The sequence below is a fragment of the Galeopterus variegatus genome, unplaced genomic scaffold (genome assembly GCF_000696425.1).
Source record: "Galeopterus variegatus unplaced genomic scaffold, G_variegatus-3.0.2 Scaffold27, whole genome shotgun sequence".
NCBI lineage: Eukaryota > Metazoa > Chordata > Mammalia > Dermoptera > Cynocephalidae > Galeopterus > Galeopterus variegatus.
In genome coordinates this window covers 1,458,699-1,519,967 of record NW_007726138.1, presented here as the reverse complement: position 1 = coordinate 1,519,967, position 61,269 = coordinate 1,458,699, and the positions used below count along the sequence as shown (strand labels likewise).

General features: G+C 39.6%; 2 protein-coding genes across 2 annotated transcripts; both read right to left on the bottom strand.

Moving 5' to 3' along the window:
• Nucleotides 1-1,594: 1,594 nt before the first annotated feature.
• Nucleotides 1,595-7,301, bottom strand: LSMEM1 (leucine-rich single-pass membrane protein 1). Its single transcript, XM_008569659.1, has 3 exons — nt 7,175-7,301; nt 5,334-5,462; nt 1,595-1,725 (listed from the first exon to the last, which is right to left on the bottom strand). Exons 1-3 carry the CDS (start codon nt 7,299-7,301, stop codon nt 1,595-1,597), a joined length of 387 nt encoding a protein of 128 aa, XP_008567881.1.
• Nucleotides 7,302-16,215: 8,914 nt separating this feature from the next.
• IFRD1 (interferon-related developmental regulator 1) lies at nt 16,216-40,530 on the bottom strand. The gene is made up of 12 exons (XM_008569645.1): nt 39,419-40,530; nt 34,960-35,064; nt 34,729-34,813; nt 33,638-33,762; nt 31,868-32,025; nt 29,081-29,131; nt 28,814-28,992; nt 28,615-28,723; nt 22,617-22,751; nt 19,363-19,491; nt 18,856-18,951; nt 16,216-17,001 (listed from the first exon to the last, which is right to left on the bottom strand). Exons 1-12 carry the CDS (start codon nt 39,510-39,512, stop codon nt 16,912-16,914), a joined length of 1,356 nt encoding a protein of 451 aa, XP_008567867.1. The 5' UTR covers nt 39,513-40,530; the 3' UTR covers nt 16,216-16,911.
• Between the last annotated feature and the right edge of the window lie 20,739 nt (nt 40,531-61,269).

Sequence of the window (61,269 nt, the reverse complement as noted above, 5' to 3'; positions counted from 1 at the left end):
GGGGCGACACTTAGGGTTGCGATCCGTTGCCGGAAAGGAAAAAAAATGAGTATTTTTTAAAAAGACTTTTTGCATAAGATCCTCAGTAGTTTCTTTTTTTCTTTTTTCTTTTTTTTTTTTTTTTGTCTTTTTCCATGTCCGGCAACGGATCGCAACCCTAAGTGTCGCCCCCGTACCGGACTGGGACCGGCAACGGGATCGCAGCCCTCGGTGTTGCTCCCGCGCCTCGCTCAGCCAGTGAGCGGGAACCGGTCTGTATATGGGATCCGAACCCTTGGCGGGAGCGCCGCCGCGCTTCCCAAGCGGCGCACTATCCAGTGCGCCACCGGGCCGGCCCCAAGATCCTCAGTAGTTTCTGAAATGATGTTACAACAAATCCTGATAACAAATGATTTTTGCCATACCCTATCAACAGGGCAATAAAAATTTTTCAGTAAACACAATTTTTTTAAAAAAGAGTAAGTAGTAGAAATGTTTTTTGAGTGCAACAATGAATAAGTAAAATGCCTGTGTTTATTTCATTAGCTAGTGTTATAAAATGTGTGTTTGTGTACATGTTTAATTTGGGGGTAAACCCAAACGTTTCTGATCAACCCAAAATGACAGAATAGGAATACATTCTCAATTGACTTGCACAATATGTTTATATTAAATAAAAGATTTTCTAAAACTCAATGCTTTTAAACTCATGCCATATCTTACTGTGCCTAACTTTTTGTGCTTAAACAAGGCAGGTTCCAAATATCCAAATACACAATTTCCTACTGTAGTTTAGCAAAGGCCACAAAGCTATCAGATTTCTTCCAAATTAATCAGCAGGGTACTGAAGGATTTTTTTATCATAAAGTTTATATAATTATATAATCATGTATGACTATAAGTACATCTCCTTTATTCCTCACTTGCATGTAAGCTCCTCCAGAGTAGGGTGATTTGCAGAGTAGAAGCTCAATAAACATTAGTTGAATTAATTAATTAGGCTTTCTCTTTCAAGCCCTGGCCCCACCATACACAGATAACTACTACTCAAGCTTCCACCAGCAAACACTAGACAGCAACTCTCCCTGAACCCCACCCATCACTGTCCCTAGGGAAATAGAGTCAAACTCTAATCATGTGAGCAGATTCTTTTATCAAAAAGAGTGATCAGCTGGTTCCCTTCAACATACAATTCAATGAATTCTGTAGGCTTTCTCAGGAATCTGTAAAGGTACATGAGGTGTCATAAACCTTATTGGACAGTAAACTCGTTCTAGTGACAAAGTTCCTCTTGTAAGAGAAGTTGATGTATATAGCCAAACTTTCTTGCCTACTGTTGATTCTCCTCCCACCTTTTACCCCATCAAAGGTGAAGCACACCCTACCATAAAATGAGGCTGGCACAAGTTTGCCCTTTTCTAGCTGCTATCGCCAACCCCCTCAGCCAATCCCCTTAAGTTAGTCCCATCCCTGCTGCAGAAAGTAGGCCCCAGGGCTGAACTGATAGGACAATCAGTGGCCTGAAGAAGAGCGCTTCCTCAGTTCTCAACCGTACACACTCCCAGTGAAGTGAGAAGCTCAAGGTGTTAGCAGTTGCTCTTGGAAAATCAGTTCTTTAGTTCTGTTCGGAGGCCACTTGGTTGAGTTGCTTTACGATCATGTTGTTGATTTTTTTAAGATCATCTATGTCCTTTCCTTCAGCTGTGAGTCTTCTTGACATGTCATCCATCTTGTTTCCAGTTTGAACTTTAAAATGGAAAACAGACTGTGTTACATTGGTTTCCAGCACATTCCACCGGGACTCATCAGAGCACTGTGTTGGTGCTCAGCTGAGTGCTGAAAGGCACTCTTGGCAAACCCCCTGTTCCAATATCCACGCAACCCAGGAGCCAAGGAGAGAAACTGTTGGAGACTGAAGTTGCCTCTCAAGGGAATTATTTTTACAATCTCTTGGTGTCAGCCTAGACTACCTTTGGCAGCTCCACACAGATTTTGGCTGAGAAAGACACTGCTGTGAGCAACCAAAGGAAACTGCCAGCATGTCTGATTATCTCCCCAGAAATGATCATTAAGTTGTCTCATTTCAGGACCCACTCTCGGAAAAGGGTTTTCACTCCTCATTTGGGAAATGGCATTCTTTGGGTTCCAGCTGATTTTGACATAAATCTGCTGGTTCTGAATTACCAGCCCATAATGAAAGTGTAATAATTCCCCGCTGATCATTCCTGAGAATAGAGGCACAATATTTTCCAAATAAACAGAACCCCTGGCAATGCAGTAAGCTAGGGAATGGAACACTTTGAGGTCTATCAGAGTTAAAATTTTCAAAAAATGCAACACAAAAGCAGTATTTATATTTGAACTCCTTATCATTGCCATTTCAGGCAATTTTTTTTCAGAGGTGTCCAAACTAATGGTGTTGGGAACATGCTACAGGGTTTAGCTGATTAACATGGGAAGGTAAACTGGATGTTAGAGGTTTACCTCCCAGCCTTGGGACAAATTGGCTGATCAGTCCGAAAAATTATGTTAGATGAAATATTGTAGAAGACATGAAGGAAGTTTTCAACTGAGCTCTGCTGCAGAGCTAGGCAGAGATACCAGTTGCTTTGGGGGAAAAAATGTGAAACTGAAGAATATCCATGACATTTGACATATTTCTCCTCTTGGGAACCTTCTGCATTAGTCAAACCCAAAAGGAAGCAGCAACCATGTTTACCTAAAGTCTGTTGCACAGCTCGCTGGTCCTAAAATAAGTTCCATGGAAAGAAAAAGGGTTCCAGGTACAAAAAAGTTGGAGCAAAATTATATACTAACTTGCCTCCTGGAGAATCACAAGAAGAAACACCTTGAGCATTACCTAAGTCAACAGTTCCCAAACACATTTGATTATAGAGCCCTTTTTTCCCCTTAAGACAGCATTTAACATCCCATGGAACTAGCGTTCTGTGGAATACACTGCTTGGCCATGCGAAACTGCTACCAAGGGCTGACAGGCATCTACAGTAATCTATTCTTGCTTTCCATTATTTGTCTCTAGGACAGAGATTATGACAAAAACATAAGGCCCAACAGTTTGATAGGAATGTAATCAGTATAAAATAGTCTTATTTCTCTTGTGCAAAAATGCCAGAGTTATAAAGAATGTAGGTTCTTGCACTTGAGTTAAAAGAATACAAGTTTGCACTCAATCCCACTGAGAGCAAAACGGTGTCTCTGTTAAAGATGAGCAAAGGCCAAGTTCACTTACAGATGCCTGAGCCAACTCCGGTCTTAGCCTGGGTTAAAGTTTGTCTGAAAACCCCAGGCAGACTTTATTGTTACTTCAACATGGGCAGTAGAGCGCCTGGGAGCTCTGGAGCCAGACAGGCCAGGGTTGAAATTCCAGATCTGCCTCTGATGAGCCAGGTGGACATGGAAAAGTAAACTCTCTGGGCCTCAATCTGTTTCATCAGTAAAATAATGATGTTAGACACTACCTGAGGGTAGAATAAGGATTTAAGAGAATGAATTTAATGTGTCTAGCACAGAGTAATTGTCCAATAAAGAGACACTCTTCTTTATTCACATTATCTTGTTTCTTAATAAGACTTTGCCCTCAATATAAAACACTTGAGGCAAATATAAAATAAATCCTACTTATATAAGAGGAGTATAATGAGAGTGATAAAGTATATGGCTTTTTATGTGAGGCAGAGTGTCTTTGAGCCTTGATTTGGGACTTAGCCATGTAACCTTCAGCACATTAATAAATCTCGCTAGACCTCAGTTTTATCATAAGTAAAACCAAAATAATAATGGATCCCACACTATAAAGTTACTATGAGATTGTGGGCAAGTAGACACGAAGGGCTTAGCACAGTGCGGGGAGCAGAGTAAGCAGCCAACACAGAGCATTTGTTATCATCATTCCCTTGATCTCACTACTTATCCCACAGAAGAGAATTTCCTTTGCGTTGCTCCCATGTCTGTAGACATGTCTAGAATTTCCTAACAGTTTCATGTGGTCATTACCCCCAGGCAGGTGTGGCAGGATGACACACACAGCATTCATTTATACTGGAACAACATTTCAGCATCGCAACCCACGTGCTCTCTCTGGCCTTGCAGGTTCAACAGCCAACCCTCTCCAGATCGACGGTCAGAGGCAAGTTCACAGTGATTGTAAGGACAGTTCACGTGTTAGCTTCTAAGTGCAAAAGGGCATCAGCTGGGTGAAAGGAAAGCAATGAAACCTCACCCCCCCTGCCCCACCCAGGCTAGACGAAGCCCTTCCAGCTGGAAGGAGGAAGGAGTCTTGGGGGAAGAAAAGGGGCTAGAAGCAGTGCAAGGGTCATGCGCTCTGCCCACCTCTCTTCCCATCATCACCACCACCTCTGCCTCCTCCAGTCCTGAGTGAGATGAAATTAGGGACATTCCAAAGACATGGGCTCCACTCCCCATTTAGAACAGTTGAAGGCTATAAGGCCTGAGAGGGCAGATGAAATGACAGTCATTTGCCTGGGTCCAGGCAAAAAGGTGTCAAAGAGGACCCCTCCCCTTAGGCTCCGTCCATTCTTAAGTGGCCTGGGAGAGAATGAAATAATTCCAGATGTTGGTATGCAGGGGTTAGGTGAGAGAGAAAAGTGCTGGGCTTGGCGGGAGAGGGCAACATGCAGAAGGAGGGGACAGCATGGCAGGTGGACAGCACCCCTCCTCCACTCAAGGCAGAGGCGAGAGTGGCACTAACTCAGGGGACCTCTTGGCTGTGGAGCTGGTGTGGGAGAACCCGAGTCACACTCAAGGGCACAACACACATGGCACAGGCGAGGAGCAGCCAGAGCAGGTCGTATCAGGAGCAGGACACCATCCTGGACAGAGTCAAACAGGAAGGAAGCTGCCCCCCTCACACCCCCCATGCTGCCTGGGGGGCCTGGCACAGCCCTGGGTGCTTCTGATTGATTTCTGGGACAATATGCAAGTGAGAAAACCTAAGAGGGACTGCAAAACCTGACTGTGACTGTGTGTTACAGACCTGAATTAATGAAGAAATCTATGTATTGAATGAAGAACACCTAGAAGTAACTAGAACAAGTTGCCTACCATTTGATAGCTAGGGGCTCCAAGTGAGAAATCGAAATAGAAATAGTTGACATACATGTCGGTGAACTTCTGGCACTGTGGGCTCATGCAGTGGGCTGTGTCCCAGGGACCCTGGCCCCAAGCAACAGGGTTCACCGAGGCATGCGTTCCCCCTGTCTTGCAGTATAAGCATTGATTGCCAGAAAGCATTGATTCATTCCAGGAGCCACGGTAAACAACCAGCTACAAAGTAAGTGAACATGAGCGACGAGAAACCTGTCGGTGGTACTTACTTATCAGAAATATCACAAAGAAAACCAGTGCCAGGCTGACAATCAGCGCAATTAGCAGCCCCACGAAAAACAGACTCCGGCTTCCATATCCTGAGTTTGTGCCAAGGTCAGGGATTTTCTCCTCTAAAGCTAATATGAAACAAACAAAAAACAAAAACTCCTCAGCTTACAACCTGTCAGCAGCACTGAACAGTAGCAGCACCCTGCTGCTGGAGGCATGAGTAGGGGTATGCCCACGTTCCCTCTGACAACCCTGGGAAGTGACTTATGTTTTAGGAGTGTCTTTGGGCCAGGAGCAATTTGTGAACTGTTTGCCACCTTCTATACTGGGTATTCAAAGAATAAGCAGGGCTAAGGTATCTCAAATCTGTTCACAAAGTTCTTTGAAGGCCACGTTAGCACTGAAGTAGTAGACATGAATTTTTCTTTGGGGAGGGAATAAAGAAGTTAAGGTTTAGAAGGATGGAGGATCCATTGCCCTTTTCCAAAAATAACACAGGAGTAAACAGCGCTGGGTGTGGGACACTTCTCCTGTCAAAGACTGAAAGCTCTGGGACATCTCCCAGGAAACTCCTTCGATTATAGAAATAATCAACTTATGCCTACATCCATTTAACCAAAAACGGCCCACCCTGATGTATTTCGGTTTCTTAAATCTGTTTTCGGGGTGAATATGCTCTGGAAAGAAGGCTTTTTAAAATGCTTTGCAGTTGGACTGAGAATGCAACCATGCCTGTACAACAGCTTGCTTCACCCAAACCATGAATTGTCTGCACTTAGTCACCATTTTGTGAGGTCTAGTTCCCTTAACACCCAGATTAAATTGAATAAGAAATACGGAAGACTGTGGTGGAGGAAATCATTGCACCACTTTTCCTAAGCTCTCCTACTTCGAATTGGTCCCATGCATCATGCTACCTGATCCTGGATAGACAAGTGCCTCCTGCCCTATGAGTCCACCCTGCGTCACCTCCTCTCAACAGCTTCTGCTTCCTAATTAAAGCAACAGCAGAGGCTGACACCCAAACACCAACTTTTATTGAGACTGACTGCAAGAAAAACAGGGAAAAATCTGAACCCATTAAAATAAAGAAAAAAGCAAGAACTCAGAAAAGACTTAGAAGTGGAATGATAGACATAAAATTGGGACAAAATGTTTAGAGTGCATATGAAACAAACAGCAAGTGGGCAATTAACGCTTGTGTTTGAACATCTGTCTTTAAACTAGAAAAGATGGCATTCAGAACGATCTGATAGAACTCATTTATATTATTTAGGTAGCAAGATACATATTTAGTATTTAGCAGTTTTGTTCCTCCTAATCCTTTATTTGGGCAGTTTTTAATTTGCAAGTAGAAAATGACATTGACTTTTTTGCCCAACAGAATTTTAATGATTTTTTTAAAAACTGTGTGAACGTGTTGAGCATTTTCTCAGCACTCTGCCAGGAAACAAGATGCCTATGGGAAAGTGGGCACCATCGGTGACCTAGCTATGGTCACTAGGAAGCACAAAACAGCCAAGAGGGATGAGCAAGCCCCCAGAGACCAGCTCTGCAGCTTCCAGCCCCTTCCAGAGACTGAACTCCACAGAATCTTCTCAGAATTTTTCAAAACAAAAGTTCAGATCTTGCTTAGGAGCCAAGAAAGCCCATAATCCTGTCGAGCATTCAGAGAACAAAAGCAAAAACTGCCTAACAATACATAGCTTTTCCAGCGCCAAGTTATTTCTAATGCCCACTCTGCCCAGTCCCCCACACCCACACATCCACCTTCACATTTGCTATTTTTAAGTGGTCTAGAAGCTAGGAAGGGCCACCCAGCCTTGGAGGGCACACATACGGAACAGATGCTGCGATCCGGCAGGACAGAGGTTTAGTTTGTTTAAGTCATTTATGGAATCTACAACATAAAGCTTGCCATCTTCATGAATGCCACAAGAGCCAGTGTCCTGGGAAGAATGATTCATTGTCCTGGAAGAAAACACTGACATTAAAAACAAGAGGCTGGGCTGTTGAGCTCAACTTCACAAGACCCGTGGCCAGTAGGAAGCTGGACAGACATAGGAAAAACCACCCACAAATATTATTTTCAATTAAGGGTCTGAAAAAGCTTCACTTATCCGAAAGAAAATATTTCCTTTTGTGGACAACTTTGTAATTATTCTGTTTGCTTTGCTTGCCAGGAAGCTCAGAGTCCAATGTGTGACCTGATTTTGAGAATCATACAGCTGTTTATACCCTGCTTATCTGCCTATGCCCTTTTCTCCTCCTCAGATTTCTCCATTCTGCCTGTATTTTCCCTGGGCCTGTTCATTTTTTAATTGATTTTTAAATCTTTCTCTTTTATTACATTGTTCATATTCTGGCAAGATGCTTCAAATCCTTTGTGCAAGAAGACTAGGTATAAATATATAAAAAGACAAAATTAAGCTACTCAGCCTGTGGCCATAAAGATTCTGAAAGAAGAAAAGGGTATTACTGTGAACCATTCTAATTGCATGAGGCTTTAATTCAAAATCATAATTTTTACATTCTCCCTCAATATGGCATATGAGTCCATACCTTCAAGTGTATCCTTTTAGATGCTGGCTATGCATTCCCAAAACAAATCTTAACAAACTTAGATGCTATAGAGAGGAATCCTGCTAGAAGACTCCAGGACCTCTGAGGTCTCTTCCACCTGGTTTTCCCTTAGATTGAGGTCACTTATGCCAGTAAATATTTTTTAAATTGGGGTTTATATTTAGGATATTCTCTAATGACAGCACAACTTTAAGCAACACTGAAGAGCCTGAATAGATTTAAAAGGTCTGTATTAAGAAGTTTCTCTAGCACAACAGAGAACTTGTGGCCATTTAATTATGTGAAAAGAAGGCTCTAGGAAGACATTTCAATTACTATAAAAAATTGCTTTCTCTTCCATGGTTATCTCTTTTCATAGAATGAGTCTAATCATGATATAGAATTTTTTGATCTGGAAAGGATGTTAGACTCAACTCAAATATCACCTCCTCTAAAAAGAAGGAATCAACCTGCCTTTCCTTTGTGCCCTTGCTGGATCCTGTACATTCTTCTGTCAGAACATCTATAATATTCTATTGCATTTATTTGCAACCATCTTTGGCTTTCCCAATAGACTCAAAACTCCTTAGGGTAGGAACCAATTCTGTTCTTCAAATGCCCAGTGCCAGGTTAGAAGCCAGTGACTTATGTCAAGGTGGAACACCTAAAATATGTAAGTCTCACTATTTCCAAAAGAACTGGAGGCAATTAATAAGTACTCTAGAAGAAATAAGATTGAGGGTAAAAATTCTCATGTCATGTCTATCTGGACTCTGGTAAAGTCAATGCAATAAATATTGTCTGCCTATAGGTGGCAACACACTACTTCCTGTTACCTTTTTTTTTTTTTTTTTCTTTTCTTTTTTTAATTTCCTTTAATACGCAGCTACAGAATGAAGAGATATACAAAATTAGAGTTAGGAGAAAACAAATCCAAGGCGGGGGGGGGGAAGTTTACCACTATATAAGATCTGAAAAAAATATAGGCCATTTACTAAATAGCTTAAACTACACTCTAAAATATCAAAAACCAACAATTTCCCAGTAATACCTAAAACCTACTGGTACTTGTGAAAAATGTGCTCACAGAACCCTAGCAAAGAAAAACAATGAGCTCAAAAAGTCATGGGGGCTGGCTGGTCAGCTCAGTTGGTTAGAGTGCAGTGTCATAACACCAAGGTCAAGGGTCTGGATCCCTGTACCAGCCAGCCATGGGGTGGGGGGGTGGGGGGGAGTCATGGACTAATCAAAAATTTTTTCCAGAGTTAAAACTAAAGTGTTTCAGATATCCTAAAATTTTAGATAACAAGAACACATAATTCCCTGAGTGTTTTAGATATGACTATAGCACTTTAGATATTGATTTACTGAATTCCAAATATACTTCATGGAGCGTTCCTAAGGGAATGACTTGACGTGACAATAAAAAGAGGAGAAAAAGGCAGCGGCAGGAGATAGAATAAAAGAGCCTCAGAGATCAATTAAATCTTATCCTTTTGCAGATAAAACTGAGGCCCCAAAGTGCTGGCTGATGCATGGCCACAGATTTCTAAACAATTCTTCTAGCAGTGTTTTATATTTTATCATCTCTTTACACTCCCAAACACTAACAATATTTGACCAGGAACAAAGGTTGTATGTGTCAACATCATGGGATCATGGTTCCAAACATGGCTTCTATTTTAAGCTTGGTGACTGACGCATGGTTTATTTTTGGATCTCTGACTTGAAATCCTTGAGCCTTAGCTTCCCCTTCAGAAATGAAACTGCTATTGTTTAAATCTCATACTGAGGTTTAATCAATGTTTACAAAGTCGAGGAATAGCTAGAAAATCGTATCTACAAAAACTGACTCAAGAGTAGTATAGCTAATAAAATATCCAAATTACTGGCCTTGCTACCTACTGAAAAGGTTAAAAGAACTAAGACAACCTAGAGTGAGCTATAAAGTGCTTTGAAAGAAAATTTCTTCCTTAGGGTGAGGTCAAAGTAAATAGATGCTATTTCAACATATTTCATTAATGAACTGCAATGTGCAAATAGAAAATAAAGAACTAGCAGAGAAAACTGAGTTGGGTTCATGGCCACGAAGAGCCCTGCAAATGACACTGCTAGTAAATGGACACAAGGTCACATGGCCCTAAAACCAAGACCCACAGCTGTCTGACACCCAGTGGTTGCTATCTTTGGCATCTTCAAATGAGGGCATCTGGGAATAACCAACAAGGCTGGAGAAGCCAGCGTTGCTAGCAATTCTGCATTCCACTACCTCAATCCTCCTTCCCAACTCTGGTGTGCAAATTTGCTTATTCACCAAGATTGGCCAAAGCAACCTCCTTTTAACAGAACCCTTTCTAATATCTTGAGCTGAAACAGGTAAGTAATTTCATTTTCCAGGGGTTTAGATCACTACTAATAGTTTATTCTTTTTGTCATTTAAGAATTCTTTGACTATAAATAAATACTCTTGACAAATACTTGTAAAGACAGTTGCCTATGAAATATTGCTTTGCACTTTATTTTTTTCTGTAGGTATCTGGTATCAAACCACAGAAATAACTCACACCAGTACTGCTTGCCACAAAATCAGAATTGTTATAATAGGGTTTAATTCAAAGCTAATAAAAAGCTTTATTGAGTGAGTCTTGGTAATTTGTTCCTTACATTTCAGAGTAAATGCCTTTTCATATTCAGGAAGTAATTTTTAAAATCAAATCTAAATCATTTTTATCAAAAGTTTAAAAGCACAGAGCACATGCAACAAAAACTTCCCAGACTTAAGAATCATAACCCAGTCTTGGTAGAGCAATAGCATGCAAATTACTTACAAAAACGTGAGCTTTGACTGCTAGGTTACCAGGAAAAAACAGCAACTAATTATTCAGGAGAAACTACAACAAAACTGTCTATAAATTCTGTAGTTCTTTCTTTGCCGTCCTTCAGCATACAGATTCTCCTATGAGGCCCATAAACCCCAGCCTGAAACTGTTGGTCTATATTTAGTATTAATTTAGCCAAGCAATGTAAGATTCCAAATACTGACGTTCTTCTTGTCTAAGGTTTTTAGTAAACTTATTACTGAACTATACTTAAAAAAAAAAACAACAAAAAAACCACCATGCCCTGATTCATTTGGACTGAAGTTAATGACCTTATTTGGCTGAAGCGACTGTGTAAGCCAACACATTTCCAGCACTTCTGCCATGGTATGCTGCCATATATAAACATCCTGCAGCAGGTGGGAACTGCCACAATGATGACTAACTTGCCAGGACTTCAGACCATCCAGAGAACTGCAATAAATAGGGGCAGAATATAGTTGTGACATCATAACTAGGATGATGGAAGGTCGGAGAACTCCTAGGGCTTCCAGTAGCTACAAAAAAGTAATTGTGAGTTGGAGATGGGATGGCTACAGGCCCATAGCAGGTGAAGAAAGCTCTTCATCTCATTAACTTCCTTTCCTCTTCAAAAGCTTTATTCAGGAGTTTTCATACATCCTCCTTTCTCAGGAATGTCAGCTTATATGGTTCCCTCACACACATGCCAAGGAGCTTCTGCCCTCTGGTGTACATAAAAGATGCTACAGTGACCAGGAGATCTGGATCCCACAAGCCCCAGATCCCAGGGACTACCCCAGCAGGATACTCAAGGTTAGGTTATAAGCAGACATGCAGTCCTTTACAATCCTATCTTCCATTGCCATAACTAGATGGACTTCATTCATCCTTAAAATATTTTTTCACGTTAGAAAACGTATGCTCCACAAAATTTACTTTATGCCTGTATTCTGTACGGACCTCACTCTACTTCTGAGAAAAAGGAATGCCACTATCTTAAACCTCCTCTACATTCTAGGACCAACTCACAGAGGAAGACTATACAACTAGTACCTATTTCCTCAAAAGCATGTTATATGCTGAAAAGTTATGCCAAATTTGAAAAATTTAAATGTTCACATTAGTTATTAGTTATTATTTGGTCATGCCCGTCTAAAACAATGTCATGCCCAACTACCTGATCTGTCTTAAATCATCTATCCTTTGAAGAAATTTATCGCCTCATTTTTGACCATTTATTATGTGGTTTTCTTCTCTCTTGTAACCTTATAACCTTGTCAAGTATAAATCTCCCCTAAGGGAAGAGAAAACTGGAAACTAAGGAATTTAACTGTTGAAAGATACATAGGTTGCAAGTGGCAGAGATGAGATTTGAACCCAAACCTCACATCCAAGTCTGAATTCAACTATACTTTACCCCAGTGAAGGGGACAAGACTGGCTTTAGACCAGTTGGACTTCTGGAGAACCACTTAAGAGCAAAGCAAGATAACCTACTTCATTTTATCTATTATGTACCTGAAAGGAAGGTCTCATTAAAGAGAGTTTTGGATCACAAGATAAAAATAGATATTCTCACATTAATTGTTTAATCTGGGGGGATTTTCAAGTATTTCTCGCGTTTTCTTTCAACTCCCAAGAAATTCAGTAAATGTTTTCAAAAACCTGAGTAACAGATGTTGCTTCAGAATTAATGCTTGGACCTCAAAATAAATTGGGTAGGGACCATATCAAATTCCTTCAAACCAGCAAGATTAAACAGGAATCAAGCAATGAACAACTGTGCATCACAGAGCATTTTACTACTCTCAAAAAAACTCATACATTGAGTCCCCAAAAATCCTTGCCTAGCAATAACGCATAAATTTCATGAATAAAAAGCCACTCATCTACAAATTGAGTATGCAGATTAACATTATCTCCTCTTCCTCCCAAAACCCCAGTAAAAGGCAGAACAGGAATAAAAAGTACAAAACCATAAGAATGAAAAAAGGAGCAAACAATAATGAAAAGAGCTCAACAAATATATTGACCAGGGGAAGGAGAGGAAGTGATACCTGTCTTGTAAGACCACCACTGATGAGTGAGATGATTGACCCTGCAGAATTCAGGCAGGCCTAGCATTTGCAGGCAAGAGGAAGCGTGGAGCTAAATACAGCCAGGTAATTTAACATTAGCCAAAAGTAAAATGCAACAGAAAGATTGGAAAATTGCATTAAAGAAATCTCCCTGAACAAAAATGAATAAAAAAAATTAATAAGTAGGCCTGAGTCTCGATTCAGGAGCTCCAGTATCTCATGGAGTTCCAGAACAAAAAAAATGGTGGGGGAAGGGGAAGAAATCAAGAACTTAAAAATATCTTCCAGATTGCCAAGCCCACCAGAGCACATTATCATGCAATTTTAGAACACTAACGAGATTCTAAGAGAAAAAAAAAGAAATAAAAATCGCATCACATATCTCAACATTTTGCTAATTAGAAGACACAATAGAGCAATGCCTTCAAATTTCCAAATTTGAATTAGTTATCACTTAATTTTTTTAATTCCAAATTTGATTTTCTACATTGAACTTCATATACCAAGCAATCTAGTTTTCAGAAATACTGTTTCAAAACAATTGACCTCTCATGCCCCAGAAACTACTGAAGGAAGCACTCCACTTTACCAAGGAAGCAACCTTATAATGAAGACCTAATAACAAAGTGCAGAAAACATGAGATCCAACTCAAGAGAAAATAAATCTCCAGGATGATAGTGATGTCTCAGGAAAACAGCTATACGCTTAGACGAGAGAGAAACTTGTCTACACTGAACCAAGTATAGAATCAAGAAGTTTTACTAATTTATTTAGGACTGTTCGGGAAGATTTAGTGATGTGCATATAAACCCAAAAAGCAAGACGATTATTAAATTTTAGGACAAAGTATTATATGAGAACAAACATGTAAAGCACAGTAAACTAGCTCAGGAGTGAACATATAAATACGATCAAAGTAATGCAAACAATAATGCTGATTTAACAAAACAAAAAATGTTACGATAGAAAAGGAAAAAAGAAATCTTCACCTGTCATAATAGGAAGTTAACAAACATCTAAAACTAATGAACTAAAAAATAGCTGTATAAGCATATTATTTAGAAAGGTGTTAGAAAAAACTGAAAAGCCTGAACGCCTCCTGGAACTGAGGAAAGGAAGGTTTAAGGCTTTCTTACCTATAAGCCTTGAAGTACTATTAAACTACGTATAATGCTTCAATAAAAATTCATTTTTATTTAAAAATATATACACATATATGAAATTGAAAATTTAGAAAAAACTACTATCTGCAACCTCTTTTCCACACTTCTAACCTACTGGGAACATAAGGAAGTGACAACGACACACAAATCCAAGTTCCAGATTACAAATCTGTTTGCTATCGCATTGCATCTGAGGGATGCAACTTGGCCAAGTGACTCCATAAGCCAACCAATGACTGTCACCTAGAGGGTACCCAGGCCTTCCAGGATTTGTTGGGAACATGGGAGAGGAAGAGCATTAATTTGGAAAAAATGCCTTAAGTGATTTTGGTACTTCCCCACCCCTCACTGTTTTCTGCAGCCAGAATATCAAAGACACAAATCTATGAATTCTAAACTGCACATGTTGCTTGCATTATATAATTTTAATCTAAGTTTAATAACTAAATTTTAATGCATTGACAAAATACTTTTCATAAAAATGAAAAAACACCTCATAGGGGCAAGTAAGCAGAAATTTTCTTAAAAATCAGTAACTTGAATCCCAATGATATACTACTACATTTTTGTCACCTATTCTAATGGTTTCAAATATACAAATAGGGCTTCCAGTCAAGATGGAAGAATAGACAATCCCCAGTGTCACTCTCTCCCACAAATCAACCAATTTACAACTATAAGAAAAGCAACAACAGCCAAGCTGGGGCCGCTAGAGCTCAGGGGAAGAGGAGGAGAGATCTACGGAGTTCATGAAGGGGGAGATGCCACGATGAGAGCAAGAAAAAACTTCTTGGAGCATTTCAAACCCCAGCTGCTTTAAGGCTGGAGCTGCTGAGCATGCAGAGCAGGAGCCAGCAAAAGCCACAGCTGTGCCCTTTGGATGGAGTTGCTTGGAGGTGGCAGTGGAGAAGAGGGGCTTGGTGGCCCTGGAGACAGCAAGACCACTAGTAGGGTTCCTGTGGATGGACACAGGAGTGAGGAGCCAGAACAACTGAAAAAAAGGAGCCATTCAGAAGCTGGTGAGTCATTGCAGGGGACTAGTGCATGGCCTGTCCCACGAGAAGTGTTTCTAGCACAGGCAGTGGGGGAGATGGGCCCACTGGGAGAACACTGGGGCACAGCAAGGACAGCCAATCTGCTCCCCAATCAGCACAGGACCACTCAGAGGAAACTGGTCAGGTACATAGAATTGCATGGGGTACAGTTTGATAAAAAGTCTCAGGCCCAGATCACAGTCTCTGCACAACCCAGGTGCATCGGGTCTCTGGAGAGCTGGAAATACCTATAAGGTCAACCATTAAACCCTGAGCTTCACAAAAAACCCTTCCTAGGGAAACAGCAGCAAAGCAGCAATTTAGCTCAACCACACAGCACAAGTACTGGTTCACACAGGAACTTCCATTTTAGAAGCAAAGGAAAAAAAATTAGCTCTGGCCCAGGCATACCACCACCACCTCAGGGCCCACCAGGGGACCTGAAGCATGGAGCCGAATGCTGGACCTCCCCGCCCCCCCAAAAACCAGGCACACTGCGAGAGCCTCGGGGCCCAACCAGGGTCCTGAGGCATAGAGGCAGGGACCAGGCCCCCCCCCCCAACCAGGCACATCGCCAGCACCAAGGAGCATGCCTAAAACATCACCTCCATGTGGGTAGCCCACCACAGCCCCACAGCTGCTGCGGAAATGGCTAGACATCACAGCTACCATGCAGATGGTCCACCAGCCAGTGGAGTGCATTGACACAAGGAAAGTCACCAGCAGAGACCAAAGAAAAGAAGAGGATGTCTCTCTCCACAAAGCCCATTCCAGAGTGACAGAAGCAGCATCTGCTCTATAATATTGGGGGACCTGATCACACGTCTCAGCATTGGACAGATCATCTAGGCAACTAATCAACAGAGTAACCATTACTCTTTCAGAAGGAGAGAAAAATCTAGGGTTGTCAGAGTGGGGAGGGAGGCAAGAGAGGGGAATGGGGAGAGATTGGACAAGGGGCATAAAGAATAAGTATGATTTATAACAATATACATACTAGTAATATTGATTTGATCAACATATGTCAACGTTGATCTCCCAAAATACGTATAATCAATGATTCAATAAAAATTTAAAAATAAATAAATAAAATTACATAAATAAAATACACAAATAAATCTTTGTCTCCCTCCCTACCTGGGTTTGTCATTTTGAACTCTACTCAAAGCCATAAATAATGTTTCTTCTATTAGAAAAGAAGCACTTTCAGTGTGAAAAGATCTTTATTTCAAAGTAAAAAGCACAGTCTCATACAGCAGACAGAATCCATGTTCTTGCTCTCAGAAGTTAAGGTTAGCAACCTTTCTAGCATATGCTAACTCATCATAAACTCCCAGTAGCTGAACTGAATGGCCTTTTTAAGTGTGGTTGTAAGGTCTCATGGTGTAATTCCTTTTTTGATCCCAGTGACAAAATTTTAAAAGCCACATTCCATTTAAAATTAAAAATATAGCAGCTTTTCCAGAGGAACTAGCTCCCAAAAACTGTATCCAGAACTCTTGTCTAAGATATTAAGTTAAATACCTTATGAGTATATATCATTATAATCAATCAGTATTTTTGACAACCACAGTATAAGAAATTAAACCTCAGCTAATAATTTTTCTCATTATGAAATCAATACCATATTTTTGCTCTCTTCATAAATAGAATATGACCAAACATTACAAATACTTTCTTCATGTTTACTGAATTATATTTACAATCAATAATCAGAACTCACCATTTGCAATACTGTACATTAAATTATAAGTAATATAACTCCCCCTACAAAAGTTATCTAAGCTGATCCAAGATAAAAACTGTTTCTAGAGTTTAAATACATTAAAAGTAGCCAAAAAAAGAGAAAGAAATAAAAAAAGAAAAAGAAATTAGAAAATAGTCTTCAAGTTCTGAAAATCTAGAAGAATTCTCCAACATCTGCTCTCTTATCTCTACATTTGCTTCGAGCTTTTGTTCGAGCTTTGAAGGCTGCAGAGTTATATAAATGCTGAAACAAAGAAAAAGAAAATACATGTGGATCAGTAAGACTTAAGATATCCTTATAAAATGGAAAAAAAAAAAGATAAAAATCACAAAGGAAAGACATGAACTAATTTGACCCTATAAATATTTTAAATGTTTATAAAACACACACACATAAAGAATGCGGGAGAAAATTAACCTATACAATAGAGGTAATGGCTATTCCATATTAAGAAAATTATTAATCAAATATGAAAAATACCAAGAAAAGTCCAACAAAAAAAGTGAAAAAAGGACATCAACATTTAATCCGATCTAGGAAAAGACAAATCATGACTAGTGTGAAAAGTCCTACCAGGCTGTCAATTAAAGTAACAAAGGAAAAAGTGATGAGGTGGTGTTTAAATACCAACTAACAAAATTTTTAAATTATAAAACCCAATGTTGACAAATCTTTGTGTAATAGCTACATGCCTTCATTCATTACTGGAGACAATTAAAAATGACCAAATAACTTTGGAAAGTAATTAGGCAACACACAGAAGTCATAATTGGACCCTGCATTTCTGTACAGAGGATTTCTTCAAAGATATAATTCAAAAGAGAAAAGTATGTAAAAATAGTTTTATTAAAAAGTTTTAAAATATCCAAAAATCAATTATGTGGTCATAAAACTTATTAAATACAAAGGCTCTATAAAAATAAAATTAAGCACTTCACACCCATTAGGATGGTTATAATTAAAAACAAAAAAGCAGCCACCAAAAAAAAAACCATACAAAAAACCCCAACAATAACAAGTGTTGGTGAGTTTACAGAAAAATCAGAATATACTGGTGAAAATGTTAAATGGTGCAACAGCTATGGAGAACAGTTTAGCAGTTCCTCAAAAAGTTAAACATAGAACTACTATATGACCCAGCAATTCCACTCTAGGTATATACACCTCAAAACAGAAAAGAGACATTCGAACAAAAACTTGTATGTGCATGTTCAGAGCAGCACTATTCACAATGACCAAAAAATGGAAACAGCCCAGATACACATCAGCTAATAAATGGATAAACAAACATGATATAGCCATACAATGGAGTATTATTCAGCCACAAAAAAGAAGTTATGATACATGGTACAATATGGATGAACCTTGACAACATTATGCTAAGTGAAAAAAGTCAGACAAAAAAGGTCACATGCTATATGATTCCATTTATATGAAATATCCAGAATAGGTAAATCAACACAGAGAGAGAACAGATCGGTGGCTGCCAGTGACTAGGACAGGGGCAGATGGGGAATGGACCACCAATGAGTAATCAAGGCAATGAAAATGTTTTGGAACTAGACAGAGGTAATGGTTGCACAACACCGTGAACATAATAAATGCCACTGAACAGTTTATGTTATGTGAATTTCACCTCAATTAGAAAATAAAAATTATAATTAAGGATTTTTGAAAGGTTAACAGATGATGATATTAATTACCAATTCATGTTATGAACTCTCTGAGCAGTTTCCTCTTTTGTAAAATGAGTCTGGTACTTCACTAAGTAGGCTATTATCTGGTACAAAAGAAGCACTGTCTAAATACTTATTCTTAAATATAAAAACTCCATAGAATAAAAAGAAACAAAAACTAAAAATAATTTCTATGTTAAGATAGCAAAGTGAAGGGTAAAAACTTTTTACTAAGGCCCCCCACACTCTAAATTCAGTGAAGTTTCTACACCTTTAGTACAGCTATTCTGTGTGAAACATCATGAAAAACTAAAACTTCCCATATAGGTAGACACAGCTAAGTTCCTGAGGCAGAATCAAGGCTTTGGCTCCACTTTTCTTTGGTGCATTTAGTTCTATTAAAAACTAAAACAAAACCTACCCTTTCAAAACGAGAAATCTTCATCGTTTTAAGCATTGCAGCATCAAGCATCACCGGGGGTCCCAGTTCAAATACATTGCGAAGGAATTCATTTGACTTATATGAAAGAAAAAGGCGATGAGACTCAGTATTAATTAAATATCATAGCTCTTTTTCAGTATATAGAGTGAATCTGATTAACAAAAGTTATGTAGAACCTATAAATATGAATTTAGGTCAACTATTTTCTGTTTCTCAGTAGGAGAAGAAATTGTTTTCCAATCCCATGAATCCAAGAAAGCTATGTCAAGCTATTTGCTTCCATACAAAGACATCAATAATGTTCCCCAGACTTAAACTATTAAAAAAAAAAAGCAATTTCAATTTTACTTTCAAAAATAAATTCGCTGTTTTCTAACATGTGGAAGCATTCTGTATATTCAATTAACTTCAAAAGCCAATTGAATGAGCTACTCTCAAGATTGTTCACTAATTTAAAAGCAGACAGGTAGAAAAGATGTCACTCACCTGCAAGTGGTACTGCATCCCTGATCCAAGAACCTCCTTAAAGGTGTCATAGGTGTGTTTTTTGACCCAACAATCAATATACATTCGTTCAGGACCAAATTTAACAGTTTCTGTTGGGAAATCCCGTTCCTAGCCAATAGAAGAACTAAAATTATCACAGGCACTAATATGGGCCAACAAGATCTTACATAAACACAATTTCTAAACAGACAAACACATATTGAGATAAATGAATGATATAGTTTAATCTAATACTTCCATACCTGAGATGTGGACATCCTATATGTAAGGGTGTAAAATTTGTCTAGTTGTGGTAGACTTGAAGGCACAACTGAGTTTGAGTAAATATTAATGGCAAAACCACATTGTTGTCAACATTTTAAAATTTCAATAGCATTCAAGAAACCTGAAAAAAGTGTCAGATGTTTGTATTCCTCTAGAATGGCAGAGGGGAAGAAGTTGCAGAACAGTCAGAAAGACAAAACAGCACCACAAGACAGTGGGTGAAGTGATGGGCAGCAGGGATGAAGATAAATGGGGTCAAGAGACCAAGGAATAAGGAGAGGTCCAGCAACTAGCTCGGCTAGATTTATTAAGAAAATGAAAGGTAACACCTGAATTTAAGATTTCAGCAATGAAGTAATTCTGCCAGAAAACCATCTCTAAGGTGTAACCATGGGAGTGTGTCCCAAGTGAAATGGAAGTTAACAATCTGGAACAAACACAGGATAGGGTTTTCCAAACGGATAAAGTTGTCACCCAGAATGCTGGTAGAACTCAGAAAGAACAAAACTGGCTGCTTAATTCTTTGATGAATCGTGAACATGTAAGGGTAACCAAGAAAGGAGTAGCTGACCGCCACAGGGACAGAAGAAGGTGATGGAACTTGAAGGGGCAACCACTCCAACCGTCTACCCCACACCTACCCAGCCCCCTTATCTCTCAGCAGACAGTAGATAATGTGGTGGAAGAAAACGTGAGCTCCAGACTTACATGGATGTGCCACTCACTGGCTTGTGATTTCAGCAAGAAACTTAACCTCTTTGAGTCTGTTCTCTTGCCTATAGAATGGAGCTATCGATACCTTATGGTATCGTAAGAGGTATTAGAGGTTATCAGAAGAAAGAGAAATATACAGTGATTGCCTGATGTGTAACAGCAGCTCAGAAAAACAGTAGTGTTCTATTTTCACCCTTTATTTCAGAAAACACCCAGACTCCAGGAAAGAGCTCTGCTTCTCATCCATCTTCCATAAACTCATCTGCATGCTTACGTATTCCTCCCTCCTGTATGTAACAGATAGGCAACGCTCCCCCCTCCAATTCAAGGCTAATCCCAACCTTTCACTTATATTTTCAAATGCTCCTTTCTCCATTGGTTCCTCCCCCATAAACTGTCTCTAGCATCTAAAAGAAAACAAAACAAACACTGCTACAATCGAGCACTACACTCCAGGTATCAACTCTCTTTTCCTTCCCATTACAACCATGCTTTTTAAAAGAATAGTCAAAAAACACCATCTCCACTTATTCATTTCCCATTCATGTTTCAGTCCACTTCAGCCTGGCTTTTCTCTCATCACACCACTGAATCTGCTCTTACAAAGGTCACCAATGACCGAATTGATAGATCCAACTGTAACTTTCCACCCTTCTCTCACTTGACCTACCTGCAGCTTTTGGCTCTGCTGGATGAGCACAGTACAGTGGGTTCAAATTTCAGCTTTGCTATTTACTGTTCTTTACTCCTTTGGTCCCCATTCTTTCTTAAAAAGGAGATAATTCTACTGCTGAAGAGCTATAATGAAACTAAAAAAAGAAAACCCTACGGCAAAGCATCTAACATATTAAATGCTTGCTGATTTAAGACATATGTGAACTTCAAGAAAGGTTTTGGATGAAAAGAAATGGTGTGGCAGCCACTACCACCTCTCAGATGTATGATTCTCCTCTGTGGCACTTGAGCAACCTTTGTCTAGAAGATCCATCAAGGAAGGAGGACCTAGCTTTTTCCTCCAGAGAAAGCTAGGTTCCAGTGAAAAAGGGAGAGACAAGAACTATTTAGCAAGGCTCTGAGGATAGGCTTTTCTTTGGCAGGTGCATTAAAACACAGGCTGGAGGAAGAGGGAACCCAGTGGAAGAGCAGGGAGCGACTTTATTCTTGAGATGAAGAGGAGAGGGTAGGTAAGTAAGGCTTGAAAGGGTAAATCCATATACAATCGGAGCGGCTTCCATTTTTAGCAGTGCCCAAGGAGTACAAGGACAAGAGGACTGTTAATGCTGGTGTATGTCGAGATTTCACTTGAGTCTTCCTCAGGATAATCAGTGCTGAGGGGCTTTGTCAACAGAACCTATCAGGTCCCGATGACCCTTACGATCTACTACTCACAGGGGATGTGTCAAAACAAAAAATGTAAAATCAGGTCCAATCCAGAAAATCTAGGACATGTCATCATCTTATCCTTGGAGGCTACAGTATCTAGAAAATCTAAATATAGGAATAGTTTATAGGTACTCAAAGAAAATGGCTTGCTTAATTTAGCGATACTGCCACACTAATTATAAGACAAATTTAAATTCTTAATACTGATGTCTGCTCAAATTAAGGGATTTTGTTTTTCTTTTTTTAAGATTAGAAACCCCAGAGTCAATACAAAATATTACTATAATGCAATCAGAGTCAGCATTAACCAAAACCCCAAAGGATCTTTACCCTTTAAATCCAAGAAATATTTCCTACCTAAGCCAACCAAAACAAATTGTGAAAGACTTCAGAATGCTCCACAGTGAGACTGCCCTTATACATTTTAAGCCATGTATTCTAAGCCTTGAAGGTTTCTAAATCAATTTATTTGCCATATAGACTGAAGCGGGTTAGAGAACCATAGAAGTCTAAGCATCAGATAATGATTCTAAGTAGCCTTGCACATAAGTGCTAAATAAACACCACTGCCTAAATCATGTCAGGTATACCAATGTAAACTACATTTCTATCACTATGGATCTTTTTATTTTTTTTGAAACCTAAATAAAAGTACTTTTATACATCAGCATTAAATTTTTCTTTGTTTAAAAAAAAAAAAAGAAAAAAGAAGGCTTCACTTATGTTGTTTAAAACCTGCTATCTTAAAGTGAGGAAATTAATTTGATCAAAGGTAAAATTCAATCAACAAAATGACCCAACTGTCGAGTTTAGCTTGGAGCAATCCAATTTCAAAATGAGCAGCTACTACAGCATTTAAGAGGCCTACCTACCTCCACCGCCCTCAGGACATCTCTGAAAACTGAACGCTGCTTTCTCTTGTCCACTTTGGCCCGGTGTTTATTTCCATCTGTAGCCAAAGCCCTAAGCATCTGAGTCAAAGATTCCATGTCTTCATAAAAAAAGTCCTGGTCAAGAAAAGCGATTGTGTTTCATTTGTTATTGGTCTTTTTCTTTTCCAACCCCTTCTAAAGCTAACAAAAAACAGCCTACCTTTGGAAAATATCTATTTGCATAAAGCAACACAAATCTTCCAGCTGTTTAGAGATTTGGCCCACATAAACACACTTATAGTAATCACACAAAAATTTAATCCTGAAATGCTGACGATAAAATGATATATTACTACAAAACAATTAACGCTCCCATTCCAAGTATATCCAGAAGCATCCAACAAATACTTATTATGTTCCCACTGAATATAAGATATTACTGGGATATCAAAGAAGTTCAGTGAGAGACAGAAACACATATACCAATGCAGCTTCCATCCTTTGGCTCCCCAATCCCCAAACCACATACATTCCCAGAATTCCAATTATTCTTATTCCAAAAATTCAAGTTATCGGTAATGCTTTTTAAAGTATCTAATTTCTAACTTACTGCCATATTTCAAATAAGCAATAAAGCATTTACATCAGTTGTTCAACTCAGGAGTTAAATTATTTAAGGCAAGAAGATGCTTTAATCCCTTTTGGCGGAAAGCTACAAAATGTATTTGCTATGACCTGAAGTTGACTAAGGGATTCCTTGTTACGTTTTAACATGGCCATACATTGAAGAAGTCTCTTTATTTGGGGTGTTTTTATTCCCTAACTACATTTTACAACCACATTAAAAACTAAAACTAGAACAGATACTTCTTCCTAAGAAACCGGAAGATGGGTAATTTCTGGTTCTAGTTATTCATGCCTGCTTAACATTTTTCGTATTAAGAGGCAATAATCACTTAACTTATTCTATTAAAATAAGCAGCTCTTATTCTGGGCATTCTTTAGATTGTGTATATAATTATTTAATCTCAAAGAGTATAAATGTGATTTCTTTTAATGTCTAAAATGAAGAAGATTTTTACACTGGTAGAAAATAAACTTGAATTAGTCCAACTTTTAAGTACATATTTTCTTATTGTCAATATTTCAGATTGCATATTCTTAACTGTTCCAACAAATGTCATCCTCAAATGTTCCAATTCAACCTCCTATGTCTGAGTTAGTTAGAGACAACACCCATTAATAAGATGCAAACTAGGTATTAAAACAGACCAAACCAAAGTTATGTTGATCTCTACATTTAAATTCCAATAAATTTGATTTCATCATAACAAGACAGAAATAGTTTTACTTAAAAGAAACAAGTACATTTCAAGGACTGGCAGTTCCCAACTCATTTTATTGGCTACTTGCTCGTTTATAGTATTCTCAAAAAAATAAAAAGTATGAAAGATTTTAAAACCTATACAAAAGACTAGGCCAAAATTTAAGAAAATGTGACATATTATCTTTATTTGTTTTAAGAACTGGGAACCATTCCCAGTGATTCTCAACTGGAGACATCTTACTTCCCAGGGGACATTTGGCTATGTCCAGAGACATTTTTGGTTGTCACAACTGGGGGAGGTGGGTATTACTAGCATCTAGTGAGTAGAGAAAAAGGGATGCTGCTAAACATCTTACAATGCACAAGACAGCCCCCGTGCCTTGCCCCACAACACCACCCAGCCCCAAATATCAATAGTGCTGAGGTTGAGAAACTCTGTTCTAACATGATCTTAGCAAATGGACAAGACTCAACCTAGTATATAGTTTGTGAATCAGAGTTCAATATAGTACTAAAACCTGGAAAAATAAAAGTTAAATATTTTAGGGAAAAGTCTCCATAAAGTGCTGTGGGAATTTTTTTTTTTTTTTTAATTAAAAAGGAAGGAAGGAAGAAAAAATGTAAACACATAACAAAAATAGTCCATAAGTAGCAACTGAAAAGCCTATTTACTGGAATTGAGGATAACTAATAAAACTGTACACTCTGGGACAAATAAAAATGGGCTCCCAGAGATACAAATAAATATCTTAACTCTTATCAATAATGAAAATAATAGTCATCACTACACAACAGAGTCAAAATCCCTAGATTAAAATCTCCAATCTACTACTCGCTACACTAATTTTTAAAAATTGTAAATCTGTTTTACCATCTGTAAAAAGAAAATATCCACCCTCGCACATTATAGTTTAAGGATTAAATAAGATAGTAAACAAATTACCCAATAAATTCTGAAGCACAAACTATTTTATCAATATTCTAGATTTAGAGGAATTTATACAGAACTTACACTTTTAAAAAAATCTGTGTAGTAACTGCACTATATGAGGCAGTTTAATGGCATATATAAAATATGGGTTCTTGCTGTGATAATGTGTAAGTCAGAATCACAAGCATCCACCATTTAGATCTATCTATACAACCGTGGGCATAATTACATTTGTGTCTCAGGTTCCTTTTACATAAAATGAAAAAAATACCACCCATAGGTTCATTATGAGGATTAAATGAAATATTAAAAATATATACAATGCAGTACATAAACATCCATTAAGTTACAGCTCTTACAATTATGATACAGTCTGTTCCAATCTAACACAATATAAATACAAAAAACTGGTCAGCTGAACATAATTATTTCATACCAGAATAACAGCTATAATAAATTAAATGATTTTGAAAGTCAAATAGAATTAGGATGAAATGAAGTCGCAGAAAACTTTGGAGTTTAGGCAGACATGGAGAGATGCTTATGGTCACAAAAAATCATTCCCCAATCTTGTATTTCCATATAGACATCATCGGTAAACTGACTGTAAACAAAATGAAATTAGTTGGGTCTTGGACAGCTATACTAAGTGTTAAGAAATAAAAATCATATGGAAGTCTAACATTGAAATAGATTTAATCCCTCCCCAATTCACTGCAAAGTGCTGAACACTAACTCTAAAATGGCTTTATCTGACTACTCAAGCACAGAGATTTATTTTTTTGAAACCCTGCTAACTGAGGCAGAATATCTTTGTCAAGGCATAAAGATATTTTTACACTGGGTCAGTTACCTTATAAACAAAGGCAAGAAAAAGAACAATGTTGAGTTGCCCCTTCTGATATATAAAATCTAAATGATTTCAGATTGAGCCCCAAGGAGTGTGTTGTTTGTCATCAGATTATCTTTTTTTCTCTATACTGTAGCACTTCCCATCAGGTCAGGTGGGGAAAGGGATAAGGAGAATTGGGGAAGGTCTGACTGTATTTTGTATTTGTATTTTGGTATATTTTCCTGAGTCGGGCTTGGCCTAGCACATCACATGGCCCCCAAAATCTGTAATTCTGCTCACCCAGTAGTATTACTTACTTTAAGCTACCCTAGAGTTCCTAAAAGGCCACTAGTGGGCTCTTGCCAGAGTGGGAGTGGAAGGGAGCAATACTCCAATCAACAGTAATAGCTTTCACTTACACCGTACCTATTATGTGCTCTCAACAACTCTATGAAGCAGTTATTATTGTTTTCTCCATTTTAAAGACAAGGACACCAAGGCATGGACAAGTTGCCTAACATCATCCACTAGTAAGGGTAGAAGAGAGATCTGAACCTAGGCAGTACAGCTCCCGAGTCCACTCTTATCTACTTGGTTGCACGGCAAATACATACAGTAAGCTAGGAGAGCTCTCACAAAAGATTAGTAATTTCTAATTTCAACTCTGAACAAATAGCTATTACTAACATTTAACCAACTCATTCTTTAAAATCCAACCTAAAAGTCAGTTCTTCAGAAGTTTTTTTCTAAGTCTCCCACGTAGAATTCACCACACTACTAGATTCCAGGTAGTAATTATGTTAACAAAAGACTCTGATAATTCAATGCCATTCCTTTGCTACAAAACTCTATTTTTAAAATTCATATGTATTTCATTAACACCCTGATTTAATTAATTTTTGAATACCCTATAACTATTCCACCACCACTATTACCAACACACACACTTAAAAAGCTAACTTGCTTAAAAAGAAAAAAATAGCAAACAAAACATTAAGTCCTGTTTTATAACCCAGTTCATTTTTGTCCGTGGGCAAGGATTTCAGTAAAATTAAACATGTTTGGATGAGTTGGCTATCCCATATGATTTATTCAGTCGGAGAGCAAAAGAAATGTGAGTGATAATATGTTATGTTTACACAAATTTAAGTACTACTTCACTTTTATGACGTATTTCAAAGGAAAAAAAGAGAAATTACCATTTCTGTCCAGAAGAGGAACAAAAGATTAAAAATCGAGACATTTGGTTTTTATGCCTTGAGGTTAAGGAGCCATTAACAAGCTCAATAAAATTCAATTGATTGCTAAATTTTAGTCCAATTTGTCACATAAGGAGAATCATTAGCTACTGACAGCATTAACTTATTTTCCATTCCTACCTGCTAGCCTTCAAAAAAATAAAAGGTGAGGGGTGCCAGAGACAGACACTTCACACATAAATTTTAAGAGCCTAAACCTGGCTAAATATGGCAGACATACCAGAACACTGTGCTAAGCTTTTTTGGAATTATTCGCTGTTAAATAACTTCTTTAATTGCAGAAAGTTTTATTCTGTAATTACAGTCTTTCTCCTTAAATTAAAAAGCATCTAGTAATGGGCCGGCCCGGTGGCGCACTGGATAGTGCGCCGCTTGGGAAGCGCAGCGGCGCTCCCGCCCGAGGGGTCGGATCCCACATACAGACCGGTTCCCGCTCACTGGCTGAGCGAGGCGCCGGAGCAACACCGAGGGGTGCGATCCCGTTGCCGGGCCCCGGTCCGGTACGGGCGCGACACTGAGGGTTGCGATCCGTTGCCGGACCCGGAAAAAGAAAAGAGACAAAAAAAAAAAAAAAGCATCTAGTAATGGGCCGGCCCGGTGGCGCCCTGGATAGTGCGCCGCTTGGGACGCGCAGCGGCGCTCCCGCCCGAGGGGTCGGATCCCACATACAGACCGGTTCCCGCTCACTGGCTGAGCGAGGCGCCGGAGCAACACCGAGGGGTGCGATCCCGTTGCCGGGCCCCGGTCCGGTACGGGCGCGACACTGAGGGTTGCGATCCGTTGCCGGACACGGAAAAAGACAAAAGACAAAAAAAAAAAAAAAAAGCATCTAGTAAGTAACTCAAGATTAGCAATAGCATATCTTATTTAGTTACACATTTCCCATATACGTGGGTTTCTTCACTGAATCCTTCCAGCATTTGTCACCATGACAATAAATGCCTACAGATTCAATACGAAGGCAGTAAAAGCTACTCCTCAATTCTAAATATCAGCCCACTATTGGAACCACACATCTAAGAACAAATTCCCTCTTCCAGCCAATTTGAACCATTCCTTTCTTTCAGCAATGCTTAGAATAGAGATCATAAACTAGGGCTACCAAATGTCCCAGTTTGTCTGAGACAAGAAGTTTCCCCGAATGGACAGTGAATGTTGAACAGCAAAGTACACGCCCAGTCTAAAGGGTAATGTTTGTTTCCATCTTTGGCTTAGAGAAGTTAAACAACAGTGACTTAATTCATCTCATCTCACACCTATTAATATTTCATCCATTTGTCTAATATTTATTATAAAGCATCACACTCTTGAATTACTGTAATGTGTCGGGTATTGGAGAAATCCAAGCAGTTCCATATGGATTATACTAAACACAACTCTCTCCATGAGTAGTAGAGCATCCCTAAACTTCAATTCTACAGATAACAAAAATTAAGTATAATGATCTACACTCAAAAACTGCTACCAACCCCTACTGGTTTGTGCTCTCGAAAGTATTATATCACCACTGCCAAGAAACAGGGTAATCAATCACTAGGTGCTCAAGCTGGTCATGCTCCAAAGTTATTACCTAATCTTAATTGTGAAGATAACGATGGAATAATGGTTCTCATGGCAGAATCGTTTTTCTCTGCCAATTAGATACTCACACTCTCCATTCCTCTGGCCAATTCAAACAGAAGTGCCAAAGATTCACCAGCAGCTATTCTCATGTTTACATCATCACAAGAAAGGAGGCTTGGAAGTTTATGGAAATGCCTAAAAAATAGTTAGTCATTACTATGTGAATGTAACCAGTTATGTCAACTAAATGTTGCTTTTATAAAACATGAAACTAAAAATACATACATCTCAAGCTTTTTCTTCACTTCACTGATTGGGCATATGGTCAGTAATAACGTCCATGCGAGAAGTGAGCTGATATGAAGCAATATATTAGGGGTGCTGCAAATAACATTAGTGTCTTTCTCCTTGAGATAAGACTTGGTGAAGATATTTTCCAAACATTCCAGAGTTGAATACAGCTCCTAATTCACAAGAATATGAACTGAGATAACCATCTTAAATTAGAAAAAAATAACTGCAGATAACTGGAGTCAAAGGTTTTCTACTTACAGTAATATCATCTGTGGCAATAAAACAGCAAACCCCAAAGCAAGTTGCACACTAAAAAAACAAACAAAAAAAAACACACAGATATTAATGTTTCTAATTTTATTTCTTATTAATTCTACATGTTCCTGTTCTTATAATTCAATGCGAAAATTTTCTCAACTATATTACCATAAGGTCCCAAGCACAGTATATAAAGATAGGGTGGTAGAGAAAGAATATCGAATATTGAGTCAAGGGAGATGGGTTTCAGCACAAGCTCTGCTACCAAATTCACAGTATGACTTTAGGAAAGTGACTCTGTTCCTCTTGGGTCTTCCTTTATTAATCCATAAAATCAGAGGAAATAGTGTATGCAAATGAACTACATAATTTCTAAATCCATTCCAGCTCCATAGTCTATGATTTAAATTACTGAATTATTTTTCTTACTCTACATGAGCAAAGCATTTTAAAAGTGCGAACTAACTAGTAATTATCCCCTCATTTCCTTTTTATATGCAGTGCAACTGCCTAACAGATCAAACTTCAACTATAATTCAAAGATAGAGATGAAGCTTGGACACTTAACATAAAGAAACCCCACTTTCTCTCTTAAAAACCTTTAAAACACATTAAGATTAATATTGGGTTTTATGCTTTTAAAACCATTTATATTCATTTGTTTTTATGAAGACTCTACTTTGAAAACTTCTTAAAGAAATCAGCTTCCAAGAAATAAGAACACAGGAGCAGAAATCTCATAAAATTTAAGTAATCATCCGTAAAATTCCCACCTAAAGAAGGATCTCATGAATTCAGATTTTATTCATTTTGGAATATTTTGAAAAGAGGTTAGGAATCCTACAATTGCTTTTTGTTGATGAAAAAAGGGTTACAAAAGTAATGCTCACCTAATAAAATACACTCAGAAAGCAATACTTATGCAAATAATCTGCTTACAACGTAAACATAAACAGCAGCCATCAAAACAGAATCTGTAATCGGAGGTTTTATTATTCTCCATTTCCCTTTTCTCCATATTTTATCACTAGGATTCCCCCATGTTGTTCCAAGTACCATTAAAGCTTTAAGTCTTCAAAGTCACCACAGGCATCATTGCCCAGCTTTCAGCTAGTTCTGTTCCAGTACTGTGAGAATGTTTGTGATATTCATCTGTTTGGTGTCACTATTTTATTTTCATTATTTCATCCTGGTAAAAATTGGACATTATTAAAATTAAAAAGTAGCCTAAGCATTATTCTCAGAAAAAAAAATTCAACCTGTAATCCCTTCTCCTAAGCAAGCAGCAGAAGCAAGTCCACATCTCCCCTTTTGATGACTCTAAGAGAAATGGCAAAATAAAAATTTGGGCTGGTTACATTTAATATGTATTTCATGTGTTAATGTGAAGACTTATAAGTTTAAAAAAAAAAAAATCCTGGGCTGGCTGGTTAGCTCAGTTGGTTAGAGCATGACACCAAGGTCCAGGTTTCAATCCCTGTACTGGCCAGCCATCAAAAAAAAAAAAAGTCTCTGCAAGTCAGAAATATGACAACAAAGTCACATGCAACCAAAATTAAGTGGCCACTCCAAATACCTACCCAGCAGAGTGTTTTCCATCTTTCTAAGATTTCAGAAATATGCCCAACAGTCCTACACAATTTAAAAGTTACACAAAAAGGGGGAAACAGATAAATAGCAAAAGCTAACTAAATACTTTAGGACTACTAATTACTGGAGGGTACAGAGAATACTATGAAGTTGCCAAACTCCTATTTCTTTGCCTTTGGCGCAGTTAGGCTATTCCCAGCCTCTGCACAGTTAGTAAACCAAGGAACTGGATGCAGAGGCGATGAGCTCTGGCCTGAGCCTCTGTCCTCATGCCCTCCCCATCTTGCTACCCTCGCTGCCGTATGGAGAGAATCTGGAGATGTGACAGAGCTGCACGATAGAGGCCTAGGGTTCCTGCCAACTGGCACTGAGTGGTGATATGAGCAAGAGATAAACTTTTATTAAGCTGCAAAGACTTCAGGGTTTATCTGATACAAAGATTAATGTCACTTACCTTATAATGCTAAAGAAAAAGCTAATTTGAATAATCAGTACTAAAAAGTTTCAAACTTGAACTGGTTCCCTTGTTAGGAAAACAGCTTAAGATTCACATATTATTTCCCAAACAAACTAAGACCACTTCATATGTTTCATGTTCACATGATCATTTAAATCACTTCTTAGTGCAACAAAAACAAAAGCAAAAATCCAAAATCTAAAGTCAAGTATTATAAATGGTAAGGATCAAATAATTAGGAAATAAAAGTTTTCTCAAATTCCAGAAGTAAATGAATATTTCACAAGTCAGTTTCAGAGTTTCCCACATCTACCCAAATCCACCCACGTAAATACAGCATTCAGCTTTTTCATAAAAACTTATGATAGGCCACAGCAGCCAAAAAAAAAGCAAAAAACAAAAACAAAAACCATTACATTTCTTAGAATAAAAAATAACCACCCAATAAACATTAAGTGTCTAGACCATTTCCTTAAGTTCCAATCAAAATTATTCTACAATCATCCTAAGTAACTCAATAATATTTATTATCAGTATGTGTCCTTCAATTTCAAAGACTTAGAAGTTTGTTCTATATGGGATGCTCTGTAGAGTCTCAGAAAATTTAAGAAAACAACTGTCATATTAAGTCTGCTCACTAAAATTAAAGACAGATGAGAATAAATATCAATAAAAACCTACTACTTATGTCTGGGCATCATGCCTAGATAGATCTGTAAATTTAAAAATCTTACACTCACAGTTTGCCTCGCCTGGATACTAGCTGTCCCATCACAAATTATTTTCTTTAGGATTGGTCCAAGAGTTTTTAAAATCTCTTCACTTTCAATTCCAGGGCCCAACTGAATACAAAGAACAGATGCTAATGCTGCAGCTGCACGTTGCTCATCACTTTTCCCTGGAAAAGAAGAAAGAGGCATCATGACAAATTATCTTCAGTAGTCCAACTTACAAATATAGCAATTTCCCAAATTTCTCCTAAACTCTTAAGAGAATTACAAAATAATCTACCATTTACGAAACCATTACTATGCTCTCAATTTCAACATATAAACTTAGTGAAGTTAAAGAGCTCAAACTTCATAAACAGACCTCACTCAAATCCTAGATCTGACACTTACTGGCTAATAACCTTCAATTAATTACCGTTATTCTCCAAAAAGATTTCCTCATCTGTAAAATGGAGATTAATACCTATCTTAAAAGAGTACTGTAATGGTTCAACAAAATAATGTTTTTTGCCGATTTCTGCCTTTTAACTCCTTAATGGACTCATAGGAATAGTGCTCCAGTAGCCCTTGATTCAATCTCCTAAACATTTCAGATGCACACGGCCCATGAGGTAACGCTTCAGGGTTTCCCTTCCAAATTTTTTTTAAATAAATAAGGGACTAAAAATGAGGGATTCTTTAAAACCACAGAAAATACATTTACATAAAGACAAGTGTAAAATTCACTTTTTTTGAGAATTGTATACACCAAAGGGTTTGGGTAAATACTGAACTTAAATTATTACCTGATAAATTAAAAATAAAACATGCAGAATGGAATGGAATTTTTAAAGGTCACTTAGTCCAACTAGCATTATGGGAGTCAATTTCAATGTTAAACACCTTCAACAAGGCCATTATGATATTTCAAAAAAGTTGAAATACCCCACTAACAAGTTATGTAAGTTTAGCCCCGTCTCACTTTTCCTAGGCCTTTCTGTACAATGAAGGGGTGGATTTGATCACTGATTTCATTCATAACATTTCACCTTGAGGCAAAATAAGAAAAATATGGACATAAGGTTCATTCAATCTAAAGAAACTTGTGCTTCCTACATTTTTGATGCTAGAAATATTGTTAAAGTGATAATGGTAGTAAAATGTAATTATTTTCATAATGTTCTTACTTGGCAAAATAACTAACAGATGCAAATCTTTTTAATTTTGGTGGTTCCTAAAACTGAAAAGTCTGGTGACACTAGACTTAATCTTTAAGGTCTCTCTTTATCCTTACAAGTTCTATCATTATAACAACATGAATTCCAGAATTTCTACTAGAAAGTTCTAGAATTCAGATATTTCAAGGGATATCCTGAAAATGATGTCATCTACAGGTAAAATCCACGTTTTAAATAAGTGCAAAGGAAAATGAGCTAGATGATTATACTTTCTCAATTTTAGAAAAATGAAGTAGGGTGGCTTTTTAAATACATTATATTGACATCTGACACATTTTCAAGCCTTTTCGATGTAACAAGAGGATGGCAATCAGTTTTTTTGATACAACAAAAGCGACAATCCACCCCAATCCTTCCTAGTTTCAATCTGCTTATTACATAAACGAAAACAAAGTTTCTAAGAAGTCTCATTTTGAGTTATAACAAGCATGGTGTAGTCCTTGATTATTATAAAGTTGTAAGAGTGGGCCAGTGTTCTACTGCCATAAGCAAATGTTATTGCAAAGAAGGTAATAAATTCCTTATAAGTTCCATGCCTGTGACTCAAAAATAAGGGTGTTACCTTTTTTCAGGCAGCGCTCAATGCTATCAGTTAAAGTCATTCTTCTTTCCAGAATAAATTCATAAAGCATTTTTGAAGCCAGTGCACTTTTAATACCTTCAAGAGCTGCCTGCCTTGTCTTCGCACTGTTTAAAACAAAATGTAAGAGAAAGAAGATCCAGTTGGAGTGTACCATAAGTCAAGGACTTAAAAACATAGTTTATTTCCTTCTTAAGTTTTTCTATCAATAGTTTTAAATCTAATTGTCATTAAGCTCTAACTACTTTTCAATAACATAATTTAACTTTCATCCACATCTCAACTCACCTTACTATATAAAAGATTTTTAAGCTGTGCTTTACATCATAGCATTTTTCTGTTTGAGTTTGACAGCCACAACTTTAAATAATTATATAATACTTTATAGTTTCAACATACATGTTCTCCTATGTTACGTATTTAACGAAACTCACATTTTTAACACTACAAACGTCTAGAATTCATGTTTGCATCTTCTGGGCTTTTTAATTCCCTTTGGTTACATCAGTTCTAGAGTTGCTATGAAGAAAACAATTTATCTTTGACATTTCTATGTCCATAACAAAATTAACAGACAAGTGGCTTAAAGCAAAGTTTAGTTGTCATTTCTAGTTAAAGATAAACTTTTTTTTTTAAAAGATGACCGGTAAGGGGACCTCAACCCTTGGCTTGGTGTTGTCAGCACCACACTCAGCCAGTGAGCAAACCGGCTATCCCTATATAGGATCCGAACCCGCGGCCTTGGTGTTATCAGCACTGCACTCTATCGAGTGAGCCACGGGCCGGCCTTAAAGATAAACTTTTAATCCAACAAACCTACTTGAATTATAATCAAATACAGTTATATATATGCTATTATGCTAGAACAATGACTAACCTGAATTAATCTAAATTCTAGTGGCATGTTACTATACATATTAAATATCCAACGGAACAAGAAACATTAAATCATCCAAAGTAAACAAGTCAAGCTTTAGGAAAAACATACTGCTATATCAGGGAACCACACAAATTATATATGTAAAGTGGCTGATTGGAATCACCCAGAATAAAGAGCTTCCAATATCTCCTACCTCTTATCCAGGGTTAAGTCAATTAATCCCTTCAATTTGTACTCTAAGTCTTCTTGAGTTCCTTCCTCATCAAGGATTTCTGGTCCTAAGGAATAATATAAACCAACCACTGTAATTAATGTAGAAACAAAGCAGATAGGCAACGAGTAATGACATACCTTAGCTACAAGAATTCCTCCATCTAAAACATCTTTTTATCTAAAGTTGCAATTTTAAATTTAAAACTCATACCATCTTCAGTAAAACTCGAAGGATCGCTGTAACCACTGCAATGGCTCATTGTTTCAATCGATGCATCCTCATCACTAAAAGGTTGAACATTTCGATGCTGGCCACCTATTAGGTAAAAGAGAAAAAAGGTGGATGACTTTGTTGTCATATATGCAAATATTTACTTGAGACAAATCCAGTAATAAAAGCCCAAACTTTTGTTTTGTTTTGTTTTTGCAGGGGGTGGGTGGGCACAACTGGCTAGTACAGGGATTGAACCTATGAATGTGGTATTATTAGCATCACATCCTAACCAACTGAGCTAACTGGGCAGCCCCCTCAAACTTATTTTTTAAAAAGAGATGATTATATCACAAAAGAGCATATTTAAATAGTTCTAAAATAAGCCAACTCACCTAACATGTATTTCAGAGCACCAATGACTTATAATGTACATCAACTTCAGAAATGTATCAATCACCTAACATGAGGCACCAGTTTTTGATGGTACAAAAACTGATAAGATGAAAAATTACCTTCAAACCATCAATATAAATCATGAAGACAATGAAAATAAATCCAGAAAGAGTATCATGTATGGATCATCATAAGAACAAGACAAAAATATTTTCCAATAAGAATGAATGGGCTTAGTAAACATTAACTGCTGAATGGGTTTTTAGGTTACACTAATGTGAAGAGGAATTAAGGAGTTAAATATAACCTGAATTAAAAGAAAAAAAGGCTTAAAGTGGAAGTTTTGGTACTTGATATAGTATAAAAGCCTGTTAGAGAAATTATCTTTAAAAGAAATGTTTCGGGCCGGCCCGGTGGCGCACTGCTACAGTGCGCCGCTTGGGAGCGCAGCGGCACTCCCGCCGAGGGTTCGGATCCCACATACAGACCGGCCGCTCACTGGCTGAGTGAGGTGCGGACGCAGCACCGAGGGTTGCAATCCTGTTGCTGGTCCCGGTCCGGTACGGGCGCGACACTGAGGGTTGCGATCCGTTGCCGGTCACGAAAAAAAAAAAAAGACAAAAAAAATAAAAAATAAAAAATAAAAGAAATGTTTCAAGAGTTTACAAATATCAATGCTATTACTAAAAAAAAAAAAAAAAAAAATCTTTTTTTAAACTAGAATCTTTCTCTCAACTTCATTAATTTAAGGAATAAATGCATAATCACTTAGGGACATTGTATCAATGAAAAGATTGCGCAATCATGAATTACACTGAGGACAGGGTTAAAATAAGTCTCAGATTCTGCCCCAAAGTGACCCTGAGTCACTCGATTTAACTGTGAGCCCAATTTCCCTTACCAGTAAAATCAAAGATTGCACCAAATATCACTAGCTCCCTACATTCAAAACAAGTTGTGTCATTTACTACCTTAAGTTTTTTTTAATCCTAAATTGAAGCTTGTTCTTTTTTAATGGTTTTTTTTTTTAAATCAAAATAGAGAACTTAGCAGATTCTTAAAATTAACATAGCAAGCAAGTAGCCTTCAAATGTGCTTGCTTAGTACCAAAGTAGTGCCAATCAAAGCAGTAAAGCATAAAGAATAAGTAATGAAGACAAGATCCCAAAATGTGTTCATGAGTGTTTAGGAAAGAAATGAACAAATAAAGATCTATCACATCATATTCCATTTTGAGGTCTACCTTCATTGTCTGTCTGGGTTGAAGTCATGGAATAGTTGAGTGTCATCTGATTAATTTTTTTAACATTTACTCACAAGTCAATTTACATCTTCTATTTTCCATATTCAGCCTATTTCTAAGTGCAGCTCTTACTCAGCTCCCTTCTCTTAACTGATCAGTTTTAATGACTTCTTACCAAGACTCAACAGAAAGAATCAAAAAAAAGAACTCTGTATGAATGCCTGCTATCTAGCTCAAACTCATGCACTTTGTGATCCTAAGTACCATTCATGAGGTGGCACCATAAAGTCCTTATTTCTAGAGGTCTTACTAATAAGGTGTTATTCTTTCTTAAAAATGCTCTCTTCAAATTAAGTGCTATGACAGAGGTATGCATAGATATCAATCTCATTAGCTTCCTAGAACTCTCCAATAACTTAAAAAACAAAGTTTAAATGGAAAACCCATTATAGTGATAAAGACAAGTTGGTTATCTGTTTCGTTATATAGTGGAGACCTCATATAAATCCCATTTCTTCTAGATGCCATTAAAGAATACCAGTAAAGTTAAGTGGCTTGTAAACAAGCAAAAGTTTGGGACATTTTTCCATCTCTTCTACTCAACTATCATTTATTCATTATTTATCAAATAAGTAGAACATTCATATGGGATTCAAGGTAAAGTTACAAAAAAATAAATCTCTCCTGCATCTTTCCCCAGTTCTACTTCCAAGAGGAAATCACAGGTAAGTTCTAGTGTAAACTTCCAAAAACATTCAAAGCATGTATAGTTTTATAAACTAGCCAAAGAATTATTTTTCATTTGCTTATATATGCTAAAAAATCAGAGTTAAATGTTTTTATGTGGTAAAATTCAGTGTTTAAATGTATCTTTTCTACTAAAAATAATTGCAAAGGCAGCAGCAATATGGCTAATGAAAAGTCACAATGAGCCTTGAGGCAAAATTTGAAAGGGAATCCTCAACAGCCACGGGAGGCCTACACTGTAAGTACAAGGAAGGAAGGAGGCTTGCCAGGGAGCTTCAAAAGGGCTTAAAGGTTTATTCAAGGAGGCCATTACTAACATTATTATCATTTTCAAAATGACTTTAGATTGCTGATTCTCCATTATTTCCATTTCGTCAACAAAAGGTAAACTTTTTTTTTTGTCTTTTTTCGTGTCCGGCAACGGGATCGCAACCCTTGGTGTTGCTCCTGCGCCTCGCTCAGCCAGTGAGCGGGAACCGGTCTGTATGTGGGATCCGAACCCTCCGCGGGAGCGCCGCCGTGCTCCCAAGCAGCGCACTGTAGCAGTGCGCCACCGGGCTGGCCCAACAAAAGGTAAACTTTAAGAATAAAATTAATAAGGATCTTCTAGACAAAATTCGAATGTTTACTTCAAATGAGTTAAAGCTGAAGCGCAGAGGTAAGAGGTATCCTCAGTTCACACAGAGTAACAAGATGCTTCAACAAACTATATATTTTACATCTTGGCAAAGAATGAGTTTTATAAACATCAAGAGCATTCAATCAAAATAAATAGTGATCTAAAGAAAGAAAATTGCATTTATAATAATCCATTTCTATTATCAATAATTAAGTGTTTAATACACAATATCAAGCTTTCGTGCTGCCATCAACCCGATAGGAAAGCTTTTTAAATGCCGGTTTCCAGTAATCTTTAACAAGATAATTGACATATTTACTTTTCTAATGAACTAAGGCACATCACAGTCTCAGGGGCAAAGAGTGGCAATTGTGTCAACAAATACCTGATGGCTAATATTAGCTCCGATGTGATAAACGTCTAAGGGCATTCCAATATTTAACTTTATGATCTCAACAAAACAATTACTAAATGAGATGATTTTACCCAGTTTGCTTTAATACTCTATTTGAATGAAGTGTGGTGTCTCGTGGAATGACCTTCCGGTTGGAGTCCTTTTCTTAACTGTATGGTTAGTAAGTAGAGAACCATAAACTCAGTTAAGCACCTACCCATCTAGGAAAAGCTTCAACTTCACAGTGAAGACACTAAAACCCTAAACTTTTAGCCAACGGCGACCTGAGCTCCTCACCACCCCTACCAATCCGGGGCTGGCTGCGGAGAACCTATAGAATGCAGCACAAAGGAGAACGTGGTTTTTGCTACGGGGAGCAGGGGGTCGCCTTGGCTGGTCGCAGTGGAGCTGGGGGCCGGAGCTTCTGCGGGTGCCAGTTAGGGTAGGAGTAGAGCCTAGCTAGGGTGGGGCAGAGGCCCCCCCAGTCTCCGATGCCTTCGCCCGGCCAGGTAGGCACGCCGGACGCGAAAGAAGACAGCAGGATGGGCAGCCACTCGGGCGCCTCTGCGTCACCCCGGCCCTATGGCGCAAGGCCCAGGCCGCGTGACGCAAGAGCCCTTCCAAACCCGCCGGACATTTGGCATTCCCGAGAACTCCACGTCGGAGCCGGGGAGTGGGGGAGGAGGGTCAGTGGCGGTCAGTGACAGCATGGACGCAACTCCGAGCTCTGTCCCACCCTTGGTCAGGAAAAGTTTGGGAGAGCTCGCAGCAACCTCTGAGGACAGCTCCTCTCCCGCCCGGCTCCAGATCACCCCCTATCACGACACACACTCGGGCCAAGAGACCCATTCCTCCCCGCCCCACGACCGTCCCAGGAGTCCCGTTCACAATCCAGATCCAAATCACGCGAGGCACGGCGCCCAGGGCACGCTGGGAACTGTAGTTCGCCAGCAAAACCACGCGCCCTGGAGACGCAAACTTCTGAAGGCGAGGCAGAACTACAACTCCCACCGTGCCCAAGACGGCAGCCGGGATACCGGCGGCGGGGGTACCCCCTTACCTGCTGTCGCCGCCGTCGCTGCAGCTGCCCCTGAGCTGCCGCCGCCACCACTGCCACCGCGGTGGGGAGGGTTCCGCTTCTTATTCTTCGGCATCGTGGGACGCCCGGTGCCGCCTAAACTCGGAGCTTAGCGAGGATCAGCCGATGGAGCTGCACTTTTTACTAGTGCGTCTGTGCGGCGGGCGGCTGAGAGGCGAGTCTTCGGCTAACAACAGAGGCGAGAAGCGGCGGGGGTAAGAGTGGGCGGTGGCGGCAGCAGAAATCCCCGTGAAGAGCTGTGATCGGAAACGATACATGTTTCTCTCTAGCGCGGGAGCTAAGGCGGGGCGGTCGAGGCCACGACGCCTTAAGTAGCAAGACCGCCGCCTGTCGTCACCACATGTGGGCGGGACTCGGACTCTCACTAGCCAATCTCTGCACATCTCCCCACCAGAGTCCTACTTCGGGCGGCGCATGCCTTCTGACTACCAATCCCATGCCGCAAGTCTTCTATCCGCGCCCCGGGAACGAGGCTTCGCGCCGCATTGGATTCTGGGAAATGTAGTCCCCGCCGGCCTCCTGGCTCCCAGCCTCCTGGCTCCTCTCAACCGGCTTTTCTGCCCACTTGCTTCCCTTCTCGTGACCCCTCCCCTTCCCCGCCTTGGAATTGACAGAGGTAGTCACGGGTGATGAGCAATGGCGTAGGTATGCCCGATGATGAGAGTCAGCTTTCAACTTGGAGCTACGCAATCGCCTTTGCTCCTGTTTCTCTGGCTGCTCGTGTTAACCTTTCCACTCTTCCCTGCGGCTTCTGCCCAAGCACAGCCATACCCCTCCTTGGGAACATTTCCATGGTTTTAGTTGTTGAGTTAGTTTAGTGATCAATACTTCTCATTGAACTGTGGTCCAGGGCTATGCACCCCCGAACCCCTAAAAAAGGTGTGCTTTCATCTACTTAGTTGTGTAGATCATGCATATCTCATATTCTAGACATGAAATAGCTGGCGATTCAGTGTCATGGGTTTCTACACAAGAATGTGTCCTTTGACAATTTTACCTGCCACTTAGGAGGTCAATTTGGGAAAAGAGTTTTTGAGAACTTAACAGCTGGTAAAACAAACATGAGCTATAAATGTCAATAATCACAGTGCTTTTTGTTTTTGTTTTTACTCAGGTGCTCCTAGATATCTGTCTTCCTTGTTACAAATTTGTCATGTGTTTAGGACTTGTTATTAGGTTCTTATACTATGCTTATGACAGACCAAACTCACTGACTCACCTCAATGTAGGTGACTCATCCACCTCTCACCTGAGCTCCATTCTCTCATTTTCAACTGATGTAGCACATTTCCACCTGAATGTTCCACTTGCACCTCAACCCAACATCTCTAAAAGAAATACTATGTTTCCCTCTTCCTGTCTTCCCTTTGGGTGTTCACTGTACTATTCACATATGTTCAGATTGCAAAACTAAAATTCGTACACAGTTCCTCCCTTTAGACCCTCCCCAAAGCAATGAATCTAAATTCATGTCCTGTTCTCCAATCAAGCATGTCGTCAGTTCATGCCTCGGCATTTTAAGTGAGCTCCCAGTCTTTTCGTCCATGTCTCATGCACAGTAAAGCTGGCAGATTTGTTTGTGTATCCCCCGTTTTACTAATACATCTACTATTAAAGTTGCTCAGAAACATTCCATGGTTCCCATTACTAATGCATTAAATGCCAACCCTCTTAGCCTGCCCTGACTCCCTTCCCAGCCTCATCTTTTACTGCTTCCCCATACATGCCTTATTCCTCAGCCAACGGGACTGCTCTTCCTTTCCGGTACACTCCTACATCCCTTTCATCATTCATATTGTTTCTTGTTCTTGCAATGCCCTTCTTTCCATCTTCACCTTAAAAGTTTTACCCATCTTTCAAGATCTAGCTCAAATGCTGCCACTTTCATGAAGCCTCCAGCCAGAATTGTTACTTCCTCCTCACAACTCTATCACTCCTTGTAATGCTCTAATGGCACTTATTACATCCCCACGCAGCCAATTCAAAGACACTATTTAAAGAGCAACATTTCAGAGTTGCTTTTACTTTGTTTAATCCTGAAGCAGCAAGTAAACACAGATACGATGGAGGTTGGTGGAAGCAGCTACCATTGATTTCTTTGTATCTGGTGGCAGCACATCTGCAATTCAGTGGCGTTGGCCCACAGGGAATGAGATGTCTCCAGGTTGGAGGAGCATAGAATTGTTGACTCAATACCTTTTATAACCCCAGGCTCTTCATCATCCAGAGATAACTTATACTTTACATAAGGCAATAATTTTGTTACCCTGTGAGCCACATCACCTAGGCCTAATGTCCAGGTTCCACACCTGAAACGTGTGCTTTGCTTGCATTTGGGGCAGGCTTTTTTTTTCTGCATCCACTCACATCCACTTAGAGGCTTTTCTTGGGCAGGCCTAGCCACAGCCTACCACATCATATACATACTTGTTTTACATTTATTTGTGAGCGCATCTGTCTCTGTATCCCTCATGGCACAAAAAGAAATGTTATATTTTTCCCTGACCAGTAAACTGCAAAAAAAAAAAAAAATGTTATATTTGTAATTAGAGAGAATCAAGAATTAATATATGTTAAATGAACATTTAAGAAATAATTGTCGACTAGATTTTTCAGGATCAAGGAAAGGGAGAAACTATGTATCACTACATACATGGAGTATAACTTTCAGCATAATGAATTCTGAGGGGTATTTTTGATAAAATCACCTTACTACAGTTTGATGTCTACAGTTTAGCTCCAGATCAATACAAGTATCAGAAAGATTTAGCCATACTCCTCATGAGACAGTGGTCTTCAACTCAACATACTGTTTTGCAGCATGTCTAAAGAAATTAGAAGACTCCAAACATTGAGTCACCAAATATAATTGCAAATAGTAGGAAGAAATATTACAAATATTATACAAATTACAAGTGCCATTCAGATCTCAGCTTAAATGACACTTCTCTGCAGAAAACTTCCCACTCTTTATTTTAATGTAGCATCCTCACCCCACCCACCACTACCACCACCACTAACACCTGCTTATATTATTCTTCCAGAGCCCATCTCACTACCTAATATTTTCTAGTTCAATCGTTATTGTCTCTCTCCCCTACTAGAATGATAGAACTATGAGAAAAGAATTCCTGTCTGTTTTATTCACTGCTATATCTTCAGTACTGTAACAGTACATGGCACTTATAGATTTACAATTACTATTTACTAAATGAATAAATAGATAAATCTTTGACTATCACTCCTCTGCCTGGAACATCCTTCCCTACAATCGCTCCCTCATCCTTTAAGTCACAGATCCTGGACACCCAATTTGTCTGATTTTAATTTCTTTCTTCTGTGTTCTTATAGTGCCTTCTTTAAAATAGTATTAATTATGTGTATTGTTACTTGACTGTTTCCCCATCAGACACAAGCTCCAAGCAGGCAGAGTCCAAGTTTGTTATTTCTGAAACACACACCAGGTCTTAAATACATGTAGCATCTTTATGTAAATTAGAAAAAGAGGACACCCAGCTTGAGGAGTGCTGATGAGCTGGAATTCAGCCCCCACTCTCCCTTCAGGGAACAATCTATATACATCTGTACCTAGTGGCCCAGGTAGACAGTACTTGAATGTGTTTAATTGAATGAGGGAGTGAATTTCCTCTGTATCTGAGCAGTTTACTAAGGAACCAAAGGGGGGGAAAGAATGAGACTAACGTTTATCAGAAGTCCATACTGTTGCTGTTATTTAATCAAATAATTTCTTATGTTTTAGGTTGTGTTGCTTTCTTAACAAGGTTGCAATTTTTGTTTTATGCCAAGAATGGTGATGATACAAAATGCTAAATTTCAGAATAATTTTCAAATGCTATTTGTTTGTTGTTTTTTTAAAGAAAGTTTACAGTGACATATTCAAATAGAACTCCTTAAGCCTTAAAATATATTGTTTGCCTATTTTCTTTTTGTTGTGTAGCAGACATTTCTTTGTGGTTTTCAGTTTTGACATTGCCTACATTTTATCTAACGAAATTTCTTTTTTTAAAAAAGATGACCAGTAAGGGGATCTTAACCCTTGACTTGGTGTTGTCAGCACCACGCTCTCCCAAGTGAGCAAACCAGCCATCCCTATATGGGATCTGAACCCATGGCCTTGGTGTTATCAGCACCACACTCTCCCAAGTGAGCCCCAGGCTGGCCCTTATCTAACGAAATTTCTTTTTTTAAAAAAGATGACCAGTAAGGGGATCTTAACCCTTGACTTGGTGTTGTCAGCACCACGCTCTCCCAAGTGAGCAAACCAGCCATCCCTATATGGGATCTGAACCCATGGCCTTGGTGTTATCAGCACCACACTCTCCCAAGTGAGCCCCAGGCTGGCCCTTATCTAACGAAATTTCTGATAAAAGACAATCAGAGTAATATTCAATTTTTTTCTAAAAGAGAATGTTGCTAATCTCACAAAGTTGTGTATGATCAATAACACAATATGAAGCTGTGATAGAAGAATACTGGGAGCCGTGAGTACCCCAACAGGTACAACCAGACATTGATGTTTATGACAGATTGTGTTGGGAGAGCTTTTCATGGCAGTATCACACATAGAATTATCTGTTCCTTGAAGATGATAAATAATGTCATTGGACTTTTTCATTTGGATATCCTCTGACACCTCATATCAAACAATCAAAATCTTGTTCTTTACCTACCCCTCTACCCTACATCCTACAACTAGTTCTCCTCCCCAGCTTTCTCTGTGTGGTAGCACCAATCTTCTGGCCAAACTACCAGTGAATCTTAAAGTTGGAAAAGATTTGAGAGATGATCTACTTCAAACTCCTGTCTCATCTAGGAAACCCTTTGACAATGCGGTTGAGATCCAGGTCTCTAGCTCAGCCTTCCAGGGTTCAAATCCTGGCCATACTACTTGCAATGGATTCCTGAGCAAGTCACTTCACCCCTCCATGCCTTGGTTTCAGCAAGGACAATAATAGAACCTATTTCGTGTGGCTGCAGTGAGGAATACAATACAGGCAAAAAAAGCAATTAGCCCAGTAGTCATCACAGTGTAAATAATAAATGTTAGCCATTAATATTAGCAAGCAGTTATTTATCCATCTTTTCTTAAACTCTGCCAGTGCTAGGAATCACACAACTCTTCAAGGCACCTCATTCCCACATTGGATAGTTATCATTTTTAGAAAAGTTTCATATTCCTTCAACAAACATTTATCAAGTGTCCACTGTGTATCAAGCACTGTGCTAGAACCTGAGAACAAAGAGATGAATGAGAACAAGGCATCTGGCCTCATAAAGCCCCCAGTCTAGCAAGAGAGTTGGGCACCAGGTGGCTTTGTCTATACTTTATTCTCAGCCCACTTGGAGGTGACACCGTTGCTTCTCTCCTGACTGATCAGCTTCCACTGCCCACCCACAGGGGTGTGACCAAGGACTTCCTTCATCGATCCCTAAGCAACTAATCCACAGCCTCCCCAGGGAGTTCAGACCTCTCTTCTGGAACAAGTTACCCTGCCCCTGTGAACTTCCATTTTCTTGTCTGAAAAGTGGGAGTCAATAATCCCTGTCCTATTGATGCCACTGGATTGTCATAAAAATAAAATGAGATCATTATGTAAGGTCTTTGTAACCTGCCAAATACTCTATAGTGTTGAAATACTCCTTATGTTAAGCCAAAGAAAGAAATGGCTCTCCTAATGATGGAATTTTAGATATTAGTAAGCAAGGGAGGATCTTTTGGCTAGGAGTTGATAGAGGGGGTGAGAGGAGAAATTTACCAAGCCCCCAATTGGACTTACAAGGACAAGATTAAACTGAGTCAAAAAGCCGTTGCTCCTGAAAATCTCACTGGTGGCCACGTATTTTGCTGGAAGGTCATCAGATTTTAGATCCAGACAGATCTAGATTCAAAAATGCCTTATCTACCACTTACTACTTTGTTGACTTTGTGGAAATTCTTTAATCTAAGCTATAGGTCCTCACTTGGAAATCAGATTCTCTCTCTTGGAAATTCAGAATTAGAACTGAGAGACATTCAGAGAGTGTGGACTAGTCTTTTGAGCAGAGGATAAAAGGCAGCTGTCATCTCACCACCACAGACATGAAAAAACAAGAAAGCCAGTTTGCAGAGAGAAAAGAATGAAACAGGACTGTGAGGAGAAGCAGAGACCAAAGGTAGAACCAGTTGGCTCCTCGTGGGCTTCCACTTCCAGGCAGCAGAACTACCAGAGACTTGACTGAATTCCTGCCTTAGGGCTCCAGGGATACCCCTGAACTTTTAAACTAAACTAAACTCTTCTTTATGCTTAAGTTAGGTCAAATCAGTTTCTATTTCTTGCAAGCCAGAGTAGTTAATAGTTTCTTCTTAGTATTCCCCTGTTTTTATCTAGCATTCTTGGAGTCCCAGGAAACTGTCCAGGTACCTGCAAGTAGGGCTTAAAAAGCCTATCTTTTACTCTCAGATGAAAGGCAATAGGAAGTAGGAACATTCTCCTACACTTTGGAGGCATGTTAGCATTTTTCTAAATTATGGAGAATAAGGGAACTGCCAAATTTCATTCATCATTAGTAATATTTATTGTGAACCAATCCACCCATAATAATTCTGAAAAGGCACTTTAAAAACCTAAGCCAAACTGAACTGGCCATCCCAGGTTTATCACATAGAAATATTTATATTAAATAGTTCTAAGCACAGTATTATATCACCAAGGTTAAATGTTTGGAACTCTACTGGCCGGCCCCCAGAAAACAAAAAAAGTTCTAAAATTGCAATTATTTTAATTGTTTTACTAAAAACAAGAGAGAAAACTAGCAACTGAACAAATTGCTAAAAGACTGATAAATTTACTAAATATTTGTATTCGATTCAAGAAAAGCTCTTGTAATTAATTTGTTGCCGACACCATTAATTGTCTACCCCAGACATCCTACTCCCCTTCCTCATTCTCAGAACCCCGATTTTCTTGTTCAGATTCCCAGCCTCCCTTGAGGGGCCATGTGCTTCAGGGAAGGCTGGACCTAGCCTCATCTCCAGGGTTTGCGTCATGATTGATTCCTCGAGTCATTCTTCTTGTAATGGTTGGTTTGGTCTTGGGTGTGCAACACAATTCTAGCCTATGAAGTATAAGAGTTGAGGGGTTTGGGGGAAAGAGTTCTTCTCAAGAGAAATACAAATGAAGAGATGATCTTGTCTTTCTCCGGATATTGTCATTTGTGACCATAAGGCAAACAAAGCTAACACTCCAGAAATGACAGAAGAGAAAGGTTAAAGAAACTGGATGAGGTTTTTGAGTCACTGAATTAACCAACAGACCCCACCTACCACCTCTAGACCACTTATCATGTGAGATAGTAAATGTTCTTAATATTTAAGTCAATTCTAACCACAGATTTTTGTGACTTGGGGCTGAAAGCATACCAACTGTTAATATATAACCATCCCTTTAAAATGATGAGCAATTTCAAACATTTTTATGTCTATAGAAATGAGTTGAGTAAAAATAAGCCTGATTATTCCTTTATCACCCTTAAAAATCCCATATGTTCCAAGAAAGAAAATGCGTTTAAAATCCTTGCTCCTGTCATCCGCTGATTTGTGCATAGAATGTATGAACATAGGGCCACTGCCCACAGCATGCCGCCTCTGCAGAATTCTGTCCAAGAACACCCTGTTAAAACTCTTTATTTGGAGAATTTCCTTCCCTCCACACCCATTATTATTACGTATGTCTGTTTTAAGGGCTTTTTTCAATCTCTTGTTCTTTCTCCATCTTTGGCATTCCTCATTAAGAGTTTTCATTTCCCTTAAAGGTCCTTAATAGGGCTGTTCATTATTGTTGTTGTTTTTATTGTTGTTATTAATTGGCATCAGAATTTTTTTTAGGGGCCGGCCCGGTGGCGCACTGGATAGTGCGCCGCTTGGGAAGCGCGGCGGCGCTCCCGTCCGAGGGTTCGGATCCCATATACAGACCGGTTCCCGCTCACTGGCTGAGCGAGGCGCGGGAGCAACGCCGAGGCTTGCGATCCCGTCGCCGGTCCCCGGTCCGGTACGGGGGCAACACTGAGGGTTGCGATCCGTTGCCGGACACGGAAAAAAGACAAAAAGACAAAAAAAAAAAAGAATTTTTTTTAACCAACACATTTCAATGGGAGGACTCCACTTTTCTGTCAATGGTAATCCCAGGTGGCTAACTTTCATTATTCTAAGGGTCGACGATTCATGATGGTAGTTTTCCCTCTAAACAACGGTTGTCATGGTAGGTGAACAATGGTCCTTTCTCTATATTCCAAAGACTGAGGGAATAAAATGTACTCCACCCACAAGATAATAGTGTTAAGTTGACTCTACATATTTAGATCATGACTGTTATTTCTTTGAAGGTTATTTGTCGGCTTGATTTCCATAGCCTAGACTTTTTTTTGTAAAGGAGGTATCTTCCAGGACCATTATTTCCTTTTTTTTTTTTTTTTAAAGATGACCGGTAAGGGGATCTTAACCCTTGATTTGGTGTTCTCAGCACCACGCTCACCCAATGAGCTAACCGGCCATCCCTATATAGGATCCGAACCCACGGCCTTGGTGTTATCAGCACCACACCCTCCCGAGTGAGCCACCGGCCGGCCCAGGACCATTATTTCCATTCATGCATTCATTCATACAAATTTGCCTTTGTCTCCTAGTTCTGTTTTTTACAACTTATTTTAAGAAGCCCCAGGCTAATCAAGGAATTCTCAAATTAGGGAGTGAACCTACAACTTGTTTTTTTTTTTTTTAAAGATGACTGGTGAGGGGATCTCAACCCTTGGCTTGGTGTTGTCAGCACCGCGCTCAGCCAGTGAGCCAACTGGCCATCCCTATATAGGATCCAAACCCGTGGCCTTGGTGTTATCAGCACCACACTCTCCCGAGTGAGCCACTGGCTGGCCCTGAACCAACAACTTTTATACTTTTATGCTCTTTATATGATTAAGGCAACACTCAAGAATATTCTTTCCTACCCTTGTTCTAAGTTCTACCTCTTTATCTTAATCTGCCCTCTTCCCACCCCCTGTATTTTTCTCTCCAAAGGTGTACACAGTGCTTCAACACCATTTTCACAGCCCTGTAAGCTAGAATACCTGCCTACATGTTTGCTTTAAAAGAGGCAGTACACTTGGCCAGCTCCACTATTTTCTTTCTCATGGTATTATTTATTTTTTACATTTGGCCCCATTTTTTTGGATGGAATCAATAGTTATGATTTGACAGAGAGATATAAGCAATTAACTAATATATTAGGCAGAAACTCTTCAAAGATAACATTCAATAAATCTCTAGCTTGGATATTTATCCTAAACTCCAGAACCCTATATCCATTCGCTGACTTGTTCATCTATTATCTCATAGACTCCTCAAATTCAACAAATGAAAAATTTATCCATTCCACCCCACCCCCACTACTACTTCTTTATCCTTTGGCGTTATGAATCGTGGTTAATGGCTCCTCTATCCACCTCAACATCCAAACCAGAAACCTAACTAAACTTAAGCATGCTAAACCATTTCACATCTAAAACATCTCTAGACTCTATTCTCTCTTCTCATTCCCATTGATGCTTCCAAGTATTACTTAGCCTCCTACCTCACTTTCCCATTTCCAGTCTTGTCCAGCCCCAAACTATAAGGATGGTCTTTTTTATGGCAAATCCTATCACCATTGTCATGAAGACTTACCACCCCCAACTTCCACCCCTGCAGAATGGATTGTCCTCTCTAGTATGTGGTCCCCAGTGCTCTGGGGAGATTTCTTAGTGGTAAAAAAGGTACATTTTCTGGCGTCAAACCATTAGGATTTGGACCCTGGCTCTACTACTTTTCAGGGCCAAGTGACTGCATTTGCTACATTCAGCTTTCATTCATGGTTAAAATATGTCCTCTTTGAACAAATATTCCCATTTTTAAAAAAGGAGAATGGTAAGGAAAATAATCTACTTTAATTAGTCAACATTATTTGATACCCTCAAGAAGAAAAATATTGAAAGAGAGTAAAATGCATAAAATGTTTCAAAATTAATGATACATTGAAGTATGAATGCTCATACTAATAAGAGCCAATTAAAACTTTATAAAAAGCTACTATCTATACTGGCCAGATAAATATATTGCTGTGAAAGACAACTTCAATTTATACTGGCTGACAGAGTTCATGTATGTGGTTGCAGTCAGATCATGTGGCATTTTCTATGAGTAAAACTAGTGTGCACACACACACGCGCGCGCGCACACACACGCACAAACCTGCGGCACATTTCCTCTGGCTCAGTTTTGGACTTGTAAATTCCAAGTCAGTCTCCTCTCAGCAAACTCTCTAATGAAATAATATTCCTTAAGGATGACATTCAGCCAGAAAAATAAATACTTAACATGACAGTTTCATGACATAGTCTGTGAAATTGAAGACAGCTTCTGTCTAGTGATGATAACCATGTTGTCAGATCCATGTTTTACAGTCAAACACTGGCTGATCTACTGAGGGAACCATTTAGAGGCTTTCTCTACATTAATAATATCTTGTAGTCCTGGGAAACTTCACTTTCTATGGGAATAAGCCCTGGAGTAGCTTATAATTTGATAATCACTATTACAACTCTGAAGCTTTCAGAGACACTCTGGATCTACAGGAGGTTATGTGTTGGACCAGATTTTGAGGGAGTTGTGGTAGAGAGGTAATCACTCATTGAAATCTAAAGTAAAATTATTGCCATCCAGTAAAGTATTACTCTGTTCATCATTAATCCAACCTATAAAAGGCATTTTGCAAAGGGAGCCATAATAAATATTTACTTATGGCACAATAGCATCCAAAACTAGGAGTGCCAAGTTGGCATTTGAAACCTATCAGAAGTTATTAAATGACACAAGGTGATTCAAAAATAATTGAATATTTCCAAAATGTATTATTCAGTAATCAGGTAATACACAATCACGTATAAGCCAAACTGTGAGTGACCTTTGCAATGTCTACCCATATGGAGAGTGTTAGGTTTTTTTTGTTTTGTTTTGTTTTGTTTTTATCCTGTATAAAGATGACCAGTAAGGGGATCTCAACCCTTGGCTTGGTGTTGTCAGCACCACGTTCAGCCAGTGAGCAAACCGGCCATCCCTATACAGGATCCGAACCCGTGGCCTTGGTGTTATCAGCACCGCACTCTACCGAGTGAGCCACAGGCCAGCCTGAGTGTTAGGTTTTGACCACATGTTTATATTTGTGAAGTGTTCAATTCTTTGTGAATCATTCAGTACAATAGTGTGGGTATGGTAAATCTGAGGTCCAAATATCCCCCAAAATGAGATTTAGATGGTCTGTGGAACCCCTGAAGTTATATGCAGAAATGCTGTGTAGTCAAGAATTGAAGTTATTTATCCCACACTACAATTTGTTTTTATGTAAAACATTGAATCAATAAAATTTTTCATTAACAGATTTTACAATGATGTTGTAATTACTTAATTATTGAGTTAATCTTAAATGTAATTTAGAGTGTAATAAACTCCTACAGTTTTATAAGGTCTATAGTAGACATATAAAAAGTATGTTATCATATTAAGGGCACAATCCTACCTGCTGCAGCACAATTATCATCAGTCCTGCTGTGGGACTCAGGGCCACTGCTAGCCCATAGAAAAATCTCTTTCTAATTTATACAGATTTTTAAAAGGCTCCTAGATGCCCTTCCTCTTTGTAGGAATATGGCAGTCCTGCAATGAAGAGCACTGTTTTGGGGAATTCTGGCTAGATTTCAATGGCTTCCCACCCCCTCAGCTGGGTACTCTTGTGAAGTGCACAAAATATATAACTGTACACAGGAACCCCACTGGGACCCCAATGAAAGTGAGAATATACTATGACACTTTAATACTTTCAGTCATTAAAATATCTTGAACAGAAAGACATGCTCTTATCAATTATAACAATAAGAACTATATTTAGTTGATTCTAAGATCCACTTGTTCTAGCCATTCGACACCGGGGAAATTGAAATGTCTTATAATGCTACATCCATTCTGCCACTTAATAAATTTTATATGATAAATACATTCGTTGAGCAAAAACAAAAATATGAAGGAAGTGAAATAATTCTAACTTCTATTTATTGTCTTTTCACTCAGTATAATAGGTCATTTCATACTTGAAAGATGATACCCTATAGATCTACCAAATTGAGCGCTTTCCCTTGTCCTCTGGTTTCAAGGACTCAGACTGAAATAATCCCTCCTTTACCCCCAAGCAGTTTGCCTGTACTCTTTTTGTGGCCTTATTATATTCTGCTTTGTACTGTAATTCTCTCACCTGCTAACCTGTAAGCTCTTCCAGCACAGGGCCTGTGGACCTTCATCTTCTCTGCTACAAGGGCAGCAGCCTGATCAAGTAGAAGCTGCATGGGCTCTGGAGCCTGACTGCCGTGCATCCAGCTCCTGGTCCTCACATCCACTGGCTCTGTGATCTCGGACAAGTTTTTTTTAACCTCCCAGAGTCCCATTTCTTCATTTGTAAAGTGGGGATAATAATACTTAACACATAGGATAGGTTTGGTTTGAAAGTTTAAAAACGAACCAAGTTGTAAAGGACTGGCACTTAGCAGGTTCTTTTTAACTAACTATCACTATTTTTCAGAGGCAGCATGAGTTTTGGAATCAGAAGGATTCAAATTCTGGCTTGATCACTTAGTGTGTCCCCTAACTACAGGTAACTCCTCTAAGCCTCAGCTTCTAAGCACCATGAGGTCAGAATCTTATCTGTCTTGTTCACTATTGTTCCCTTAGCATCAGCACAGAGCCTGATACATAGTTGTTGAATGAACTAATGAATGAATGAAATATGAAGACAATTCCTTACGGCACTATTGGGAGGATTACAAACAATATACATGAAGTAGCACTTACAGTTATAATGCCTAGTACATAGTAGGCCTTGATAACTGAATTTTTTTTTTTTTTTGCAGCTAGCCAGTATGGGAATCTGAACCCTTGACCTTGCTGTCATCAGCACCACTCTAACCAACTGAGCTAAACAGCCAGCCTTCGATTTGACTTTTGATGGTCAAAACAAATGGATACTAAAAAAAAGGACGTAAAAGTGCTATGGGCATTCGTGCTCATGTATTTATCGTGTAATTACAGGAGTAGGCAATAAGAGGACAGGGCTAACTGGCTGGCCTGATGACTAATATTTTCTAGTATTAAATTGTGCTTATTCCTCCAATGCAACACTATTATAGGCAGCAAGAATCACTTGTTCATTCAGTAAATATTTGTCAAGCACTTAGGATGTGGAGGACACCCAGAGGAATAAAACATAAACAAGTACCTCTATGTTGGGGACAGAACACGGAGATGCTTGCTTTCTAAGAATGAAGGCTTCAAGTGACTGGAGTTTCCATGTAAAGGAGATTCCAAAAAGATCACAATGAAGAGGATACTTGGTAGCCCCTTTCCTTTCTTTTAAATACTACAGGTCCTTTCATAACTGTGCCCTTTCTGCTTCCACCCATTTAGATAAAGGGAGGTAACGCCTGTGACCTTTGGTCACCAATGCAGAGTATGGAAAGATTATGGAGGTCAGGACAAGGGAGTTTCCTGACTGCCCTGGATACTTCCCTCCCATTATTACAAGATGACAGGAAGGAGGACTACGTAGATGTGAGGAATAGGTGATGGGATGGTAAACCGCAACTGCAAGTCTGAAGATAAATGATCACACCTCATCCGTAACCTGGCTCCTAGGTGATCTCACCTAAAACATCCCAAACTGATGCATGTCATTCTTCTTCTCTAACATAAATAGGAGAGTGGACTCCATAAGTAGTACTAGGTTTCTATTTATCGAAGAGGAAGAAAAAGCCCAGGGCTGTTAGGCTGAATTATCATTTTGAATTCTGTTGCTACACATCTATAGATTGAGATCTATCAATCTTAATTCAAAATATATAATATGATATATAGTTAAAACAATGTTATATGTCCTCATTTAATAATTTCTAGGCAAAAAGGTCCAAGCAGTAACCTCCTGGCCTAACCTTAAGCTTGCTTGGCTCCCTTTGTGCCTGCAAAGCCACTAGTGATGGAAGCAGATTTCTGGCCACAACAGGGAACACAGGACACTGGTAGTAGCAGCCATGTGGCTTGAAAACAATGAACAGAAAATGACTGATGATCAAGGACATGAGAAGAAAAGAAGGTGGGAGGGAGGGGAGGGGAAGGATGAGAGAAGAAAGAGCGAAAAAGGAAAGAACAAATGAACAAGTCCCATCCATCTCAAGGATTATGGAAAACACTGAGCTGAAGGGATTCTGAGGAATGGTCCTCCCAACCCTATTAGCCTTTGAGGGAGCATCTGAATCAAATAGCTGGGGACACAATGCTGACCTATAGCAAACAGAATGCCAGGGGAATCCTCTGCTTCAGGCACCAGGCCACATGAGTACCCAGGGCTGCTTCAGGGGGTGGGGTGTGGTATCAAGCTACACACAGCGATGTGGGTCTTTCACATCCTCCTGGCTCCCTTTTTGTAAAATACCTTCTAGTCTGCCCCCTCCTGCTTAGCCAAGCCCAAGCAGAACAGAGACAGAAAAGGGATGAAGGGCAGCTAGGAGTGAATGTGCGTGTGGAAACGAGATAGGGTATTAGCCTCGTCCTGGACATGGGCTCCTCAGTGTTTATTCCAGGTAGGCCAGATGTTAAAGACTTCTCTAGTCTCTAGTCTTCCAAGGGCAACAAGGATCAGAGCTCAAGTCATGTGTGACAAAAAGAAGCTTAGTCTTTGACCAGGTTCTCCTTCGTAGGTACTTCTGAGAATCCTCCAGGAACACTTGCTGCTCCACAATCTGCCCTGGCATCTGCTTGTCCCCTCGAGTCTTCGCAAGGCCATCCTTTGCTGTCCCCAGGCTGCTGCCAGGTTCCACTTTCTGCTTTACACCACGCACTGACACAGCCCATCCCTGAATTCCCCAAAGCACCCCAAAGATCAGAAGGCTTGAGATAACAGAAGAGAATTACAATATAGAAAACAGTATTTTCCCGAAAAAGAACTGGGCTCCCAAACCCTCCATCTGCCCTAGGTTGCATCTGTTCTGTGTTGTTTAGGATTATAATTTTTGGCTTTCTTTGGCTCATAACTCCCTCTGTGGAACGATGATGGCAGCTCGAAGTCCCTTTATTGAAGGGGCTCTGCAGCCTCACTGCCAATGTGTAACAGACATGGAGAGACTGAAGAAGGACCAAGAGGCTAAGAAAGGGGATGAGAGAGATCTGGTTGAAACATCAGCACTGCTCTGTGGCTCAGAGGTGTCTTCTAATAGTAACATTCTATCTTTATTTCTATAATAACTTTCCTCATATTATGTAATCCTCTTATGAGAAAAACTGAAGGACTGACGGTGGGAAATTTAACCAGTCTGCATTTTTTGTAACAAGAGATTGTACAGTATGTTCTTTCTTAAAAAGAGGCTGGGTCTGCCTACACCCTCAAGAAAAAAGAACATGGTAAGATTGCCTTGTTTGGGCCGGCCTGGTGGCGCACTGCTACAGTGCACCGCTTGGGAGCACGGCGGCGCTCCCGCCGAGGGTTTGGATCCCACATACAGACCGGTTCCCGCTCACTGGCTGAGCGAGGTGCGGACGCAGCACCGAGGGTTGCGATCCCATTGCCGGTCCCAGTCCAGTACGGGCGCGACACTGAGGGTTGCAATCCGTTGCCGGACACGAAAAAAGACAAAAAGGAAAAAAAAAAAAGATTGCCTTGTTTATTGAGATTTCTGAGATAATAAATTGATATTATGAGCCCCATTTTAGTGTTTGAGAATCTGTTGAAGCAGACAGGACATTATGGGGAAAAAGCTTAGAAAGTAAAATTAGATTTTTCATACACAGAGTAGCACCTGCTCAGATAGCAGAAAAACTCTCAGAGGTCATTTATCAGGCAGGAATGCAGCAAACAATGATGAAGACAACTGTTCTTTCAGATGAAGGAATGGTCCAAAACAGCTCTATGACTGCAGGTGACAGCCTGTTACAGTGTAGATATTGGAACTGTTTAATAACTAATGTACAAAGGTTTATAATTCAGAATGAGCATTCTAGAGTGCAAATTGCCTTTGTCTTAACATTATCAAAAACAGAATTCTTAAGTATAGTCACAAGCTGGATGTGTCCCATAGGCACAATAAAGCATGATGTTGGCATATGCCAGATGGTTTTTGCAGGTATGAGACATCCCAAATGGTGCTCACCACTGAATGGCCAAGTCTGAGACTAGACAATTGTTTTAAGGTAGAAAAGCCACAACTGGTATAAAAACAAAGCAAGAACATGGGTGGTAAGCAAGAAAGTTCAACACAGTAATCCCAACTAAAGCAGTTCTATTAGTAGATGGGTCTTAAAGGACCAAAGACTTTAACCATGTGAAAATGACTTCCCTGCTCTTTGACAGACAGGCTAAAGATATTTTTCTGAAACTACACACATTTGTTGGGAGACAAACTTTAGAGAAGAGGAGGTAAAGGGCAACCCAGAGGTAAACTTGTCAAGTTGATAAAGGCCATTGACATGGTGACAGTAGCATTTGAGAAGATCAACATGATGTCAACTTTTTTTTTTTGTAAGATTAATGTAGTGGTAATAAGGATGAATTGAAAGGGGATGGGCAGGATTCAGGCATTGTGTGTCTGCAGCTAATACCAGCTTAAAGAGGGTGTGGGCACTCCTTAAGAAAAAGAACACAGATTTAAGAATGCAAAATGACTAGGGTCCTCCCAAAGCCTTTGAATGGCCCATTGAAGAAAGGGTGCTGAAGGTTATGCTTCCTTATCTTCACATAAACCACTTCATGAGCAGGTGATAGCTAAAGACACTAATACTGTCACCCCCATCTAGCCAGCCACCCAAGCTAGACCCCCAGGAGTCATCTTTCACCCTTCCTCTTATTTCCTCTTCAGTCACCAAGCTATGCCCATGTTATTTCCTAAATACTTCTCAGATACATTTCTTTCTTCATTCTTAATGCCAATACCTTAGATCTAGCTGTCACCACCTCTTAACTACTCCATTGCAAATAGCCTCCTAACTGGTTCCCTTTTTCCACCTTTGTTTACCTACCAGAAATCTATCCTTCACCCAATGACCCAGAATACTCTTATCTGTAGGTATATCTGACCATTTCATGTACCCTTCATTAAAGCCTCATCAGAAGAAAGCCCAAGCCTCCTTGGCATGATAAGCAAAGCTTCCATGACCTCATCCCATGTTCCTCTCCACTCTCAGCTCACAACATCCCTGCCTTGCAATTCTCACATATCCACACCATACATCCTATAGTTCCTTGCAAATACCTCGGAAGTTCTCACATCCAGGTTTTTTTTGTGCCTGCCTGAGCTCTTGGTTTGGAATCACCTCCCTTTCCCCTCATTCCTCCACCTTTCCACTTCCCTTTACCAGGCTCATCTTCTCCAGGGCGGCTTCATAGACACCCACTCCTCTACTCCCATTAAGCCAGTTAGGTGCCCTCTGTGAGCCCCCTTGCAGTGCTTCACCAAGGCACTCAACACACTATGTTACAAGAACTTGCTTATATCTACCTTTCCCTCTCCTCTCCAGCCTGTGATCTCTTTGGGAGTAGATAGTTTGAATGAATGAACAAATTAATGGCTAAATTAATCACTACATGAGTCATTCTCTATGACAGAGTATAGAGAGACAAGAGAGTAGAGAACTTAGTTTGGGCATATGCCCAACCTTGCTGGTAGGAGAAAAAAAAGAAGGTAATTAAACAGGTTGCTAAGAATAATTAAACAGAGAAGTAGGAGGATCAGTAGGAATTGTTTGTGTTATTGTCTTTCTACTTATCATCAAGTTAAGTTTCCACAATGAATGAGTATTACTTTTAAAGTAAGAAATAAAGGAGTTCATTAGGGTACTCGCTAAACTGCTGTAACAAAGGGGCCCCAAAATAGAATGATGAAAATACAGCATAAGTTTATTTCTCTCCCATGTACAGATTCAGAGGTGCTTAGTCAAGAGCTTGCAGAACAGCACTGCTGTCATCACTATGCCAGCCCTGCCATCTTAACACCAATTTCCAAGACTGCTTTTGCAATGGTGTGACTGTATCCCCCAAAGTTCATGTGTTGGAAAGCTAATACCCAATGCAACAGTGTTGGGAGGTGGGGCCTGATGGGAGGTGTTTATGTCATGAGGGCCTTTACTATTCATAGAAATATGAATAGTAAAGGCCATTCTGATGAGGTCTTAGATGGAAATGAGGAACAAGGCATTGGAAACTGAAGTAAAGGCCATCTTTGTTATACAGTTGCAAAGAATTTGGCAGAATCGTGTCCATGCCCGAGGGTTTTATGGAAGGCAGAATTTAAAAGCAATGAAGTAGGATATCTGGTGGAAAAAATCTCTAAGCAAAATATTAAAGGAGCTGCATGGCTACTTTTAACAACATATAGTAAGATTTGAGCAGAGAGAAATTATTTGAAGATGGACTTTATGATTAAAAGAGAAGCAGAACAGAAAGGTTTGAAAAATTTGCAGCCTGGCCATGTAGAGAATGGAAGTATATTTTCAGGAGAGGAAACCAAGGGTGTGGCCAAGTGACCTAAGAGAAGGAGATGAGTATGGATAGAGTGAAGCCAAAGGCTATTCATCAGGAGAAGAGGAGAATGACCCCAATGGCACTTTGGAGATTACAGGTGCTGTCCCTCCCATTATAGGCCCAGAGTACCAAGGCCTGGGGGAAGGAAATATGTCAAAAAAGAGGCCTACGGCACCCTCAGGATCTTGGGGCTTTCTGCCCAGGGCTGTTTCAAGTCTCTGCTCTTTGCATTTCAGCACAGATCTCCTCAGTCATCCCAAGTATGATTCAAGGGAGCTTGAGTGTCAAATCTTGGTGGTATCCCTGTGGTGTTTGGTCTGCAGGTATGCAGAATTCTAGAGTTGTGGGGGTATGGCTTTCTACACCTAGATTTCAAAGGATGTCATGGACAACCTGGGACCTCAGGCAGAGATTTGTCACAGGGACAGAGCCACCACAGACAGCCTCCGATGGGCAATGCCTAGTGGAGCTGTGGGAGTGGGGCCTGTCCTGAGACCCCAGAGCTATAGGGCTACTAACATGCAACACCAGCTTGGGGGAGCTGCAGGAATGAGATACCAACCTGTGAGAGCTGCTGTGTGGGCTGAGCCCAGCAAAGCCATAGGGACAAGGCTGTTTGTGGTCATGGGGGCCCAACCCCCACCCCATTGTGCCCAGGATGTAGGACATGGAGTAAAAGGAGATTATTCTCCAGTATTAAAATTTAATATTGTTTTCCCTCTTGGGCTTTGGACTTACATAGGACCAATTACCCCTTTCTTCTTGCCCATTTCTCTCTTACCTATTTCTCTTTCCTATTTCTCCTTTATCCTATACCTGTCCCACCACTATATGTCGGAAGTAAATAACTTGTTTAATTTCACAGGCTCACAGATAAAGGAAATTTGCCTCAGGATGAATTATGCTTTGAGTCTCACCCATATCTGATTTAGATGAGACTCTGGTCTTTGGAATTTTGAGTTGATACTGGAACGAGTTAAGACTTTTGGGACTACTGGGGTAGAATAAATGTATTTTGCATTGTGAGAAGGACATGAATTTTGAAGGCCAGGGGCTGTAGTTTAAATGCATACCCCAAAGTTCATGTGTTAGAATCTTAATCCCTAATGCAGTAGTGTTGGGAGGTAGGACCTTTAAGAGGTGATTAGGTCATGGGGGCTCTGCCCTCACAAATAGATTAATGTCATTATCACAGGAGTGGGTTTGTTATAAAAGTGGGTTTGGCCCCTTCTTGCCCTCTCTCTCACATTCTTTGGCCATGTGCTGCCTTACACAATGTTATGACACAGCAAGAAGGCCCTCACCAGAGGTGGCCCCTTGATCTTAGACTTCCCAACCTCCAGATGCCTGAAGTCAAACAAACTTCTATCATTTATAAATTACTCAGTTTGTGTTATTCTGTTATAACTTCACAAAATGGACTAAGCTTCCAGCTAGCAGTGAGAAAAGAGGAAGGACAAATAAGAAGTTACCTTTAGGGAAGCCAGAAATTGCCCCAGCCCCTGGCCAAGTGCCCACACCCAGCTGCAAGTGAAGCTAGGAAATGTAGTCTCTAGTTGGGTGTCCCTATGTCAGCTAAAACTTGGGAGAGTTTTATAAATAAAAGGATGAAGGGGAGAGGAATACCAGGGACAACTAGTGGTCTGATATAAAGTGTTTGGTTTTGTTTCTACAAAAGAGAGAGAGAGACACACACACACACAGAAAAAGAGAGAGAGAGAGAGAGAGAGACAGAGACAGAGAGAGAAAGAGAGAACATTTTAGTAAAGTAGTAGACAGAGAAACAGAAACCAGATTTCATGGGCAGCAGACAAATAACGATAAAAAGTTCAAACCATTTATTCAAGTTTAACAGTAAATGGAAGAAAAGAAATAGGATGACAACTAGAAAGAACTACTAATTCACACAAGGTTTTCTTTTTGTTTGTTTTGTTTTTCCTGAAAGAGGAATACCTGAGCTTGTTTGAAGACATCAGTGGAGAGAAAGATCAAAAATGTTGGAGGCCAAAACTGGAGACGTTAGCCTTGTTAAGTCAAAAGTAATAGATCTGGGGCCGGCCCGGTGGCGCACTGGAGAGTGCGCTGCTTGGGAGCGCAGTGGCGCTCCCGCCGAGGGTTCGGATCCCATGTGGAGACCGGTTCCCGCTCACTGGTTGAGCGTGGTGCAGGCGCGACACTGAGGGTTGCGATCCCGTTACCGGTCAGTAAAAAAGACAAAAAGGAAAAAAAAAAAAAGTAATAGATCTGCAACATAATCAGTGCCATTTTAGACAAGCCCCAGTACAAAATGGTGCTGTCCACCTCCTTACCTCTCCTTTCCCCTGTTCTCTTTTAAAGAAGCCTCATGATTTTGGAGAAAACAAAACTTTTGGCATTCCCACATGTGTAGAACTCTCCATTCCTGTGACCTAACTCAATCCCCACCCCAGAATTACATCACCCAGCTCTTGGTGCCAACATACCAATACAAGCTCCCACTACCCTAGGTTAGCTGCTGTCCTCCATTTTGAGTACAGCTGGCAGATTTCTTTCTTTAATAAAGCTTGAAAGGTACCCAGCATCTCGGCTCATTTTCTTTCAAAAAAGACGCCTCTCCTTCTGAAGTTGGAGACAAAGATGGGAGGACAGTACAGAGACACTGATGGAAGTGGAGGGGAAGTTAGATTGGGAAGTTTCCTCTACCCACCAGCTCTCCAGGTTCTCCCACTATGGAGCCCCAAGCTCCAAACCTTCCCATCCCTAATCCTACCCAAACACAGACCCAAAAATATTGCCTGTGACCCATTCCTCCCTATTCTCTAATTTGCAGAGTCAATGAATCGGCAAGACACAAGTATCAAAAAAGTCTTCAAGGGAGAGAGATACTTTGCCTCCTCCCCACTTACTTAATTCATGTATTTATACATTCTTAATTCAGTACATAAATAAAAATCATCTTCTACGTTCCTACAGCTAGGAATATGGAGGTGAACAAGACAAAGTCCTTGCCTCCATGGAGTTTGATTTTGAGGACAATATGTACATTTCAGTGACAACTTCTGAAGATAACATCCCCGCCTTTGCTGCCTTACTCAGTTACTGTAATAGTGAAAATCTCAGGGAGAGTAGGAGATGGGGCACACAGTATGACAGATGCCTCTGCAGTCACACTGAATATACAGCTGTCCCCTGGTGGCT

Excerpts from the sequence above, each read along its gene's own strand:
- LSMEM1 (XM_008569659.1), bottom strand. The coding sequence starts at position 7,301 with ATGAATCATTCTTCCCAGGACACTGGCTCTTGTGGCATTCATGAAGAT. Across the intron at positions 5,463-7,174 it reads CGGATCGCAGCATCTGTTCC|CTTTAGAGGAGAAAATCCCT; the intron begins GTATGTGTGCCC and ends GTTTCATATTAG. Across the intron at positions 1,726-5,333 it reads CTTTGTGATATTTCTGATAA|TTCAAACTGGAAACAAGATG; the intron begins GTAAGTACCACC and ends TCCATTTTAAAG.
- IFRD1 (XM_008569645.1), bottom strand. The coding sequence starts at position 39,512 with ATGCCGAAGAATAAGAAGCGGAACCCTCCCCACCGCGGTGGCAGTGGT. Across the intron at positions 35,065-39,418 it reads AGCGACGGCGGCGACAGCAG|GTGGCCAGCATCGAAATGTT; the intron begins GTAAGGGGGTAC and ends TTTACCTAATAG. Across the intron at positions 34,814-34,959 it reads TTCGAGTTTTACTGAAGATG|GACCAGAAATCCTTGATGAG; the intron begins GTATGAGTTTTA and ends ATTATTCCTTAG.